The sequence below is a fragment of the Meleagris gallopavo genome, chromosome 7, assembly GCF_000146605.3.
Source record: "Meleagris gallopavo isolate NT-WF06-2002-E0010 breed Aviagen turkey brand Nicholas breeding stock chromosome 7, Turkey_5.1, whole genome shotgun sequence".
NCBI lineage: Eukaryota > Metazoa > Chordata > Aves > Galliformes > Phasianidae > Meleagris > Meleagris gallopavo.
Genome location: NC_015017.2, coordinates 24,861,019 through 24,924,187, shown reverse-complemented (window position 1 = coordinate 24,924,187; position 63,169 = coordinate 24,861,019). Strand labels below are relative to the sequence as shown.

General features: G+C 39.5%; 1 protein-coding gene across 1 annotated transcript; it reads right to left on the bottom strand.

The window, feature by feature from the left end:
* Positions 1 to 7,358: 7,358 nt before the first annotated feature.
* LOC104911803 (kalirin-like) lies at positions 7,359 to 45,470 on the bottom strand. Its single transcript, XM_019617400.1, has 5 exons — positions 45,313 to 45,470; positions 41,070 to 41,262; positions 37,417 to 37,929; positions 15,829 to 15,951; positions 7,359 to 7,613 (listed from the first exon to the last, which is right to left on the bottom strand). Exons 1-5 carry the CDS (start codon positions 45,468 to 45,470, stop codon positions 7,374 to 7,376), a joined length of 1,227 nt encoding a protein of 408 aa, XP_019472945.1. The 3' UTR covers positions 7,359 to 7,373.
* Positions 45,471 to 63,169: the final 17,699 nt, after the last annotated feature.

The window sequence follows — 63,169 nt, the reverse complement described above, 5'->3', positions numbered from 1 at the left end:
TTAATTAAAAACAAATGCTTCTTTAACCAGGGTCAGAAAACATCCATTCTAAGAGTCTTTGCATATAGAGCAGGGAGCCTGCGATGTTTGGAAAAAAAACATCAATGTGAAGCACAGGAGGATCCAGCTGTATTTGCCATCATCTCAGTCGTCAAACTTGGTCACTCACCTGTACTTAACTCTAATTTGGGCAATAGAAAACTCCCATTAAAATCAATACTGACATTCATTTCAGTGAAAAGCAGACAGTCTCTATTCAAGCAGCTCCCAGCTCAGGGCCAGCTCAGTGGGATTGCTAATAGGATACCAAGGCTTTAACCTCCAGGTCATACATTTGGTCCTGGACCAGGTCAGCAGTGATCAGATACTATTACCATCTGATGGCTGTTAAGCAGCCAATTCAAAATGAGCTCCTGGTCTCAGTCCAGTTCCTGGTGGGCAGAGATCCACAAAAAGGGAGGAAAAAAAGGCACTGCCACTGCAATTGATATGGTTTAGCACCTTGGTTGGAAGCCTTAACAGAGAGCCAGAAACCGAAAAGGCTTGGGGAGTAGAGGGATGGAAAAAAAAATTTCCACTCTTAAAGGCCTCCAAAGCAGTGCTGATGCTCTTTAGCAGAACAAACTGGGGAAGGTCTCCCAGGTTCTGCCTATTCTGTAAAAGAGGGGTGGAATTTGCCTCCAAGGTTCCTCTCTTTCTCCTTTAAGCAGGGTCTACTCCAATGACATAGTCGCTACCATGCTCATATTTAGTCTGTACTAACTGCCTGATGCCACCTCATTATTACTCATTAATATTTTCTCTTCCTCCATCTTTTTGATAAACCAGCCTGCCATACTTCAGGGCTACAAATAAAAAAAAAGAACAGTGATTATAAAACAGATGCAGTGCCCTGTAGGATGAACTTGTAACACCACAACACTAAAACACAATCACAGCTTTACCAGCTCCTCAAGTGCTCACCTGTGGCTTCTTCATAAAGCACTCCTCATAGAGTGAGGGGCTGTGAGATTCAAAGTAAAGAGTTTCAATTCCAGTTGAGTATCAGCGTCCTTTTTTATTAGCACTGTAATGCTACTCACTATGCCACTGTGTAAACAAGACTATAAAGTGTTTGCATTGTAAATACAGAGATTCAACGACAAAGATAACACCCTAAACATTCCTGTCTACGAGTTACAAATCTAACAGTGAGAACTATGCTTCCTAGGAGACTGGAGGCAAGGACACCAGGTCCTCTTGTGTTAATCTGACTTCTGATCTGTCACATCTCTACAGACAAAATTCCCAAACAGTTCTCCATAAAGCTGAAGTTGCCTTATTTTTTGCTGAGCTAGTGGAACTCGCATCATTTCCTAGTCAGTTTTAAGGGTATGGAGCTGAGGCCAATCCCTTCTGGGGCTGTTACACGAACCTCTCAGCTGACACAGTGAACAAAGGACCTCTACACCTTACAGACCAGTGTTCCTGCTGCCAGAATCACACAGTTACAGCTCTTATCTGAACGGCTGAATTCTATCCATTTTTGTACAAGCTCTTACAGTTTTGTTACTCCTATGCTGCCATATCCCCAGAGCACGCTTTGCACAGTAGGTGGGAGACATCTCAAGAAGATTTTAAGCACCTAGCTGCATCACTGCCTGGCTGTCTCACATCTACCCTTCTTCTGTACATCTATTGGACACAGGCAATGTCGCATCAATAACTACATCAACAACTCCACTCCTACCACAAACAGGAACAGCTGATGTCCTCTCTTTTAAGAAGCTGTAAGAAACACAGTCTGTTGGTGTGTGGAGTTCACGTAGGGAGAGTAAGCTATGTTTTAAGGACTTCTGACAAGTATTACTTCATACCACCAGACTACCAATCTGGGTATTTTGTATTTTAAAAAAAAGAAAAAAGACAACTATGTCAATATTTATTACTTGTAACTTACTCTAGCAGAGCCAAGCAACTTTATTTTGTGTAACTCTTCATGCTAGAAACATATTCATGTGACAAAATCATTGCTTGAGTTAAAAAAAGACACATTTAAAGTTACGACTGTGAGGTTGGAACAGGAGCAAGGACCAATATAATTGAAGTTAATTGCTTAAATTTCCAGTTAGCCCATAGACTGGAATAGCTCCTTTTGGGAGCATAAAAACTGAAATGACAGACTCCAATAATTGCACATATGTTTCAGGATCTGAAGAAAGATTAAGAAAAATCTCTCCTAAAAATAAAATCTTTTCTTGTGCCCCTCATTTAACCAGAAAGTAACTTCAAGGTAACAGCACACACTTACTACTGGCTCATAACCTATCCACCAATTCACAAATGCTGTATTAGGCCTACCACTAGTGGATTCTTAAACTACTTCTCACTAGCTCTGCTCCATGATTCCTATTCTGGATCACACAGAAGCTCTAGAATGCAGCTCTGACATTTTGTAGCCTATGTTCATTTATGTTTTTTTGCACAGTCCTTGCTTACTGCTTGGGTCTATGCATGAAAACTCCAGGTTAAGCAGGATGGGTTCCCAAGTCCCAGAGAAATTATAAAAACAGACTCTGGTCTGTCTTTGTCATGCTGAAGTGGATGCAGAAGAGCTGTATGAATGATGGAAAGAGAAATGAAACTGTTCTTAGGCCTCAGTGGCCTAAAATATCTATTGATACATACGTGTATAATTATATTTTGGCTTGTTGGGTGTTTTTTGTTTGTTTTTTAAGGGATGCAGGGTATGAGACTAACTACATATTTCCTGATATTGTTTCTGAAATTTCCTTTCCCTATATAATGCTAAAGTTATCCTTGCATTTAAAGATGTCAACTGTCTTATCCTTTGCTTCTTTACCTCAGATTTCCTCTCTTTTTCACTTCCTTTGCTCAAACAGCAGAGCGCTCAGAGGCAATCAAGGCAGAGATGAGCACAGTAGTCTCTTGGCTAGGGAGGAAGGTAATACAAATGGCCACGGGTCAGTTTTCAGAGAATCACCATAAATATCTAGTGTGCGCACTCAGCACGCACTCCTTTAAACAGTAATTCTGCTTGTGCACTTCTGAGGATAGACTCTGACCCAGAATTAATTGGTTTAGATCTCTCAGCTGATTGAAGATATTAATTTGTTCGTTCTGACAGGATCTGTAGAGTGAGCACCTTATTAATAATTCAGCACACAATCAGAGATTAGAGCCAAGAAAGGGAGGACACCTGGTATGTCTGCTTCCCCCACTGGCAGTCAGTGGGCCAGAACCTCCTCTGGTGTAACTCAGCACAGTTCTCTCAAAATTCACACTGAGATAAGGCATGTTATCCTGTATTCCCTTGCAACTTAGAATAGCCTCAGGTATACCTAAATATATACAAGCAGATTCTATTTTGCACCAGAATCTCATGCTAGCATGAGAGAAGAAGAAAAAAAGATAGATTTGTAGCAGGTAATGTTAAGGGACATTTGGACACTTAAGTACCCTGAGTTGTACCTTCACCTGGACACAGAAAGTGTTTGGGATTTAGTTTACCAGTTTTTGATCAAGCACACATGCTGAAAGAATCTTGGCAGGAGGCTAAGTTGGCAAGATTAATCTTTTCTTTCCTTCCTTTCTCTCCCTTCTTTTTCTGCCCCATTTTCTTTGTCATTTTCTTGATAATGTTTAGGTACATTTAAAATATGTTTGAAAAAATTAAGGAAGACACATGCATTCACTAGAACATACAGGCAGAGAAGGAGGAAAAGAAAGAAACAAACCAAGCTTCGGTACAGGAACTCATTCAGCCAAGTTCAATTCAACATGCCACATGTATCTGCTACGAGAGCCAGGAAAGCAATGTGATTCTGAGGCATGTGAAGACAGATGTGAGGTTCAATTCCCAGCACAGTTGACTCAGCCTTTCATCCTTCCAAGACAGACAAATTGTATTCTGTGCAGTGTGCTGTGTGGGGTCTTTAGGAAGAGACCTTGAAAAACAAGTTATTTCCTGCTCAGCTTGCATATTATGAGATCGGAGAACTTTTCATAAATCTCTGTCCCAAGCCAACAATTCCCTTGCGGGCTGTGGCGTACCAGAGGCTGAAAGATTATGATCCTACTAGACTTGCTTCCTGTTGGCATCATAGGGAACTTCAATCAGTAGGAAGCACTGAATAAAGAGATGGGAGCAGCTTATCGTGCTGGAGAAGGAAAGAATCTGCATAGCAGACTGGTATGAGGCACGCTGTGGGAAAACTGGTTGGATCCGCATTGAGACTTCCATTACCAACAGAACAAAGGGAGCAAAATCAAGATTTTATCCGCAGCAGGGGAAGCTGTGGGTTTATCTACATCTTTGCTTCAGAGATTTAGACCTTAATTATTGTAAAATGAGGAAGCCCTGATTTTAATTATAAAACAAAAAACCAAAAACACAAAAAACACCACAACCCTTGGTGATGCCAAATAATAAGGGATCACACTGGGAATGAATGCTCAATAGATCACAGGCTGAGTTATAAACCAAATTCCAAACACTTCACTTTTTATACTATACGGAGGTCAAATGATTAAGTTATTAGAGAGCAAGTCATCGGTTTATACTACCACAGTAACTAAAGCAAGACCAACAATTCAGTCCTGGCTAATAGACACACTGACTCCCACTTCTCTTTTTTTCCATCAGTCTGAGCCTGCAGCCTTCAGCACTCATCTCTCACTGAATTGTCTCTTATTGAAAGAAGGAGTGACTGCCGTTCAGAATTAGCAAATTCTCCTGTCTGCTTAATAATGAGAGACTTGCCTCCGTCAGGCAGCACAGACCTCTGTTCCTTTTATAGAAGTGCCAAGAGAGGACTGTTTTTTTCAGACCCAGCCATTCAACTGCACAGAGGAAAAAAAAGAGCCAAAGCTGAAAGTGACATTAGTCTAGTCTTTTTCAAGTTAAGACTGAGGTAAAATATCCACTTTGACAGCATTCAAAGAGAAAGATGACAAAAAACCTCACCTCTAACTGACAGGCTGTTCAGTGCAGCTATTTGTTTGATTGTCTTTCATCCTATAAAATACCCTGGCAACTCCTCATAAATTGCAAATAAGATTGACACTTCAGAAAAACATGGGATTGCTCATAAAAAAACAAGTAACAAACCAAACAATAACTAATTCTTTCATAAATCTTTAACCGTTCTGTCTCTGCATATAGACTGGATATATTTTTTTTATTTTTATGAACATACAGTGACTGACAAAGATCAATACAAAGTCTGCACCCAAACTTCACAGTGCCCACTGTACAGAGGTGAAAGTACTTGGACTAGTCATCTTACTAGGATATCTGGCCCATCAGTGCCTATGCTTATGTGAGCACATACATCATTAGGTGCCTGGTAGGGTGAGTAATTGCTCCATGTTATGGCATGTTGTCAGTAAGAAACAAATAATAAGGAAAGTCTTTACTGTTCGAGCAAAACATTTTCATACATGTACTCTGGCTATTACAGTTGGAAAGAGTAGTGTGGTGGAAAGATGATACAAGAGTGAAATGGCAAAAGGGACAAACAGGGAAAGAATGCTCACTCATCTCCAGAGATCTAGGCTCGCAGGGAAAAGTTCACAAGGAAGGGTTCTCCAACCAGAGATCCTTACCCAGTGACAGTAAGCCCTTAAGTGAGGTCTAAGAGAGGTGCAATCACTCTTGACCCCTCTGAGTCACACAGCTGAATTGCCTTCACCTGTGCTCCCAGCACTGAGCCGGTCCTTTCCCCAGGTGCTCAATCAGTGGTTCAGGCTGTGACTCAAAAGTTCCCATATACTGACCCATGAGGCATGATTTCTGGCTTAAAAGTAATCTGCCAGTTGAAATGCAAGCAGTATATAAATATCAAGCACAGCCGCTTTGCAGCTTTAAAAAAAAAAAAACTATCTGGAAAAAACAAGTGCACAACAGCACTGAGAAAAGCTCCCAAAGCCATGTTTTTAAATGGGAAATGAACACAATCAGCATGTGAATGAGAACTGAACCATCACTGATAGGTGGAGCTGTTTTTAAATCTGTTCACTGATTTTAAATCTGTCACAGTCACGAAATTATGAAACAATTCTGAGGCAGCGGGTGCTGCATTTCAGCAGTGGTGACAGTGATGTGGAATACAAGCCATGTTATGGACAGCCACGCACAACCGTCACACTATGAAATGAAGGGTGGCTCAATCAGCTCATCTGCATGACTTGGTGGTTTATGACCACAAAACTACATACGAAGCTGAATATCAGCTTCAATGCATTAGAAATGGCAACGTTGAAAGATCGCACAATTTGTACCAGGTGGTTCACACAGAAACAGAAAGAACACTGTATGAAAATTTGTTAAAACTTATTGAATCAATATAGGCTGAATGTGATAGTTTCCTGGATTACATCATTACCAGTGATGAGATGTGGTATCACCACTAGGAGCCAGAGTCAAAATGGCAGTCCACAGAGCAATGACGTGAATTCCCCGTTGAACAGAAAATTCAAAGCACAGTCCTCAGCAGGGAAAGTGATATGCACTGTCTATTGGGATAAGGGAGGAATGGTCCTTCAAGATTTCCTCAAATCCAGGACAAATCTTCAATTCTGACAGCTACATTGTGACATTGACTAAGCTAAAGGCTCAAAATTCCAGGGTCAGGCCAGAGAAGATGACAAACTTTCTCTTGCAACACAATACTGCCAGGACCCATATCATTTAGGAGGTTGTGGAACACACTGCCTATCTTGGCTGGACTGTCGTACCACACACACCATGCAGTCCTGATTTGGCACCTTTTGAATTCCATCTGTTCAAGTCAATGAAATATGGACTGCATGGGTAACATTTTCCTAGCAATGACATTATTATAGCAGCTGTGAAAAAGTGGATCACCTCTGCTGGTGCAAATTTTTACAAGCATGGCATGCAGGCTCTTGTTCATTGCTGGTGAAAAGACATAGCTAACAGTAGTGACTAAGTTAAAATGCAGTGCTTTGTTGCTGAGAATTTGCTCTAACAAATATCATTATTGTGCTCTTTGTTTCTATTGTAGTTTCCATGGAAATAAATAGGAAGTATTACTTACAGAACAATCCACATACATATGAATGTTGATACTTGTTTTCCTGATCATGATATTCCTGCCTTTATCCACAACACTGATAGAAAACTAGGCAACAGAAACAAGGCAGCACATTATGGCATAAGTGCATTTCAGTTATCATTAGATTCTCTCTCCTCACTAAAGCCTAAAAAATATTTCCTTATCCACTCAAGCAACACATGCTAATTTCTGTGGGGGGGATATGTTGCTTTTTGTGTTTGAAACTGCTCCAGTAAGAGCAAGTTTAACTGCAAATAAGCCAAACACCACCAGGTAGTAACTGCAGCATCACTGTTACCAAGTCGCCAGTAGATCACTTTGCCAGTCACAAAAGTAGCTCACCTGTTCAGCTTTCTGGTGAAAGACAGCAGACATGGCTAAGATGGTGCTGCGTTCATCCAGAGCTGCAGCAAAACTTTTCCACTCTTGATCCAGCTGTGTAGAAATTTGTTTAATTTGCTGGGAAGCGTAATGGCCTGCCTCAGACAGCCTGGATGCAACAGACATGATCCGATTGATGTTGACATAGGCGTTCTGAAAATTAGAAAGCACAGATAAATAAAGAGCAGGAAGAACCATGATCATCCTCTGCCTTCATTACAAATTCCAGACACCACCAGTTGGAGCAAAGCTGAGCAGTTCACTGAGAGTAATCAACCATCCCTTTAAATATGCACAAATAGCAGGCATACTACCTTCCACGCTAAAAATGCATCCCATAGGAATTTTTTTGCATATCTATGCCATTATCTACCACTTAGTTATTTCTCCTCTTCTTCTGTTTGTTTGTTTCTCTATGTATTTAAATAAAATCAATTGCCATTCATTAGCTATTTACTCATCTATTAGGGTTTACACATTGCTTCTGATATTTCTATCAAATTACTTCACATTTCTCAAAGCTAAGTCCACATATTTATAAAGGAAATGTTTGCTTTCCATCCTTTGAGAACTCTGACAATCCTTTATAGACATGCAGCGTCAACAAACGGAAAAGTCTTAGAGAATTTAAAAGAGCCCATAAAGATATTCTATAGAAAAATGAGTTTCCATGGAAATGACCATCTTGCTCAAAATTTTCATTTGGCTAGATGTAGTCAGATCAATTTTAAAGAAAGACTACTTTTTTCCCCTGTATGGTTAGAAGAAAACTGATCAAAATTGCTCTGAAATTTTACATATACTTAAAAAAATATATATATATTGTGATTTGATTACAGCTGGTGGTCAAACATCCAAACACCTCTAACTGCAACTTTAAAAAACATTTAAGCCTTTCTCTCGGAAAGCCTTTATGACTGATCCTGAGCCAAGACAACTTCACAATATATCAGGTCAGTTACTGTGGTGAAAAACAGTGTAGCAACAGTACAGATGCATAAGCCTGGATGAGTTGTACCAACACAAGACACGGGAAATTGTCACTTTTGAAGAGAAAGAAAAGTTGAAATCAGTAAGTTTTGATTACATGTAAAAATAGTAGGTTTCCTCTTTTTTTTCTATTTTCCCTCCTGCAGAATTATCTTGGGTACTGCAATATTGCAATGCAGTGGGCATCATCCAATAGGAGAAAAAGAACTGTGAATTCCTCAGTTCTCTGCAGCTACAGTATATAGATGCACCAACTGACTAGAAAAAGGTAGAGGTAAGCTTAGTTGAAATACAGCAGATGTTCCTAGTCTATTTTTCAAGTTAGGGAGATTTCTATATCCTTATGTCTGTTTGCTATATGTTTACACAGAGATGAAGATTTTCACTGAGGAAATTTCATTTTCCTAGAGAAGGCTTTTTAATGGCAGAGTACCAACCTGTGCTGTAGCCAACCCACCAACTCCATCGCTCTTCCAACAGAATGCAAGGAGAAGTGTGGGTGTCACCTATTCACACCTCTGTTCTCAGTGCACCAAGTGGAACTGGCTCAGGAAACAGAGGATCCAAAGTTTCCTCTGTTGCTTCCTGAGTGATAAATGGATCCAAGTGCAGATTCAGATGTGATGTGCTCTTCTGTACAGTTCCAATTGGTAGTGCCATGTGGTAGTGCCATAGTGTCTCCTACTCTGTGACATAGGTACCCCCTTTCATCCAATGTCTCTCACATCTCAGTGATTCAGTGACACTGAAGTGGGGCTTGGACACACAGTATTAGTCCAAGGCCTCAAAGAAACCCAAGGTTTGACTAAAAATCTCAAATAGCACATTCTATCGGACATTTTGTTTCTTATTTCAGTACACTGTCACCATTACTGGGAAAAAATGTGGTCAAGATTGTGAAGGAGATTTGGATTGCTGTTGCGAGTTGAAACAAAATCCAATATGGATTCAAAGCACTCAAGAATTTAGTTTTGGGAGAAAAACAACAAAAAACATTTAACAGACCACAATCCACAAAAACTGCAAGACACTTATTTTCCCATCATGGAGTAGAGTAAAATTGTAAGCAAGTTGCTTTCATCTTTATCTGCCAATGTATAATGTTCCAAGTAAAATGGAACAAAAAAAAAAAACAACACCCAAAATGCCAAAATTTAACTGTCACATTTCACACAGTTAAAACTTCATTTCCTTCTGGTTTGTTCATCTCTGAAAACTGAATGAATGGGGAGTTTCTGTATTACAGTTGCATGGATCTTTTGATCCTAAAAGAGAGCAAATTAAATAGAGCAACTAATGTCTGTGACTTTATTTTTCCTTTAGGACGGAAAAATCCACAACTAGCAGGTTCATAGAGAGCTTTACTTTAAATATAACCTAAGTCCAAGCTCTTTTTTTTTTTCCTCCTCCCTGGTATTTTTCTTCATAGAAGAGAATTGCCTCCAAAGAGTACTGCAAGAGATTACTGATTTATGGCTACACAGAAGTACAGTAGGTAAACGATGAGAAAACAATATATTAATGTCTAGAAGCAAGGGCAAAAGCACTACAGTTGACATTCTGTTGTATCGAAATTGGGGGACAACCAAGTTTTGGCTAATCTTTTCTTTATCATTGAGAAAACATTATTTTACAGTTACTTGCAGTTTCCAAAAACAGTCACTATCTTAAAATTTAATTTTTCCTTCACTTCTTTCATCTGTGAAATTTAGGGCAACAAAGGGGACTTTTTGCTCCTAAAGAACATTTGACAAAAACAACAACAACAACAACAACAAAAAGATTCCTTCACATGTGCATCAGTAGCATAATATGCACGAGTATTTCTCACGTGCAATGCCTTTCAAGTGTAAAACACCTAATTTTGTCCACCACGTCTTGGTCCACTCCTGGCCTTGATTCTTATAATTAATGTCTAAAACATAGCTGTTCCTTCCAGTGTTTTTATCATCACTCAAGTCCCTAACACTTGTTAGGATGACAGCCTTTGCCAATAAGCACAGACAGTAGTGGTGATTTAGTTGTGGAATGATCTCCCACAGGGAAACGAAGCACTAATTCAGACCTGATCATCTAAAGGGTATGCTGAGAGACCTTCCCTCTAAATTAAGCCCTCCAACTCTAGTTGGAATGATGCTTTCTTCTATTACGCATACATAGAGAACACCTTGCACTCTGGAAAGAAAAATGAGCAGTAAGAAACATTAAATTTGCAAGAAACTTGCTGTGTTCATCTCCTTTCCTAGAGAAATGGCTGGCATACTGCGATGGCAGAGTGAACATGGGGAATTGCAGATTAATTGAAGGCAAAATTTGATTGTTGAGAAAGAAAAAGAAAGCTCACACCACGAGTTTAGAAACCATCTGTGAAGTGAACCTAACACATAAATCCAAAGCAGAATGTTTCAGTGATAAAATAATCTCATGAGATATCTTTAAGACCTTTCAGTTTCTATAAGAAGACCAATTACATTTCGCATGTTGCAGAATAACATTGGATGGCATTTTAGCTCAGCCTACACACAAAAATATATTGTTCTTTTAATACCAATGATGAGATTTATTTTTTTCCAAAAGACCTCATTAGCCTTTACAAAATAATTGTAATTTGTATGAAATATACTGTGACTTCCTTAAGATGATATACATCTCCATCTAGCGTTAGACAACTAACTCCCTGACAGCCAGATGGGCAGCACTGCCAACACTGAGCAGCTCTATATTTATGTATGCTCCATGGAAAGTGATAATTCACTCTTTAAGGAGGTTAACAGATCCAGGCATAAAACAGTCCTGGCAAAGGAAATATGAGCAACCTCAGTTAGAACAAGTGATATGTATGCCATCTATCCAAGTACAGAGCTATGATCAGAGTGGTAAGAGAAAAGCTCCGGTGCTTCAGTGTAACTCAATCAAATTGACTAGATTAATGAGATTCTTCACAAAATAGCGAAGCCAAATATTCATCTTCATGAGAAGAAGTATTGCTTCAGTACAAATATTATACAGCTGAGATAAAGACTAACATAATTTATCTTGAAACTGAAGTGAAAACAAGCATTGCCTTGAATTACAGGAAGAATATCTATGGACTTTATTTGAAAGAAAAATACCACACTACAGTTTATTACCTCAAATATACGACTTTTCCACATTCCACATGCCATATTGTTCACTTAAAAGGAAGAATTATTATTGGTTAGAGTAAAACTGTTTTTCCATAAGGGAGCTTTGGTCACAGAATGCCTGTAAGGGTCTATAAGGAAGAGCACGTGACAGAGGACATGACCAAATAAACACCAGAGGAACTGAGAAAAGCATTGTAACTCCTGTTAGTTATGACAGGCCTAAAGAACATTAGGCTTCAGCAGAAAGAAAAGCAAAATACCTTACAGATCCAGGATCTGATCCAACTTCTGCTAAAGTCTGTACATTTTTTCCCCTACAAAACATGTAGCCATCCTAATCTACATGCTCCTCTTCTAGTCTTCTCTTGAGACTGATTTTAATATATTGAGGAAAAAAAGCCAAAACAAAAACAAAAACATCACACAATCCAAAATCTCACACTCAATAAGAGTGTTTTAAGATCTTGTTATTCAAATTCATGATAGCTAACTTATTTGCAATCTAACAGTTGCTGAGACTGACATGTCTGCTTAGAAAAGATCCAGCGAAATTATAAAGCAAATTCCTACCAAAGCTACAATCATACAGCAAATCTCCAGAAAAAAACTGAATTTTGCAATCTACTTTACTCAAAAGACTTGGAAACTAAAAGGCTCACATTTAAAAAGATGCTGTGCCATTTAACCACATTTAAAATGCCATTATTCTTGAACCAATCTCCACATCTTGGGTCTTGAGCATAGTAGCTAAATATTTGAGTATGGTAATTAGCATGAGAAAGCTCAAAGGTTCATCAGGTATGAATGTTTGTGTCTATTAAAACCCACTGACTCTTAATTTTTCAGACTTGGGTGGATCATCTTATCACATCTGGGATGTCAAAGAGGTCGAGGGATACAACTACCTGTGTTACCATTTATAGTAATGGAACAGGAAAGGATTTCTGGCATTTTCTCTTTGCAGAAAGGAAGAGAATGAGAAATAATTACAAATGCAAATGAACATATGCTTAGTATTAAATTCTCCAAAGCTATAGTTTTCTATCTTACATATTCTGCATTGTTATTTAATCCTAATCCTTAAATTAACAAGTATTTATCAGTGGGTAATTTAATGCAAGAAGATTCCATATGCGTGAAAGCAGTGTACACAAACACATCAGGAGCAGAGCTTTTAGAAACAGACGCTGCAAGGCAAAGATCTGCACACTTTAGAGTGACCAAAGTGTCTCTTAATGCCCTATAAGTATCATTAAATAGGTACATACACACTAGTCATTATCTGACAGTCTCTAGCAGAGATCAAACAGTGGCACAGCAACTGAACCAACAAAGACAGTTGCATGAAAATTCTGTAGTAGCAATTGCATGACTATGTATTTGTAACATCACTGACACTAATTTCCTTTTAGAAAGCTGTGTATGGTAAAAAAAAAAAATAAAAATCCTGCCTTAAAAAATTTCAGCTACCCGTGGTCATTCTTTCCTAAAGATTTCTTGGTCATCAGAAAGATTCTCCTTTCTTCCAGTGTTGTTATGCATCAGACAGACCTGATACCTATTTTCAGCCTCACTTCCCCATCAAAGTACGGCTCATATTGCTGTGTAGGCTTGGGGCATATAAAATCCTACCATTATCCTCCAGAATCACCACCCAACTTTCTCTGTATTTGCTTTGCTCAAGTAAGTCTCAGTCCCAAGTTTGTCGTTGACCATGGCAGGCTCCTGTCTTGAACTACCACAAAAGCTTCATCCTTACTACATTTTGTCTTCCTATATGCTCACAAAGCTCCCACGCATGCCAAGAGACACAGCTACTGTCTGTCACAGGAGCTGAGCCGTGGCCAGGAAAGGGCTGCTTTAATTTCAATCTCTTCTTGCTCTTCCTGCATTCTTTGCCTCAGGATGACTAGTATGCAGCCCAACACCCTTATGCAGCAAACTGATGTTTTCTGCATGCTAACATACTCATGTTCACAATGCTGATCCTTGGGGATAACAAGAGTTGCTCTGTTTTTTGTTGTGTGTGGTTTTTGTTTGTTTGTTTGTTTTTTAAGCAAGTAATTTAAAAACCAGTATCACTGTTGACAGCAGAACTACACTGATGTGAGAACAGCAGCTCCAGGTTAGTTCAAGTAGCTGCAGCTTAAGATCATTACCCAGACTGATATAGTCACTCTCATGTCCACTATTCCAGATGCAAGATGTCCAGCCTTCAGCAAGACAGCAGCCCTCTTTAAAGCCACAAGCCAATGCCACCATGCCATAAAACCCCATTCACCTGCCAGGCTGTGCAACCTGGGAATTGAAATCCCCTCTGGAAAGGCCACTGGGCAGACACATCATTGACATACAGGCCATTCAGCAAGGGGTTCTTGCACACACTCATATGTTTCAGCCCAGTTAATTAGTCCAGAATGGAGTGTCATCCCTCACTTAACTTTAGAGGGTGAAAGTTGAATGTGTCCAGTACTGATGCCCTTCCACATAAATGTTATGCGTGTTAGAGATGAAGAAGACAATCTTCTTTGCAGTATCACTCACGCTAACCACATGAAACCCCACATGATTAAACATTTATGCAGTTTACATCAGAGATGGAGCAAAATGGGAGGTATGACACCGTCCCACTATTCCCCATGACAGAAAAGATTTTTGGGCAGCTCTATGATATAGAAGTCAGGCAGTGATGAGAGGGCACTGCTAGGAGCCAGGGCCACTGAGAGGTCCCTACGCTCAGCAGGTTCCCAAGGATCTTTGCAAATGTCTCACTTTCTGGCATTTTTCGTTCCCAAAAGTTCACTTGGAGCCTGACAGAAGAATGGAGAAAATTTGTTTTTCTTCCATTAGGTGGCACCCTCCCTGTCATTCATTAATTTTCTATTAACATTAATAATATCTTTCCAAGTTTAATTGCCAGTTATTTTTAGAAAATAATGCCAGGCAGCACTACAAAAGGATAGAGGAAGGTCTTTCAGCTTGACTCTTCTGACAATGCTTTCTGAAGGATTACGACTGAGTTTATATCTATCATAATCCAAATGACTTTTAATGTATTAACCTCCAGGACAAACTTTTTTGTTAAGACTCTGCAAACAGCAGTGCTATACGGAAGCCATGCTATTCTGCATTTTGCTGGATGGCAATGTGATGGCAAGCTTACAAAGTGCCCAGAGCCTAATTTTTCAGTGCTCATTTCAATTATAATCACAATAAATATATTAATAGACGTAAACATTTCTCACAGAGTTTAGTGAGGAACAGACAGGTGGAAGTGGTGAGTGAAATTTAGGTCAGAGAATTTAATTACCTGAGCAGAAATGTAGTCAGAGGAAAAGGGTTAGCACACTTTTATGAAAGGAGTGGGCAGTTTAACAACATTGGTGGACAGGATCTCTTTTTCACAGTTCAGAGAACACCTTATCCTTTGGTAGCATAGTCAGGTGTGACTCTCTAGTGATGTAAACCACAAATTTAAACACCAATCCTCACCTTTGAGGCTTCATCCCCAGTGCAACTATAGTCAGACCATGCACAGTATGAAGCAGTTGGATGAGTCAGGATGAGCTTTTGTGTAGTGACAGCATTTGAAGAGGGCTTATCTCTGCATTGTATGATTGAAGCAGGATGCCTGTGTTCATTTTTGTAACCCACCACAACAATCAAAACATCAATACACTTTGTCCAGGATAAATGCTTTATGCAAGGTAAGAATAAGAAAGAGAGCAAAGAACTTTTCAATGGATAATTATACCTTTTTTTCTTTTTAAATAGTAACAATTAAAAAAAATCCTACAGTAAAGTAAATGGAATTGAACGAACTGATTAACTATTGAAAAAGCCAAAAATCTCACTGTGGCCACAAGTGACAGCTTGATTAGTGTCTTTTTCAAGGTTTTGAGAAGTACCTTACCAGGGTGTGGAAGAAAAAGCGTAAATTATTCAAGGACCACACACAGATATCATTAATAACTAGTCAAAGAAATGTCACAAGCTTAGAAAATAATGGTATTTGCTCTCCAAAATGTAAACAAATGTCAAAAGACATGCTGATCTTTAGGAAATAATCATATCAGTATCTGGGTGGACAGAGCAAAACTGCTTCCCAGAAAGAGGGCTGCTGCCACAGCCCAGCCTGACTTTTCTCCACTTCTGATGGGTTCCTTGCACTTTGAAATGGAGGCAGCCTCACACACTCACCTCAATCACTCACACAGACCCATTAGATCTCAGTGTGCCCCCAAACTCACCATTGAATTCATGGCAAAGTGATTGTGCTGCGTCTGCAGGTCAAGGGCATGTTGGTAGCTCACGCCGATCTCCGTGTGACTCTGCAGGAACAATTCTTTGTTGTGGCTGATCCAGTCAAACATCTAGAAGTATTGACACAGGACAGAAAAAAAAAGTATTAGAGAGGATGAAAAAAATTTTAGACTGTGCAGAATATAAAACCTCACAGTTCTGAGACAGATTTATATGTAACATGGACAAAAAAACCTCAGCTACTCATCTATATTGCTTCATAGAATCATAAAGGTTGAAAAAGACCTGTAAGATCATCTAGACAAATTGTCAGCTCATCTCTACTCTGCCCACTAACCATGTCCTGCAGTGCCACATCTACGTGTTTCTTGAACATCTCCAGAGATGGTTTCTCCATCACCTCCCTGGCCTGCCTGCATTACCATTCTTTCTGAGAGGAAAATTTTCCTAGTATTTAACATGAATGTCACCTGGTGCAATTTGAGGCCATCACTTCTCATTCTATCACTGTTACCTGGGGCCAAACCCCACCTCACTACAGTCTCCTTTCAGAGTTGTAGAGGGACGAGGCCTCCTCCGTGTCTCCTCTTCCCCAGACTGAACAATCCAAGTACCCTGAACCACTCCTCATGAGACTTCTGCTCCAGATCCCTCACTAGCTTTGTTGCTCTTCTCTGGATATGCTCCAGCAAGTCAATACCTTTGTGGTGTGAGTGATCCCTAACCAAACAATACTCAAGATGTGGCCCCACCACTGCCAAGTACAGAGGGGTGATCACCTCTCTGCTCCTGCTGGCTGCACTATTGCTAATATAAGTCAGGATGCTGCTGACCTTCTTGGCCACCTGGGCACACAGCTGGCTCACGTTCAGCTGGCTAATTAACAACCACAGATACTTTTCCACCACACAGCCTTCCAGCCACTCTGCCCCAAGCCTGCAGCATTACATGGGGTTGCTACGACAAAAGTGCAGGGCACAGCACTTAGTCTTGTTGAACCTCATACAGCTGGCCTCAGTCCATTGATTTAGCCTGTCCAGATCCCTCTGTAGAGCTTTCCTATAGCCTGGCAGATCCACATTTCCTCACAGCTTGGTGTCATCTGAAAACATACTGAGGTTGCACTCAATCCCCTCATCCAGATCATCAATAAAGATATTAAACAGGGAGCCAACTTAATTATTCCCAGCACTGAGCTTTACAACATCACAACACTCCTTAACATTGAGGACCACCCCACTGCCTCCCCTTCCTTGCCTATCCCTTCAGAAATGTTCCTTATCAAGATAAGCTTCTCAAGCAATGGCCACATATGAACAAAGCTGTCATCATATGAACAAAATGATAGGTCAGGAAACATAATTCATAAAGCATGTTCCTCAGTAAACCGATGCAGGAGTCTTTTCCTATACATAATAGTAATTTAATATATAAAAAGATGGCAGCAGAGGGACCCAAATCAGAGGTTGCTTCATTTACCAAGGCTCTTAACAGTTCATAAAGAACCTTAAATCCAGAAATGGACCAAAAATGTAATAAATAATATTGATGGGATTTTCTCACCCCATTTTCTTTAGTCTATACATAAAATTTTCCAAATGTTGTATCCAAATAGCAAGTTGACTTCCTACTCTTATATTTCCTAGATCTTTCCAGTTCTAGTGCCAAAAAGCACTCTATCTTCCACTTATTATTTTTGGGATGAAGAGGAAAAAATGTATTTTATTAATATCTATAAAGAGTACACATTTCAAATTCTTCCACTTCCAAATGTATTTCCAAGCAAAATGGATAGTTCAGTACTTCAGACAGAAATATGTTGAATAAAGCTGATGAAACTCATCCCCTATTTTGTAGCACTTCAATGTAACACTTCTGTCACTTGCATGTTCATTAGTTATAAGTTGTCACAAGTCAGCTTGGAGACGGTGTGTTTGTGCTTTGGCTTCTTCTGAGTTGAGATTAAACATTTTCCAAGTAGGAACCTTTCATTATATATGCCTTACTATAGCTGTGCAGGCATTATAATCTTTAACAAACATTTTCTGTTACAAAATCCCTTCAAACTTCACTCATGTTGCCTCTGTCTCCATTCCAGAAAACTGGTGACATGTCCATTGATAAGAACTCTGTCACAGTTAAAAAACAAACAAACAAAAACCTCCCACTGCTTACTAATTCATTAAAATTCGTTAATATAGAGGCAGTGGAGGTCTGGCCAATACAGTATCAGATGTTAAAGAAAGCGTATTCAGGTGAAAAGGTAAGAGATACATTTTTTTAAGCAGCCATCAAAGGATCAGTCAAGATCTTTGTTATAACATCATTGCATTCTCCAGTCAGTCGCTGTTTTTTCCTTCAGCACTGAAGAACAGATTTTGACCTCTGACAGCTGAAGAGCACTGCTCTGGCACTGCACATTGCAATAGCTTCTCAGGGTCCATTATCTTTTCCCTAAAGAAAAGGTGATCCCAAGAACAGAGAAAAGGCCTGCATGGGTCACCTTAGACTCCTGCAATAAACTCAGCATTTTGCGCTCAGCGCTTGATTCAGCACAGCGGTGTATTGCTCTGTGCAGGAGATTTGCAGCAATAATACTGATTATCACCTTCATTAGGAAGAAAATAAACATTGCAAGCACTCCAGCACCACTGGACACACTGCAGTGACATGGTACCAAAAATCTGTCACTTATGCCTGACTTCTTAAACTTTCATTTATGAAAATACACTTGAAACTACAGAGTCTACACAATCTCAAATTTCACATTGATGAGTTTTCTTAAAGAACAAATTTGATTCAAGTTACAATGATGCAAGATCAAACCAATATCTCAGTTTATCCATTTTCTGATTTGTACCAATGGAGATGATAAAAAATAAAGCCTACCACCCTTTTTTTCCTGATAGCATAAATAAGATTTTATGTAAGGATGAGTTCAGCAGTTTCAAGTATTACTGCCAATTAGACAGAATGAAACAACCCACTATAACCTGAAGAGCTACCTAAAATAAGAAGAACTGTGCTGCTAAGGAATTTATGTCCGAACAAGACTTTACATCTCTATTTAGAAACAAGCACAGACCTTTTGTAAGCAGATATGCGTTCAATCTGAATATTTCTAAATGTTTTTAACAATCTAAAGATGTACAGGAAGAAGGAAATTGGCAGCAATCCACTAAAAACAAACAGTAAATCTAGTATTTTATGCTTAGTGAGGCCAAATTGGGAACTTTTCAGAACAAGTAATTTAAACTAAGTATCTATTATTCTGCGGATAAGAAGCATTTCCTCCATCTAATCTATACATATATTACTGGATGAGAATATAGGTTATTTTAAACCATGCCTCTGCCCCTTAAAGTGCAATAATAGATTATAAAGGAAAAAAAAAACAAAATTTAAAAGATGATTAATCATTTTGTCTAGTTTAGTCAACTGAAATATACACGAGCAGTTGAAAAAATAACCTTCATGAATTTTGAGCAATGCACAAAGATCATAGAATCATTAAGGTTGGAAGAGACCATGAAAACTATCAAGACCAGCCATCAACCCGTCCCCACCATGGCCACTGACCACATCCCTCAGTGTCACATCTCCACAGTCCACCTCCAGGGATGGTGACTCCATCACCTCCCTGGGCAGCCTGTACCAATGCATTACCAAAGATCCTATTGCATTAGGTAATATGCATTACCTATCAAAAGGATACGTTTTTAAAACTTCTATTCATGGACAGCAGCGGATTTTGGAAGAGTCTTCAGTTTAGACCTTGAATCTTTCTATCATATTCTTCAAAGAAAAAAAAACAAAACACTTTGGTTTCAGCCAGCCTATGTCTATAGCAAACTATCCCCCATCAGTGTTGTCTGGAGTCTCTCCCTTTAATTGCTGCAAACTTCTCTGACTTGAAAACTCAGAGAGCAAAAGTTGCTTCATGTGGTCTAAAGCAGGAGGAAAACCAAGCAGATAACCAGAAATGAGTGCAGAAAAAGGGCAGATTCATAACAGTCTAAAGTAAGGTTAATGATTCTTTGCTCAGTAAAAACACTGAATAATAAGCAGTCTCCATCATCACTCTTACTTTAAGCACTAGCTATGGCTTTGCAAAACTGCATGCACATCTACCTTATGGAATACATCACTATCTTAAATACCCAAATAATTTCAAGATAAACTGGCACCTCTGCATGGCTTAGGCCAGTGCTGTGTGGAAATACTAGTCTGCTGCCCAAAACCAGAACAGCCTGGGCACGGTACTACTTTGATTTGTCTGTTGCTTTTGTTGCCAGGGTTTGTTCAGAGACTTCTCAAGCATTTCTGTTTAATGCTCACCGAATTGTAGACATTTTTCAAGTACCTTGAAGAATGGTTCAGGTTTTCTTTATTGTCCATCTATAGCAACAAGAAAAACTTTGTTCTTTCCCTCTCCTAATCAAAGATGCACAGGAATAAGTACCGCACAGGAATAAGTACCACACAGTCCCACAGACCGCAGGATTTACTTAACAAACATGGGATTTAAATAAGTAAATAACGAGGTTGTTTGCTTGTGAGATCTAACAATTGTGTTTTCAAACTTTTCTCTTCAACCACAAAGTCTATAAAAGGACCAAAATAAAATGAGTTTCTCATGATAATAAAGTTGGAAGCTGAGGCTCACTGAATATACCAGATGCTGTGTGACTCGCAGTGAAATTATGAGAGCTGCTTATGTGTGGCTGGTGGGTTCAATAGAAAGGCCTGACAACATTGTCTGACCTGCCCATATTACCAGCAATATTTCCTGAAAGCTTTCTAGTTAAACTTGTTTTCCACATGAAAAACATTGATGCTTCCTGTGTTCCTGAAATGAGTTGGTCAGTTTGCTTAATTAAAGCACAGCATTAAGAATGTGAGTGTGGCAAAGACCCAACACTTGCTGTTTTACTCAATTCTGCAAAGATTGCTCTAGTATCAAGGGCCTAACTGACTCCTGGAAAAATGTTCAACATCCTTTGATAAGTTAGTTTCCTTGTCAAAAGAATGCATTTTTAATGCAGTAAACAGCAGAATCCAGAGAATGTGCCCTGAGAGATCAGTTTAGACCAGACACGGTGTCTCAGCTACCTGATGTTTTCCATGTCATTATAATGTTGCTAAAGAGCATTATAAACAACAGATTTCAATCTATTCATTTAAAAAGGGTTCTTACAACCTAGCCAATTGATCATTATGAAATTAATAAATCTTTAGTTATTCTTTTGACCAGGCTCTGAGCATTTGATCCAGCTGTAGGTGCCCCTGTTCCTTGCAGGGGAGTTGGACTAGATGGCTTATAAAGGTCCCTTCCAACTCAAACAATTTTATGACTTGCTTCCTAGTTGGAGCAGTACAGATTGCCAGCAAGCTAATTCTTCTCTTAGGTCTGCTAATCATTTCTACAGTCATGAATTCACACTAAACAGAAACACAGGATCACTTAAGACTTGCATACCAGCAGTACTCAATGTCTCCCCACTTGGCACTTCTCTGCACTGCTGTAGATAACCTGGAGACCCATTAAGCTGTTGGAGTTTCCCAGTGACTGCGTAGCTGAGAGCAGAACTTAAGCACACTTAAAACAGAAGATAAACTTCTGTGTGATTATCTCTTGCAATCCCTATCTCTAACAGTACATAAAGGAAAGAGAATGCATATGCTGACAAACATTAAGTGCTAAAAAGAATACCACCCTACATTTAACTCAATTATTAGAGAGTCAGAAGAGCCAAGAATGGTCCAGAGGGTTGTTTACTAAGGCTTTACTAAAGCCTCTACCCCAACCGTCATTAATGATTATACATGCACCAGTAAGTATTACACATAGTCTCGGGGCCACTTCTTTGAGAGCTAGGATACCAGATTCTATCTCTAGCTTCAGTTGTGCTGGCAACAATGAATTCTTATCCTCACATTTTGTCATCAGGTTGATGAGTTACTAGAAAATCCAGGTTAAGGGTTAGACCAAACAGCAGGTCTCCAGCTGGTCAAGAGTAAGTCCTATGGAGAAAGAAGGGGACCACATACTTTCCCTAGATTTGTAACATCTGGCAGGCTAGTGAGAGCAGTGTAAGAACAGCTGTTTGGGAACAGAGAAGAAACACACGAATACAGAACAGCATGTCTGCAGATTGTGCGCTGTCCTGCCCTACCTCCTATAAAATGAGATTTATTATATTTCAAATAATAACCTCTGCTCTCCAGCTTTTGACAGAGCTCACTGAGGAACATGGAAAAAAAAATGAGCGAAGCACCCCACCTCAGCTCCCCCTGTAAGAAAGAGAATCAGAAACATTCTGCCTTCATTACTGAGCTCTTTGAATGCTCTCAGACTCAAGAGCAGTTCATACATGTTTGTTTTTACGTCAACGTTGTCCTTTAAATTAAAAAATTCTCTTCCTACAGATTAAACCTTTTCCATTGTGAACAAGGAAGGGAAGTATTCTTCCCTATTTTTCTTCACTTTAAGTAAACAAATCCCACTCTTTTAGCCTTTCCTCAGAAGATACACACCTTCTCACAGCATTTGTTCTCGCTGATGGCCATCTTGTGATGCAAGGTAAGGTACTAATAGGATGTTAATTTTTTCCAATGGAAATAGTCCAGTTGGTGCCATCTAGGCTTACTTGTGCAGTGCTTCTGACCTCAGTTTTAGAAAAGAACATCAACAGCTACTGAACTAACATCACTGTTTCCTGCAGTGCCTGGCTTTTATTCTTGGTCACCTCCTGCAGAAGTGTTGTCAAAGAACAACTCAACAACTTGAGAACAACTCAAGCTATGTTCCAAATCAGAAGAGCAAATTCAAAACTGCTCAGAAAGAAATACAAGCAGAGTCTAATAAACTCCAGTCAGTCTCACATATAAAGCAACAGGCATAAAGATATTCTCACACTATGCTTCCATATGCTGCTAACAAAGAAAAAAACATGTCACTAATCTTAAAAAAATAAAAATAAAAGTGCCTGTATTTGAGTAAAGGACAGATTAATTACATGCCACGCAAAAAAACCCAAACAAACAAAAACAAATAACATACTCCACTATAACAGTGCTTTTTGATCTCTTTCCAGTTTGTAAACACTGTAAAGTTTTTCAAGGCAAATGCTTAGCAAATCAATATCTGTGAGCAATAAGCCCACTTTATTGAATACGATCTACTGAGAAATTTCATATCCAAGTGAGAAACTACTGTAGATTAGACTGCACTGGTTATTAGAGAAACATCCATATGTGAGCTCATATGTGAATTTTGGATTTTCAAAATTACTCAGCCAGTATTAAATCGACTAATCTACAACAGAAAGTGGAAAGTTCCATTCCAAGGCCATTTAAGGCTAAGCAAGTTCATTTTCATATGCTTCCACAACATAAACAAAGAAATAACACACATAGAAAGCAGTGACTGCCAGAACCACTGTCTTGAGTTTACAAAGTTTCCAACTGCAGGGTCTATGGTTATATCATTAAGTGAATCCACATCAACGCAACTGAAGATAAATCAAGTCATATCCCTCATATCCTTTCCAATTGAATTTAACCAGCATTCGAACAAAAAAAAAGAGTACCGTGCAACATATGTCTGATATGTACACAACCTATAATGATGCAGAGAAAGATAGTCCTGTAAAGATTCACATCAGCTACCCTGATAAAAGATAAGCAATCAAAAGTATTCCTTATTGATTCCAAAGAAGGATCTTAAGTTCTGTTAGAACAGGCCTCCTGTACATCTGGAAAAGGCTAAGAATCATGCAACATGAGAGGAGATGTTAGTCTTCCACTGTAAAAGAGACAGCACTGTAGCAAACCACCCCCTTTATCTGGAAGACAGGTAAAGCTGAGATGAAATAGGAGTCCTGGCTAATGGGCAGGGTTTGGGAAGGCCCAGATGAAGCTGATTAAGGCCATTAATGACCATTAGCAATGCAAGGCTGCTGAGAAGAGGGGCTAATAAAAGAATGGGCCATTCCTTAGCAGGGCTGTGCTGGCCCAGAGTAATTTTTGGAGAATTTCTGATGAAACTCTTGATGAAAGCTACTTCAACAAACAACCAAAAAAATTCCATCAATGAAATTTCTATTAAAAAAAAAAAAGTACTTGATTAAATCAAAATGCCTGATGGTTTAAAATAGCACTCAGCATACTTCTAAGTGCTCTGCTAAATCAGGGCCTAAATGCAAAGTTGTGTTTGTCTCTTGTTTACAGGCAGTGAAGGACAAGCCAATATTTCCACCACATCTTTTTTTTTCACGTGTGTTCGGAACGGTGACAGCCAGGGCAAACCGGTATCCTGCCAATGGGGCCAATTTACAGTAGATGAGGATTCAGACCTACAGCTGTATTTGTGTAACCTCAACGCTGCACAGTTTTTCCATTATGAATATCTGTATATGTGATTCATAGAGTACAGTAAGCTTAAGTACGGCACATTGAATTATTCCAGACAATAGGCACAACTGTCATCCCACTAGAAAATTAGTGAGATACGTGATGTGACAAATGGCATTGTACTAATGGCAGAGCACCATTTCTAACACACTCATGATGAGTTTTCCTACCAAATACCAGCAAAAGAGATATGCGTTTTTCTCCTGACAGATACCAAGCCACAGTCATGCACAAACTAAGGCAAGAGATTCCTATAACGCTGACTAGAGAAGCAATAATTTTATTGCTGAAGATGGGAGAAAATTGCAGATCTGAATACGTAAATATGACTAATCTGGGTGTATATCATGCATCCATGTGTTTGCATCGCTTTTTAGAACTATCGTGCCTTTCCATTACATTAAGAGGCACCAAATGCTCAGGCAATCTAGGAAAGAATTTTCTGTTCCTTAGAATAGAAACTACCTAGGTGCAAATTAATGCACAGGCAGGATAGGAAATGTAATATCAAAAGAGAAAAATAAACTCAGATGAACAGAAAAAAAAAACAATACGAATTATGAAGAGATCAGAGTGGGTCCCCCAGATGAGGAAACCTTCCTATCAATGTTCCACATCTGGGAAATACTTAGTAAACATAACTCAGGTGAAAAAGCTGTATGAGTTGAGTGACTTTATAGGCTCTTGTTCTATTCCCTGCATCGTGTGTGACATTCCTGTGACTCCAAATAGCTGCCTCTACAGCCAGAGCAGCCAGACAGATGTTCAGTGCTTTGCATCAGAAGCATGGCATTTCCCTTACAGAAATACCTATGTCTAAGGCCCATAGATACAGCTGTGGGATAATCATGTGTTTAACTTCCAACAAGTCATGAAACGCTGGGGATGCAGCTGGCACCTCTGTACAGGGTATAGGGGTTTCTAACAGCCGTGCTTGCCTGTGCCCATGTGTGGCTGTGCAGCAGGGTGGGAGGAGGAGGCTGTGAGATGTCCCCAGATGGGAAAACCACCACACAGCAGAGCCCAATCATCTCATCAAAATGTCAGCCACAGAAACACTTGGATACAGCACCAGGGAAAGAAAATGGCAGCTGTTGATGGCTGGAGATACTCTCTGTAGGGCATCTCTATGGCATGGGGACAGGGACACACCTAAAGGACCATGGGTGACCTGTGCTGGGGCAGGAACACAGCAGGAAAATGTTAAAAATCAAAGTGTAGCTCTATCAGTGGCAGAAAGAAACTTGTGCAGACATTATCACTGACCTCCTCAGCTGCCTGTCACATCACCACAAGTATTTTGATGATATATTATAAACCATGACAAACAGGCTGCCCAGGGAGGTGGTGGAATCACCAAACAGGGAGGTATTCAAGAAATGTGGAGATGTGGCACTGATGGATGTGGTTAGTGGGCATAGTGGGGTTGGGCTGGGAGTTGGACTTGATGATCTTCCAACATTAATGATTCTAAAAGCAGGGGAAATTGATAGTGTTTGTCTGCCTGTATTCTACTTTGGCCTATTGACACAATTACTGAGATCAAACATTTGTGTTGATTACCAATAAAGTAAGCAAAATTTCTCAAGTTGAGATTGTTTTGCTTGCAATGTCTTTTTAGTGCCTGTGTAAGAAGAAAGCACCCAGCATTGGGATGCCAAGTGATATGGAGTAGTCTTGCAATACAAGACAACATTTCTGAATTCATTTCCATAATGTATATGTTTACAAGAAGAAAATCCAGAGCAACCTGGTTTAAAATGACACTGACACTTCTGAAAACTATCCACAGATCATGGTCCTGCTTTCACCTCTTCAGTCATCACTAGCTCCTGAGGATGCAGCCTCTTGACTGCACACCCACCACCATATGTTCCCTACAAATAGACATGGTGGCTAACGTATGATATACTTTCAAAGATCCCAAGTTCTGCCACGCATGGACCATTTAAAGCATTTTATCCAGGCCAGAAAGACATTCATTTAATAATAATCACATATGAACATCTAAAAGATGCTTCACAGTAGTCTGTTAACCTCATGCACAGTGTAATTGCATTATTTCCTGACAGTTAGGCTCTTAGCACCTAACCTTCTTGAGATTCAAAGCAGTAAATAAAAAACCTGCTTTCTTTTTTTTTTTGTCCTATATATGTTGACTTCCTCTCTTTTTTCTATATGCATAGGCTTCCTTGCCCTTTAAAGCATTAGGGTTTTCTTGCCTTCCTTAGTTAAAAAAGAACTATAATATAATATAGTTATAATATCCTGCATTTGTACTTAAAAATGAGTTTTAAGTCTGTATTCAGATGCCAAAACTCTTTCTCTTGCCATACTGATTAGTGGAGCATTCCTGTGCCTCCTAGTGGAGCCAAGTTAGAGAAGCTGAAACTGCCTCAAAATGCTCTATATCAAAATTGGCAAGAGAAATTAAAGAGGAAATTTGTGCAAATGCAAAAGAAAATTCTATCAGAACATGCTGCCTCCAATTATTTTTGGATCCATTCTAATGCTCATGGAGGAAGCAAGAGGAATAGCAACTGCATATCCAATGTCAGCAGCAGGAAACTACAAATAGTACAGCACACCATGTTCCAGTTCCAGCAGCAGCAGCTTCAGAACTGTTTCCTTACAGTGAGGCACGGACACACAGCGAGGTGATTGCTGCCAGAGTTAGGAAACAAAGCAGGAACTACGCCATCACTCGGCTAATGTTCTGCTCTCTTGTTCTGAAAGGTCACAGTCGTGCTGGATGATCCACTGCAAGTTGGATAGTAAGTGCTATAGACTGCTATAATTGTGTTATAGGGTGCACTTAGCATAAAGGAAGTACGCAGGCCTTCCTCATCCCCTAGCTGTGCAGTGGAGACGATGAGTTGTTACTGTTTTTATATTCTCGTCAAAAAGATCAGGTTCATTTCCAAGTGCCTTGATGGCAGCATATTCAGCTCCCCACAAAGAAAAAGATAATAATAATAACATGGATTTCATGGCACAAGGCAGGATGAATTAACACAAAAGGATGGAAAGCACTGAAATATCTGTTTTACACATCAGATCAGGACTCCCACTTTAGGACAACGCTCTGGTGTGAGAGGGGGGAAGGCAGTTAACACCTGTGGTTTGTAATTCCCTGTTTTTTGCTTTGAACCTTGCATTCCTTGTACTTTCATTGTGCTCCAAAGCTGATCCAGCTCAACAGTAGTCAGTCTCTCGCAGATGATTGCCCCTCTTAATGGGCAGCTGTCTTTATCTAAAAAATCAGCACCACAAATGCCTTCAGAACATTCTTATGCTCTTTGCTTGTGGAGGTTGAACTCGATCCAGTCGTGAAACTGCTATGGAATGAAGGTTCCATCCTCTGATCTGTCAAACCAGCAACAGACCCACTGCAGCAGAAGCAGAAATATCCATGTCAGGCTCCAAAAGGTGTACTGTCCCTTCCTCCACAAGGAAGGAAATGATGGTTGCAACATTCACCATTAGAACCACTTCCACTGGGAAGACTGCTGATGAATATTCATCTAATTACCTCTACTGCTCCGCTCAGCAGGCAAGGCAATCCCACATCTCCTCAAACCAGATGGCAAAAACGGGTTGGTAGCTACTTTCAGTTGTAGGAGCCACACGGTGCAGTTGGTGTGTTCTTGTGAATTCATTCTGTTGTTATTAGCTTTGTCCCCAGACTTTCTACTGGTGGATGGAAGGGCAGAAAAGCAAATGTTCATTGTGCAATTGGTGTACAGAGGAAGACCCCCTGCATCCTTTCCTGATAGAAAAGAAAATAGCAGGATTGCGGCTTGACACTGTGAAAGAGCTGGAAGCTACTTTGGAACATAGCTAATAAAGAAGACATTTTGATTTTACAATCCAATTAGCATAAATGAGCTCTGTATGCGCTTTGAGGGGAGTTAAAAACTTCTATAATGATGTCCTGATCTTGCAAAATCTGTTCTTTCCTACAGATATCAAGGACAGGATCTTATTAAGCGTGACCAGCACTGGTCAAAGTAATGAACAGTTCCCACAGAGCCCAACATGATTACTTCCCACTCTGGCAACTCTTCTCTTTAGATTGGGGGCAACAAATTGAGGATGGCATCAGCAACCTGCCAGAAGTCTATTTCATATTAAACAGAGCAGATGTCAGCTAGCTACATCTTTAATTCAGAGCCATAGCCTGCAAGGATTGCAAGTCCCAGCATGCAGGTTTCTGAAAGGAGACGTACAGGATACACAGGATTCATCTATCTTTTATAAATGAAGGTCTCCAAAAATAATTTATCCCGAAGAGATATTTCCCCACAGTTCCCTAACAATTCCTTCATCGTGTCCATGACTTGGTGAGGGTGACTGCAGATTATATACAGCTTAGCTGCACCCTCAGAGCCTGCTACAGTGGAAGATGTTGATCCCACTCCAAAATCCTTTTAGCACATGACATCTGTGCTCACAGCATCACAGTGACTATCAACACACACTCTGTGTGCAACCACCCCTTGTTATTTTTCTGTTTCTTTAAAAAAAAAAAAAAGTCTGAAATCAGGCAAACCCGATGGTTTGGGTTATCCATGAGCCTAAGCCCTATTCTGATGTTCAGAAAAAACAACAACAAACAACAACTACCCAGAAAAGATATATTCAGAACATCATGCTGCTTATTCAGCTGCATCAGAGCACCTAATGTTGGCTTATCCAAGACAGACAGCACTGAAGCACTTCAAGACAGAGCAGGAGAGGTACTCAGTAGCAAGAATTCAATTATTTTAAAATGCAAAACAGACAAACAAAAAAACCAACACACAAAAAACCAAAAAACAGAATGATAGAGGATACATTTGAATAAGCACACTGAAAATTAATGAAAAACTTCTGTCACGAGAGCTATGGCTGCTTACTTTCAATGCTCACCTGTTGTATTAGAGCCAACCTAAAATGAGTGATATATATGATTAAAGTTGGCATAGGTTAATTTTGGGGAACACAAAATTTTAAGAACAGATATACAGGATCTCCCTTTGATATCAATTTCCTGTGTTGGTCCTTTGTCCTTGATGTTATTAGAAATATTTTACATAAAACATCATAAATGAAGTAGCATATTCACAGTACTATACTAAAGCAATTCAAAGCATGTGTAGATATATATCTGTATTAAGCAGGAATGCTCCCATAGCTTTACATTTGCAAGGCCATTTTTTCAACTGAAAAGCTGCATTTCTTTGCTGTAAACACCCAACACCGTAGACATATTCAGTATGTTTCTGTGCTAGGTTCAGCAAAAATGTGCATTTAACTATTGCTTGTGCACCCAGCTCAGTCTCATGTTTGTACATCATCCATATAATTAATCTTTCAGTGTTTTAGGATTTGATATTGCAAGATAGCGTCTGCCAGTTCAACAATTTAGGGAGCTATCTGCACCTATTTTCTGTGTGCAGCCTGATATTATTAATTCTGTCAGAGCAAATACTTTGTGTTGAACATGGGACTTGTTCTCTCCGTTGTCATTTTCATTTCAGAGTGAGTTTAAATACAAAGGATGGCACAAGAATAACAAAAATGATGGTAAATCCTCAACAATCTTCTAAGCAAATGGCAGATTATTTGGACTGAAAGTTGACTTTCTATCCCTACACTGACATCCTAAGCCTGATTGTACGAAAGACAAGAAAAGTCATCCAGTAAGAATTTCTATACTATAAATGGTACCATATGCCAAGGGAAACTTCAGGTTATAGAATAAAGGTGTTTGTTGTTTTTTTTTTTAACCTAGCAGTACAAGAAAGTAGACACTAGATACAGAAGCAAGGCTCTGGGAGAGAACAGACACTATGTGCTCTGTGCAAGAGTACATATGTAAGAAAAAAGGTAGAGAAAAAGAAGATAAGCAATTTAAAATACGTTACGTTACTGCTAAATGTTGCAATTAAGCAATGTCTGTTCATATTGACAACTATTCCTTTTCAGATCCATAAGCACAGAAATCTATATATTTCTTCTGAGGCTTATAAATAAAACCTGTTGTATCATGAACATGTTCAAGATCTGTTTTTCTTCCATGAGGAGTATTATAAGTGCAGGCAAATCAGGGTGCCCATAGTGTTGCAAATGTGCACTTACATAACTGGAATATTGCAAAGGGCATCAGCACAGGCAGCTGGAAGTAGGGTCTCACTTCTGTAAGTGGGTGGCAAAGCTGCCAATCCAGACATCAGCAAGGATGGTGCCAGAGACAGCAGCTAGAAAAACTGGCTACACAGATTCCAGAGTAGTTCAAAAGCACGTGGCTCATGCAAATGGGGCTCTAAGAACACACATTTTCTGTATAGCTAACAGCAGAACTCTTAGAGAGACCATGAGGGTCTTCCATTAATGCCAAAGGAAGATAAGACTGCCTGTGCTTTACATGACTGGGCCTCTGCTTCCTTAGCAGACACCACAAGAAGATCTCAAAATGCTATCAGGTCAGTGGATGCAAATAAAATTAGCCTGAAACTGAGTGGCTACACCTGATGAATAGGGAAACAACTGCTTTGGGCTGAAAGGACTACGAATCAACTACTCAAGCCCTTTTGATCTCTGAGAATTCTTTATATGGAGCTATATGTAAGGTATTTCATTTGTGTTTAGCTTGATCACTCTTCTAACAAAGCTCCCTGTAAACACATGCATCTTTACAAACACAGACCTCAGGTTTGTGCCTCTCTGAGGCAGCATCTGTACCTCAAGCCACCATCCTTTGTACAAGCATTCAGGATGGGCTAAGAACGAAAGTAGCATGCACCAATGAGCGTGACATAGACTCTCAGTCAAGTGTTTCTGCAGAAGACACTAAGCTTATCAACTCCTTTTATTAAGGAAGTCTTAGGGAGCTTGCCTCAGGTCTAACAACACCCCCCGTGTTCAAAATCTCCTGGAAAGCTCCTTACTGTGATGCTCACTTACTGCGCTGTTGTGATAACCATGGTATAAGCACTTAGATGGAAAATCCAGGGCACGCTGAGTTCTGTACGCCAGCACGGTGTTCATGTAACTTCAGTGAAATCTAAATCCTACACAAAAATCCATTGCTAATCCATGCTTATTATACCAGCATGATTATTACTGTTAACAGTTAAATACCGTTCATTCAATAACAAATCCTTTCCCATTGAAACAGCACAGGGGCATATATACTTCTCCTTGGTGTGAAAAGCTAAGGACATGCTCTCGTTATTATCCTGATTCTGATTTTTTCCCCTCCTAATACGCCTCAGCCCTAATTACCCACCTCCCAGAACTCACTTTGCATTAATTTCACATGACAGCTCCCTCCGACAGCTTCTCAGTACCTTCCTCATTGGTTTCCCACTCTCACTCCCTGGGACACATCTCCTTTCCAGTAATTTCTAAACCACCATTCCACACAAAATCTTTGAGGTAATTGTGTATAAGGCATGTAGAAGAGATCAAAGAAAGCAAGTGCTTCCAGCAGTGAGATGAGAGGTGAAATGGTCCTTCACTGAGTGGATTTTATGTCAGTTCAAGTAGTCTGTCCCAGGTGCTGTGCCTTTTTGCATTATACAAATCCGTAAGAGTTAATGTGACATAGTATAAATAGGAAAGTTCTGCCATCTACTTCTGGATCTGTTTAGAGTGTTTTGACACAGCTCAAGAAGGAAAAGAAGAGATGAAAGGCTACAAGGAGGAGGTGAAAATACTGCTGATCTTTCTAATCTTTCTAATTCTTCTCTTCCATAAAGTCAGCTAAGACACATTTTTTAGAAATATTTCCCCAAATAGAGTCACTTGACTAAAGGAGCAGTTACAATTCCTCTGCTTAATGGACTGTAATAAAATAAACTGCATCCTATTAGCTAGAAGGATCATATCATCAGATTTGTAATGCATTTTATTACAGAATATGCAGCATCATAATTTTGGAGAGCAGTATAAACGGAAGTAATGTTTGAAACGGTTAATGTCGATATGTGTCATGCAGTCACAAATACACTCCTCGAAAGCAGCAAAATAGCCATGTTGCTTTCTTACTACCACCTTTCTTTACCCAACCCAATGGATAGTTTATACATTTTGCATTCTGTTTTTCCATCAAAATTATCCTGCATCTTTTTAGACAACAAGCAGCTTATTGAGCTTTCATTCTTTCTGAGAAACGTAAACTTTTAGTAGATGCATTAGTCCAATAATGGTGTAAGCATGGTTCAGATACTCAGATCAGATATTCATTGGATAGTCTCTCTCATTGGCTTCACCATGGAACTAGAGGTTCTCTGTATTTTTCTAGAATCTGTATGGTGTTAAGTTTGACTTTGAACCAGGAACTTTACATAGTACTTCAGATTAACTGCAAATGAATATCCTGCTAAGCGGTATTTCCTCCTTCAGGAACCGAATGCCCCATTATTTATTTGACTGCATGGAGACTAAGTCGAATAGAGACAATCTGGTAGAGCAGCTCTTACTAGTTCCCTTATTTAAGCAGACCAGTCAGAGAGAAAGCCTTGAAGCAACACTGCACTCGAGGAATTTTATCACATTCTAATCACTCTGATACTCACTAAAAACTTCCCATTCTCCCATGTTGGTCACAAATTCTGCAAAATGGGTGCAACAGCCGTGGTGCAACAGGCAGGGCTCTTCAAAGGAAGATTTAGTATGGATGAGGCAGAAGGTTTTGAGTGCAAGGCTGCTGCTTTGCTGCCCACTGAAGACTTGATGTGGCCAGTGGTTTGCCACTAGACTTTCCACAAAGCTGGTCCTATCCAAACAAAATGTTTCTCTCACCACAAGCTTCCAGTGAAATTCACTCATTGCATTTTCCACCCCCATTGCCATTCTTTTGGAGTCTGTTCCATGGATTCTGTGGGAAGGCAGGAAGGAGAAGAGGAGATGAGGTACACATGACCATGCAGGATCTCCTCTGGCTCTCGTTAGAGGCTGACCGTGATCAGAAAGAACAGCCTGCTCTTTCTTTGCTGTAGTGTTACAGGTTTGCCATAGAGATCCTAGGTTCAGTCCAGCTGATAACAATGTTGCACATATTTAATGTGGACAACACTGATTACATCATGATAACTGTTTTTCATTCACATACATGCAGGGGTAGTAAAATTGATATGGAACAAACCCAAAATGATGGGGAAATTCCTACAAAAGTAAATTTGGGTGCCAGTTACAAATGATTTCCAGAAGGGATGGAAAGCCCAGAATGTAGGGATATTTTTTTTGTCTTTTTTTTGGTATTTATTCAAGCACAAAACATGTGGACTGTTGCCTGAATTCTTCTCCCTGTCCAAATTTCAACCAACAATTAACATTTCTAGGATAGTTACAATAGTTGGATCTACGTTCATTGTGGTTTTTTGTTTTATACAGTAATCAGTTTGGACTGGACTACATTTATTCATATTACTGATTGCTAAAATATTTTCCCTGTTACCCAGTAAAAACACAGTGAAGGCTCAGTTCTAGTTTCAAAATTATGTACATATATATGTATATACATATATTAGTTGGTGAGGAATGAACTTGTTGAGCAGTGAGGGTTGGAGCTGCACTCGCAGCTGAAATGTGTTATTTATCAGCAGATCTTCACAGTCAGCACTGCACAGCATGTGAACTTCCTTGCACCACTCTGCCAAAGCTCCCCATGGCTGACCTGCTTGCTGGCTTGAGCTTCAGGGAGCTCCCAGCCTCCAGCTGGTGATTCCATTTCTGTGCTGCCTGTGCCTGTGGCGGAACCCAGCTTTGCCTTTCCTTCTGCCCCAGCACAAGATAAGAAAATGCCAAAGGTCTCTCTCTCCCACTGGTTTGAGAGGGAGAAGCCTGGAGTGTGACTGCTGCTGCCCTCTCCTTTTATTTACTGATAGACCTTCTGTAAGCTGTAATACTTGTAGTTTGAATAATCCATTTGTCCAGCCACTGTCATTTATAAAAGTTCCTACAGAGAGACGTTATGGAGAAAAAAAAGTGAACTGATTTGCTGTGGACATCGTGGTTTAAGAAGGATCCTACATGAACATGCTGTGTGTTTTTCCATCTTGTGCTCCCTCCTCCCCCTTTATTTTTTCCATCTTATTTTTAAGAATTTTTCAGGCAATGAGGACAGCTGAAATTTTTAAAATCAGAGGTGTCCAGAAAATGGAAAGCTCTTGTCCATTTTCACCTATATTGGGACTGGTTTCCTAAAATAACACCCAGTGAGTATACAGGATATTTTAAAAGGCCCTAAAACCTTATTTATATTCAGAATTTTATGTTGGAGTTTGAGCTTTTATGGAGTATTAGAGTTGTCATTTGATTAGCACTAAATGACATATCCAGGCTGAAGGGTGAGAGCTGCGCCTCTCCCCAGGAGACAAAGACCTCCTGGCTCTGTAACCACACTGAACAGTAGAGAGTAGAGTTCAAGTGAGAAAATGGAGGTACCAGGAAACTTTAAAATTCAATGCGGACAGACTGTGGTGGATATTTAGATTATAAAAGTGGAGACAGCTCTCAGTCTGGATTTTGCTCTGAACTTTTTATGAGACGTGTACTTTCCAGTCTCAAATGGTCAGACTACTTCAAAGAGATCTGCGAAAGGAGAACAAGTACATTCATATTTTACCTTCCTAACAGTCTACCTATGTGAAATGAAAAGTAGAAGGGTCTGCAGCTTTCTCTGCAAGAACGTTAGGGTGAATTTCACAAACTGGAAAGATTAAAAATACTGATTTAGAGTATAAAGCAACAGCAAAAGACAAGGAAAGATAAGGTGAGCTATTAAGAAAGGCCAAAGTAATAGTATATTTAGTTATGAGAGGCAGGTGAATGAGAGGTATCTAGAAGACCAAAATGTCAGTTTTGTCAATTGGGAATTGCTCGAGACACCCAGTATGAAGTAGGCAGGAATCATGTTCTCACTGCTTCTGTCCTCACCTCAGAAGTCTCACCTACCTTCTGACTTGCCTAAACCTTACACATAACCTCCCAGTAAGACATGCAACGAACGCAGCTATCACTCTGCTCAGGCTTGTATCACACCATCCTTCCAGGAGACAGAAAGGAAAAAATATTTTGGAAACTTCAACAACATAGAGTGATGCCGGGCAACAAGAACTTCATGAAAACAGTTTCAATCCAAGAGCTTTCAGCTGAGAAGGTTAATAATATCAGCAAGAAATCATCATTAGAAGAATAAAAACTTCGTTAATAAGTACTCGTCATCTGAAAAATCCCAAAGAAATTGAAAATCCAAGCTGACTGAACTACAGCCACTACTGGGAAGGACAGTATAGTTGTCAGCAATCTGCTTACAGCAAGTCATGTGCAAGGGAAAGGGAGAGGAAAAAGAAATTGTAGCATTTTGAAGAAAAACTGCTATTATGCTTTCTTGAGTGGTACTACAGTGATTCTGATTTTAGAGAGTCTCATCTGAATTCAAGGTTTTCCCAATAAGAGGATTGATTACACAATGATGGAGCCTTTGCAGCCACAGAATCCCTTAGAGATATTCAGTAGATGCTTTGAAAACCAGTGACCTGTGCCTTTTTCTGTGCTACTAGGATTGTATTTGCTTCCACAATGTCTTATCCCTGACATTTAAAAATAATACTAATCTGCAGTTAATATTAATATTAATTGATTAAACAGATCATACTCTACAGAATGCCCCATCAGATGATATCTGCATTTCTTTTGCTGTTCCTCCTGGGCCCGGACAGACACAACAATAAAATGACAGACTCATCCATTAAATGAAGATGTAGAGACTGGGGCTTGTGATGGATGTACAGACTAGATAAACAAGAGTCCAAGAGCTCAATACCTTCTACTAAGAATACCCTAGTTCTGTGGCCTAGAATTTCAAATGTGAAGCGAGGACTTCTCTCAAACCACCTAATGAGATGCCAAGTACTTCTGTGTTAAGAAGGAGAGACTGCCAAGATTCCAGCATGACATAGTTTTCTAAAATAAATTCACTGAAACTGGTACCTGCAAATGCTTCCAGCGGCAAAGAGCAGATGAACAGTGGCAGTAAGACTGCTTTATTGTGCACTGCTGAAATTTGAAGGGGTTATTGTGTATGAAACCTTGTTAGGGAACTCTGTTTTTCATCCAGTCTTTCCAACAAATGAGACAAAATTCTATGTTTTGCTTGTAGAGAACTTCTCTATCTGCTACAGCTTCCCAAATGAGTATCTCCTAAGGAGAGAGGGGATGGGGAGGTAGCTGCAGCAATACAGCACACGTGCTGAACTATGGCTTCCTAAAGCCATGTTATTCACCAGTGGTTCTGCTCTATGTTCTTTTGTGTCCCGTATTTCATTTTGCAACCAACTATGTGCTTTCCAGGCTGATACACCACATTACAAATGTCTAAGAATTACAAAGTCACATTGCAATCTCTATGGAATAATTTAATGTTAAATAGTTTTCAAGAAAGGTCTTATGATGATGAACAGAAATCCTGGCCACTGATTCAGTGTCAGGTATGAACTGAAATGCCATCCTTATGTGCTGTTTAATGCAAAACAGCCACAGTGAGTTTTGAACCCTATCATCATTTCAGAACGCTTTCTCTTGGTCTGTTTATACGTTCAATGCAAACACATTCTCAGATCTCCTGCTGCAGGAACTAAGTGGCCATGTCCTTGGTACTCAGTTCCATTGGTAAAGATTTTACCAGTTGCAACCTAGGAAAGGGAAACTGAACATGTAGTTTGGGATAACAATTAGGAGGATTTAAATGACAAATTTCCTACAGACTCACAAGAAGTGCAAACAATAATCATAATGAATCAAACCTTAAAATCATTCTTCATTAGGCGCTGTAACGTAGGTAAATATATTCACAAATTTAGTAACAGAAACTTAAAAAATACCGATTCTTGTACTGATGTGTACAAAATTTACCCACTGTGACAAAAAAAAAAAGCAGATTAATTTTCATCAGAAGTGATATAGACAGGTTATTTGTGGATGTCATTACGCATGCTACATCCAACAATTAGTTCAGTCAATTTGGTTTATGAGTCATACGAAGTACATCTGCTGGCAACATGAGATTTACACCCGTGATCAATACCTCATGTGGCTAATTATAGAAAAAATGGTCACAGTGCCGTTGTGATAGTTTAGGTAAAAATAAAAAGGAAAAGCACATTCCCTACCTTCTCAGCATCTTGCTCAAAAAGTCGGAGTTGAAAGCACTGGTCTAGTTTCAATTTGCGGACGTGCCACATCTGATGTAAGTGTTGCCGGGTAGAATGCAGCTTGTCCAAAAGGCTGGTAATCTTTGGCACAAGACTTTGAAAATCCGCACTTCCAGGAATGCAGTTCCTACCAGAAAAACCATCACTGCACCTTATGCATTGTAGTAACCTCTGACCCTCACGGTCCAGTTCTTCCACAGGAGCTTTAATCACTTTTTTCTTAAGCTGTGTGTGCTCATCAATCAGCCTCCTGGAGCCCTCAACGTCAACTGGAAACTCCTTCCTAGCCAACATTTCCTGGAGGTCCTCCAGCCTTGATAATAAATGGATGGCACTGTTGAAAAACTCTTCCAAGGAGACACGTAGCTCTATCCATTCATCGTGGTTGTAATCCAAGGATCCTTCAAACTCATCTGTCAGTTGTGATGGATCTACAAGTTTTGCCAGGCCTTCAACAGATACCATACTTGTCTAAGGAAGAGAAAACGACAGCATCTGAATTAGTGACTGTGACCAGAAATAATGGTGTAGCCCACAAATAGCATGAGAGGATTATTTTCCTCATCAATACATAATTGCAACAACATTGCAAAAGATGCTGAGGACTCTGTTTAACTTTGGAGAATGAACGGATTGCAAATGTTCCCATTAATTACACTGATTGTTTTTATTTATTCAAAGATGTGGTATTTACTGCAGTAATGCCTGTCCTTTTAAACCAGTCTGTGTCAAAAATATATCACAGGAATACTTCTGTCATAGATTAACTCAGTTGAATACTGCTGATTTCTTACCATCTCTGTTGAGTATGTGGCTGTGATTGTTTATAAAACAGGTAAATGGTATTAAATGGTTCTGTGGCTTATGTTGCATTCAGGCTAGCGGCTGTACTGCAGCGAACATTTTAGGCACTTAAATTAAAGTAGGTATTGTGAACTGCCAAAATACACAATATGCTGGCTTTTTTTTTCTCTTCCAGATCATTCCAGTTCGCTTTTGCCACAGGCAGAGCTCTTTCACATTAGTAATTTCTATTTCAATTAAGCCAAAATCAATGCAAAAGTGAAATGTCACTGAAGTATTAACAATTAGAATTTATTGCTAATAGAAAGAATGGCTCATGAATCCATGAATCATACACAATCAATGAGAGATGGTTTTAATTCATTTAGACTCAGTAATCAGAGATAAAGAAATGCAATGGGTGCCTGGAAAACAGCTTTCAGTTTAAGGACCTAACAACTGATGTTTGCTCCCACTTACTTTGGACAAATTACAATTTTTTTTTCTGAAATATGAGCATAAAGTTTCGAATGTTATTATATATCTTCTGTGCTGTCATTTAACACCCAAGGTGGTAGCCCTTAAAGAACTGCCATTCATACATAGAACTGTATTCACCAGTGGCTGCACATCTACTCCCACAAAATCAGGCCTCTAAGGAATGTCAGAGTTTGTGCTCTTCAGAGGCGGATGCACCCAATAATCACAGAAATCTTGTAAATGTCATCTGTAAAGAAAAATACGTAATGTCTGTCCATTATCCTGAACTATGTCCAAAAGAACAGACTTCCCACTGGTTTTAAGTTAATAATAGGCTTTTCTTCCAATTTTTATCCATCTGAAACTATCAGGCATTCTGCAGTGTATTAAGATGGGAATTCTATTGAATACATGCTCAGCAGAAATATTATTTGGGAAAAAGCTTTCAATGTTCTTTGGTTTGGTGAAGAGGGAGGAGCCAAACTGTGGAAAAGTAAACACACAGCTTCAGAGGGAACTCAAAATTCTAAACCTCCAGACACTAACTCCTTGAAAAGAATTAAGCTTAGATTTTAACTGCCTGACAAGAAAGTATTTCTCTGTGGCCAGTACCTGGGCATTCCCCCTGCAGTTCTTCAAGCTAATGCAAGCATTGCTCTTATCGTGCTGAGAATCTGGCATGACAATATAGCAAAAAGGCTTTTCATTAGGAGATTTCTGTAGCAAATTTCTTCACTCAGATTTGTTTCTCTGAGGAGATTCTCATGAAAACAATCTTAGTTAGGCAGGTAAGTGGTAAGACAAAGTAAAAGTAACTCAGGGATCACCCATTTTTCTTCTAAAATTCACTTTAAAAAGCACTGCCCACTATTAAAGCCTTTGGCAGGAGAAATAAAAGAATCTTGAATGCACCCCTGGATTAATGCTAACTAAGCAGCCCAACCCATTCCTCAAAATGGCAGGGCATTCTGGAATCTGCATAGGTGAACCAAACCTTGTCCTTTTTTCCTATTATTCTGGGTCTGATGAACTGCAGGGCATGTTTCTCTCTCCAGACTGTAACACAGAATCATTCTGCCAGAGGTTCACATACAATGTCCAGATCGTTAGCCTCCACCATGGCCATATTCTGTCCTGGCACAGGCATAATGGTTCCATTAAGCACAGAAGCAGAAGTTGGCTAAAAAACAGACACTGGCAACTGTTTAGTTTTGTAGATGGGGTGATTCAACAGAGACTTCCATTGCCTTCCACTGCACTCACCTCCTGCTGAGTACCTTGTGTTTGATCAGAGCTGTGGGAAAGCACTAGGATTGTGAAAAGAGGGTGCATGTGTGCTGCCCCACACAAATCAAATAAATGTGAGTCATATTAACCTGTGATGCTTATTTGGTATTCACAGTACTTATGCAGAGAGGAAGAGCTGCCCCAGGGCTTACTGATAAGCAATAGCAACCACAGGAACCCTTTAAAACAGAAGCTCATGGATAATGGAGGCTGTATTGCAGTGGATCTACAGGACTGAGCTTCAGAGCTGCACATTCAGAGTCTGAGTAAGAGAGACAAATATAAACTTGTTTATCAGCAAAATAAAAAACAATGATTAATTAGTGGCTGGGCATGATTGATATATAAGCACTTCACATGCCTGAGCTTTGCTTTTCTTTGGGTAAGAAGCTGAAGTTCCCAGAATGCTAAAAAGCACTAAGAGAATATAGCTGGTTTGTCTTCATCAATGGCAAAGTGAGTAAAAATCTCTTTAATTATGCAGTGTTGTATATTGGTTACCTATCAGAGAGCCTGCCTGAGGCAACTTATCATTAACAAGAATTGTTTTTGTTAGCCCTGAACTGTAAATCTCAATTAAACTAAAGTGGTGACAATATATGGACAAATTTGATCTCAATGTCTTTTATTAAAAGAGCTATTAACTGAAGTTGCACTGAGGTCAGCTAACAAACTCACACCCATACATTACCAACTAGAGAACTTTGTCTTCGCTATTTTGATTCATTTGGTGCTTGTTTGTTTGGAGCTTTTTGTTTGTTTATTGTTTGTTTTTCCTAAAATAAATACAGAAAAGGCTAAATGCAACACCATCAGAAATAAAACTCACAGAAAAACCCTCACCAATGTGACCCATGGATGTGAACATCACCAAAATGAAACAAGCACCCCACTCTACAAGTGTGCTCAGAAGGCAACCTGGTGCCAGGGCATGCACCTTTGGGATGCAGTCCTCAGAGATCATCTTTTCTCTCAAGGACAGGGCTTGAGAAATCTCTTCCCTGAAGAACATTTTTTATGAGGAATAATGCTTTGCCATACATCCCTCACGTGGCTCTCACCTCAAAGATGAACTTGGAACTGCCAAAGTTTGTCTTCTGCTTCTGCCAGAAATTATCAGGTTTTATAATCAGGGCAACATGAATCTCAGCAGGGAAGGCTTCTTGAAGAGTCTTTAGGAGAGGCTTGATCAAATCCCATTTTGATCCCCGCATATCAATAATAACAGTGAATCCTCGTTTACAGACATCTTCGCTGTAGGAATAAAAGCATGTCAAAATAATTAATACTGAGGGCAGTCACACTGAGGTTTAACTTATCTTACTACCATTCAGTGCTGCAGAGCAAAGGAAGGGATGATATACTTCAAAATAAAATGCAAAAGTATACAGCATTGAGGTTATATCAATTTTAAGAGTTTTGCCATAATTAATCTACACGAAGTGTATACATTTTAATCTCACATTTCCTAAGAACAGGCAATTCAAATTTCCACTGAAATCACCTGTAGTTTCACACAATCCAAATCAGAATCAAATCTATCTATATAGTACCTGAATATATATGTGTACAACAGATTCTGCTTTCAATCTGTTGAATTTAATTCACAATCAAAGCCAGCAAGCAGGATCCTGTGCCTTAACATTGCTGACTGCTCATATATTTGGGTGCTTTCATTTTTAGAGGCCCCACTATGGGCTTTTTAAAAATGTGCAATTTCCAGAAAAGTGCTTGCCAATCATTCTGTGAAAGGAAGGTCCTTGTGACTCACTATGTGCACTGCTAAAATTGAGGCCCTTTTCCCCTCCTGATCGATCTTCCAAATGTTGCTGGGCTTTTTATGTCTGCAGCCTTAATTTTCTGCCAGCCTGTGCTCCTCGCTTCTCAAACATTAAAGATGGCTGTCTAGCCTCATCCTTAGCAATGTGTATGGAACAAGAGCACCACAGCACCAGCTTGCCACATGCCTTCCCTTTTTATTCACAAGAGAAGAGAAAAGATAAAAGAACATGTTGGTTCAAGTCAAATCTGGGCAGCTTTCTGAACAGCTTTTCCAGGGACGTAGTACTGCTTCTCAGAAAAAGGGGTATGGCTCAAAAGCGTCATCCTCCATCTGCAGCATCCAAACATTAGATCAGAACTGACAAGTGTTGACTCCTCTGACTGCCCAGCCAATACACCTGCTATGGATGGCACTGAGCTCAGAGAGCCAAGGTGTCTCCTGTGGGCCCTGGGCAATTGCATAAAACACGAAGTCTCAACCCCCACTAATATTATTGGGATGTTAATGACTAAAAGTCATTGCCAAAGCACTAAAAACGACAGCATGGCCTAATTGCTGATCACAATTCAGTCACAATGCAGCCATAACAAGAAGATGCTGAAAGAATTGTAGAAAGAAGAAAGGACGATATAAACCAAAGAAGAGAAACATGGCAGAACGTGAATCTATTTTCTATAATGGATGTAACAGGGAGGTACAGAACAAGAGATTCTCTTTAGCACATGAATACAGCACACTTGGCCTTTCTGCAGACTGGCCATCATTACAAATAGCTTCATAAAGGTATATGTAGACATAAAGGCTTATGTGAGATAATTAAAAATAGCAAGTGTTGATATGGGTATCACAAGAGAGAATCCAAAATACACTGAAGACAGATATTATTAAGCATGCTTATAATGCAGAATCATAATATTCTGTTTAGACTCTATATGAAGACTCTCAGTGCACACACACATATTTTCACTATATTCTACTCTCTGAATCCTTAAACATTTTCTGCTGGTACGATCTAGATCACATGTATCTCACTAAAACAATTCTATAAAGCTTTCTAAGTCAAAGATGGAGTACTTTTCATAGGAGGCACACTAGATTAACATCTATAACTTAAAAATGAAAGCCCTTGGTGAGCTCACTGAGATGTAAAAACGTTTCTGCACTGACTGCCCCACAGCAAAGGGTTTTTTGCCATGTTAAGGGAAGTCCCTAAATTCTGCAGCCTCCATTCAGTGCCAGGAGCAAGCAGTCACAGCCAGTGAGCTTGGTCCTCCACCTTATTGGCGCACTCAGGGCATGCTACATGCAACACTCTGTGCAACGAAACACAAGGCAGACCAGGCATCTCCGAACACTGTTAGGAATACAGATCTTTTTATTCTCCTTTTACCTAGTGCTGAAAGGTCAGACATCTGATCCTGCCATAACTAATGCCAAAAAATGCTGTCAAAGAAGCTTTGTTGGTGTTGCTACTACCTCTTGCCCTTTGGAACTACAGTGGAGACAAAGAACCAAATCAGAAAGGACCTGAATAGGGGTTCTGTGTTGTTTTTTTCTTGCAGAGCTTTACGGGGTCTTCAGCAACTTCTGCCAATTCACTGAACCTTGTTATACTGAATGACTGATTTTTCTTCAAACATTTGACACAGAGATCTAGTAGCCAAACAAAGAAGAAGAAGATAAGTGTTTAAGTATTTATTTAGATAGTAAGCTCCTTAGGGCAGAAATCATCTACCATGGTGTGTTTTTCTAAGGAGTTTGCCTCCAGGTACCTACACAGACTTCAGCTGCTTAGCATTAATTTGAAAAAAAATATGTTTTGAGAAACTGTACATGGAAATCCAAATAATTCCACAAAATATTTAAAAACAATTTGCAAAAGCACAACTGAATGTGGATGTGAAAGGCTTACACAAATGTGGGGACATCTTGTAGTTTAAAAAAACATACATTGAAAATGACAATATTTGAGTCGTAGTATCCCAATACCGACAGCCATTGACAGGGCTCTAAAACAAGCCTCATTTGTAGACAACAAAACACCCATAAATTCTGGAGAGTCAGGGTAATCTGTGAGCATTTGTCATCCTTGACAGTCAGTCATTTTTCATCAGTTACCTCAATATGTAGAGGAAATGACCTTAGGTTCCTTTTGAATAGTCTCGCCATGCTTATTAAATTTACTGTTTAAAAGCAACAACTGAAACCCTCCCCAGTTTAGCAATTGATCGGGAAAAGCATCAGCAGCAATCAAACTTCCTTCGTACTGTCCAAGCAAGCCTTCCTTATCCCCAATTCTCAGGAGGCTGCAGCAATCCACATATCTATTAGGCACAAGCAATCATTTCAGGACGGCAATTAATGTTGATTGTGGTGCTTAATTTTTTCCGGTATCGATATTTGACCAGAAACTGGAGAAAATGCTCAGATCAAGGTATTTGGACAATCCATCAGCCCTTTGACTGCGCTCATCTGGACTTGATTTGCAGCAATGAGCACAAAATATCTGATAAGTGATGAGTCATTTCAATTGCTACACTGCTTTTAAACAAAGACTGAGACTACCTTCCAAGTTTACTAAAAATATCTGGGAATATTTGTAAAAACAATACTTATGATACGTTTGTTGGTGTTTTTTTGTGTCTTTTTTTTTTTTTAACTTTTTTAAAAGAATAAATCCAAAACTCAGAAGTAGATGTGATAATTTTGTCAAAATAAACCCCTCTATTTTGGTTTCTAGGGTGCTTTCACAAGGTTATTTTCTCAAGTTTCCTCTTTAATTCAGGCACATTCTAAATTGTGTTTTCTTTGGCAAGAGCTGGCTTGCTGGGTACCAAACAATATTGAGCACTTCATGCTTTCTGATTAATCTTTGAAAAAACTACCATTGATTATATGTATTTTTCATCCTTGCAATTTGGCCAAAGCTTCTGGCATTTAGAAGCTTCAGCACTTGATTAGCTGAAATAACACAGTATCTCCATTCCCATTTTGCAGTGACGAGTTAATGAAAAAGCAACACATTTAGCACGCCTGTTGGGCCACTGAAACCACAGATCTGACATATATGGCATCTCATTCAGAATATGATTTGTTAACAGTGAGAGTGAGATCTCCTTCAAGGAGGGTCAGTGTAACCTTGTCAGGAGACACTCTCAGCATTACAAGTAGCTCGACGAGCATCAATTTGTAAGTACAAAATCTGCAGGAGCTTAATTATTTTGAGATCACCATTCCGTTGACAAATGTGGCTGTAATCAGTCAATTGATTCACTAGCTGAGGGTGGAAAAGCGAGAGGAAGAGGAGAAAAATTAGTATGTGACAGCCTCTCCGAGGCCTCATCTCATACTGAGATTAAACTAACTCTCCTGGCTAGTTTCAGTATGCCGAGGATCACTTCAGTAATGAAAGTGTTAACATGTTTTTATCTACTGCAACTGTTTATCCATCTTGTCTGCGGTTTGTTTACACAGCTTGAAAATGAAACTGGCTGGGGACGTTTGTAATCAGTGTCACTTACTGGCTGTAATTGTTTGGTTCTTCACTACCAAGTTGAGCCTGAAGATCGTCTTGCCAACAGAAATAGTTATCTGCTTTGTTAATATGCTTTCCAGTGAATTTGGAGGACAGATAGTCCTTTCTTATAGACTTATTTATGAAGCACTCTTGAACCCACATTATTTATTAAAATATCGGACATTTAATACTTCTCAAAAAATTGTATCATGCTCATCATTCCAATTAGCATTCTAGTTATCATTCCAATTAGTTCCTGAACGCTCACACTGCCACCAGTGGTGTCCCACATCCCCCAGTGGCTGTGGCTGTCGGGAGTGCTGGAGCAGTCCATCTGCACACAGATCCCAGGACGCCTGCTGATCCTCACATCCTCTTACATGCTGGTGCATCAACCAGCAGTGGGGAAAGGCACATCCTAAGAGCACCACTACTCTGGAATAACAATTCCAGGAAAGCTCCGACCAGAGAAGTTCAGCTACCCAGAAGTCTGTAGGTAGACAGGCTTCAGCCTAAATTTTTCCTTTTATGTTTTCTTACTTGGTTTCACAATGCTTTTTTTGTAACTAGAAGAGAAATATTTATCCAGCCCCCATTTCCAATCAATCCTTTGTTCCTTGCTGCGACCTAAATTTGTTTCTTCTCTTGCAGCTTCAAAAAGGAAATACTCATTCTCTTTTTCAAAAAAAGCAGTTTCACATTGGCTGGAGCTGGGTATAAAGCAGAATCGCAGAGAAATTTCAGTGACATCTTGTAAAGAGACTTGGAGCCGGTGAGGCCCAGTCAGAGACAAAGCTCCTGTCTCTGGTTTCCAGCCATTGCTCTTAGGGGACATGAGATGTGACTGCAAATGGCACTAGAATGCAGATGCCTGGGCTGCACAATGTCCACATTCAACCCCTAGTTTTGGACACTTGTCAACAGGAGGGAATAGAAAAACAGAAGAAAAATATTCTGGCAGAAGTTTACTGGTGCCAGAAAGGGTTTTTCTGCTATTCTCAAGCAAGTAGCTTGAGCGTGACATGCTGGTATTTTGTTTTTTCCTTCTAAGAGAACAGTTCTGAAGTCAGAATGATTCTTCTGTATAATGTTGTAAGCTGGGAAGCACTCAGACACACCTTGACGCAAGAAAACCTTTTTCCAATATTTAACCATGTTCATGTAAGATCCAGAGTCTCTACTAGAGGTGCAGGTCCTCTGCCAGGATAATCTGTCAGGATTCAGCAGGGTCACCCTGTGTTGTTTCCTATCTAGGCAGAAATGAAAAATGTACATCTCTGTGGTCACAGACTGGACCAGATCTCTGCAGGCATTCATCTTCTTATTTAATTGAGCAAATAAATATTATTTTAGAAGTTTTCCATCTTTATTCAAATAGCAAAAGATACAAAACACAGCTGTGTCCAAGAATGCATGATTGCAGCTATTAAAGACAAAGCTGGAGGATGAATATTACGATTTTTCACATTCCTATTAACTTTCTGCTGGTTAATGATGCCTGCATACAAACCCATTTTTGTACAAACCCCCTTCCCCTTTTGTTGTTGCATGTCTACTACATTTGGATCAATATTTGGCAGGCCTTCCATGAAACAGCTGCTGAGATAAATATGAAATTAATCAAGGCTTTGGTTTTGTTGATGCTGGGCTACATCTAAAGATTTGTTACTACAACAAAGAAATATTCAGACAGTAAGTACCACTCAGCTCTCTCTTGAGCCTTTTGAAGTCTTATATTTGGGTTATCAGAAACAAAACGAAAAATGATTTACTAAATGAAAATGATATGTTATTTGCTGGAAAAAAAATATTATAGTTGCACTGAAATATAAATATACCATTTTTTAAAAGGTTTGGGCAAACAGATCTATTGAAGAATATATTTGGAGATTCAAATTCATTGGACTCCAGGTGAGAAATAAATATGTGGTTATCTTGGTACAGCCAAATGAGTCAGATTTAATTTAATTAAAAAAAAAAAAAAAGCCAACAACTTTATGCTTGTATTTTAAGTACTTGCATAGTTAAGGTAAGGAGACCATAAAGTCCATTTCATGCGCAGCCACTAGAACATTTAGTCCACAACACTGCCAGATTTTTATATAAAGTAAAGTATACTCGAACTGGGTGATGACTGCTCAGGGCTCTTCAACTTAAGTTCCTGATTTATCATTTCAAGACATCAGTTACTTAAAAAGTAAGTTAACGGAGAGCAGCAGCAGCTTCAGGAATTTGTCACCACAGTAAAACATAGTTACCTCAGAATGGAAAGTATCCAGATTGCAAATGCATACATTTCATTGAAACACGTGGAAGGCAGAGTTATCCACAGTGGAAAGACCTCTTATAGTACAAACAAACCTGCAAGCATGTTTGATTCATGTGTATTATGTTCAAAGAATGATTAATGTAGATTTAGGCAACAGACAGCAGCACCTGGTGAAATCCAATATATGTCCATAGGCAGACACCGTGGCAAGTTCTGTACTGAAGTCAGCAGGTATAAGCACTCTGGGAATAACATACTTGATCCAGGGCTAAATTGAGCTCTCAGATGAGTATAGGGAAAAATGCTCTTCAAAGACACTAAAATCACTGTCTCTAAGTAGTATTGACATTTCTTGCAGTAAAACACTCATCAGACATCATATGCTGTACCCGGCACTACGAGAGAGCAATGTGCATCCATGTAGTGAAGAGCTGTGACTGAAGTAAGGAATGAGGGTGAAGTGAGAAAATACACTTTGATCCAAAATAAGATGTTTTGTTAAGGTTGTATGTTCTCATGAAAGTGTGGTTAAAATGTATAACAGGGTTTTTTTATATTCTGCTTGGGCCTTTTCAGGTGAAACGTCTTTATTTTTCATTTTGTTCCACAGCATCCAAACAGACCTTAAATAGAAAAAAGCAGAATTTCCTCAAAACAAAATATCTTTGTCAATCAAATATTTTGGAGGTATTTTTTGTTGAGAAATTTCTGATGCTTTGGGATTTTTTTTCTCTTTTAAAACCTGCAGTTCCAAAGAGCAGACACATTCTTCTACAAGTAAGTATCTATTTGCAGAGTTCAGCCCACGAGTTGCCTAGCAGAAGTGACACTGCCATTGTTGGAGGGTTATAGGATTTTGGCCAGAATCCATGTACCTGTTTTATTTAAGGGCACATGCTGAATTCAGGTGCATCCCTTAGGAGGAAAGGTTGAATATTAGAACCCACAAACTCTGTGGTCCCTGCAATGAGTCTGTTTTGCTAGTACAGTATGTGAGAATTTGAGTTCTTTCTGGAAACATATGGTTAAAAGTTGATGTCTCCATTTTCCCCAGGTTGCACAATGGGGAGTTACCATGACCAATAAATCTAGTGGCACTCATTTCTTTCGAGCTCCACCCGCATACAAACAAAGCAAATCTTTGTAGTCACAATGATTTATACCAAAATAGTTCACTTATCAGATAGATACTTCCTGCTGTGCCAGACTGGGTGAGGATTGGGTGCGTGGGGTATTACATGCAGAAGGGTTTGCTCTGAGACTGCAGAATCAACCTTTGTGAAAAGCTATGCTTGTAAAATCAAAATGTGTGCACTTCTCTACACAGCAGACTTTACACATTCTTTCCAATAACGACTACAATGACACAGAGAAAAAAAAGTCAATTTTGCAGAGCTCTCAAGAGACAGTGGATACTGATATGTTATTTACAGCCCAATTTCAAACCATCTAGCTCAGGTCTGATTTTTTTCTGAGTTTCTTAGCAAGAAGGACTAAGCCTTGCTAATGAAGCTACTTGACATGAGGCATCATTTATTACTTGAGTGGTGACATAAATAGATCAAAATGATGCTAACTGAGCACAAACAAGTAGATAGCTCAGTATTTCAAAAGGAGTAGGACACCCAAAAGACACTGTTGGCCCCCACAATGAGAAAGCTGCATCCAAAAATCTTTTGGAAAGTGCAGAAGAATCCAGCAGCTGAATAACAAAGCCAAAAATTAGCAGTGTGTCTTGGCAATGTGTTTTACAGGCCTCGCCTGAATTTCTGAGCTAACAGTCTGTCATCTTCCCAAGTGCACATGAGGTATCTTGTTCATTTATCAGGCCTCATTGTAGGATGCCATGTGCCACAGATACCTGTGTGCTTTCCCCAAAATTTTACAGTCCATTGTGATAAGGCACTTTCTCATCCTGATGGGAACTCCCATGTTGACATCACAGCAGCATAGTTTCAAGGCTGCTCCATGCAGACTTCTATCAAAATCTCCTTATTATCCTGAATTTCCACCATAACCTCTAATCATTTCTGTTCTCCATCAACACCTCTTCCTATCAGTCACCCCTAATTGGAAAAACCCTGAACAACTGTTTCATCAGCTAAGCAGGTTCAGATAAATGTTCTGAAAAGTAATTGCTCCATTTTAGCTGCATGCCCACTATTAAGCTATATTGCTTCTCAGTCAAAAGCAGAATAAAAATCCACAGGCAAATCCATCAACAAGTGCCACATGTAAATGTGCATCATCCTACTCATGTCAAAAACTGCATAACCATGTGGTGACTTTCCTGCTTCCAGACCTGAAAATTATATTGACAAATTAATGTATGCCAGGTTAGGAATGATGGGAGTCTACTAGTCATAAAACTCTTTACTGTAGATATCAGTCAGCCCATGAAAATAAAAATCACCGTGTAGATTCATGGAGCACTGCACCTGCAGATATTTGTCCTAGTATTGACTGGCTCGCTTGGTCTGGAAGAGATGCATCAAAGGTGTCACAAGCCACTTTTCCCCACCAGCCTAATGGTTTCCCTATCTGTACGTTAAGCCAATGCAATATAACACTGTGTGTAAGAATGGGCCTAAAATATCAGGTTTCTGTAGCAAGACGCACAGCCATTGTCACAGCCTCAGGGTAACAAGTGTTAAGAAAAAGCAGAAAGCATTTCACAGCCACTCCACAAGACTGTAGCTGATGCTCACAAGGGACGCAACACTCACTACAAGAAAAGCCTGCCTAGTGTAACTCTAAGACATTAAGAAAAGACAAAGAACTACAGGTAGCTTCCTTACAGTTATCAATTCACTGTTCATTCCTTTTTAATATCCAGCTAGAGCACTGCAGTCCTGGACAAGGGTCCTAGTTTGGGGTTGACTGCCACCCACTAGTGTCTCTATGTTGTAGCTCAACTCTGCCTTAGCTTTTTCAGCTGTAAAATGCGTCTTACAATATTTTTTCCTTACTGAGAAAAATGAATTATCCTGTTGAATAATATTTATGATATTTTCAGACACAGATAGGATAAATAATTGCAGAATTATAAGCTGAAAATAGTCAGGGTTGCTTCATGGTTAATTCACAGAAGCTTCAGAGAGAGCACTTAATAATCTAAGCATGTGCTGATTTGTCCATGCTGGGCTATATTCTCCATTACACGTGTGCTGATTTTACAGGGGGCATTTATTACTTTATACATACGCTTATCTAATTGCACTGAATACACATGCTTTATTAAACTCATAAATGAGCACGTTTATGAGTCTATGTGAAAGTAGAGCCCTTCATATTTTATTTATAAAGTGAGACAATAGAACTGCATTGACATAGAACATCCATTTAATTCAGAGGATTTAGGGTTGTCCCACAGATTTTGCTATTTTTGCCAGAATCAAAGCTTTTGGTTTTTTAATTAGATTTCCAGCCCATCTGCTTGCAAAGATAGCCTTGACAATATAAACCAATGCACATTTGTCTTGCTGAGTCTGCAGCAAGTGGAAAGAAACAATGAGCCTAGAACAGTGAACTTGTCTCCTCTATCTTATTGGGGTATTAAATAAAAAGCCAGTTCTGACTGCCTAAATATCAGGATTTTTAACTATTTCCTTGCTGTTCGTTTTGCCACCTAACCTGTGGATAAAAATGTTTGTCAAAGCCCTAAATTCACATAACCTCATGTCCATTTTGATGACTGTGCTGTACAACTCAGGTTGTCAATCAGGACAAGACAGGTATCTGACCAAATCTATGAGATTTCAATTATAATAAGGAATTTCTTATCTTTTGTCAATGTGTGGGTTAAAAGCACTGATCACAGCACAATCAGACAACTTGTACTAGAAGCGTAGAGTGGGAAAGTTTGCAACCTCACAATTATTTTATTGATATAGAACCCACAGGAGCAATAGCCTAATAAATAGTTTTAAACGCTTTATGTTATAACTAAGGAAAACAGATTAAAAGATGTCTGTTGCTATGGCACGCTTTACTAACAGCATACAAAACAAAGCTCACACAGACTCAGTCTTTTCCTACCACTTGAAAGTAATAAGAATATTACACTGGGCGCCTAAAAGAATGACACTGCCAACTCAAAGCACATTAAAATCACCCACAAAGTTCACAACTCTTAAAATAACTGACTATTCCTACGTTTTCTGTAATTACAGATTCTTAACTTACTGTTGCAGTGCTCCTTGATGTTATCTATCTTAAAATCACTGATGATGCGTTTTTGTCAGTCAAGCAAGCTTACATTGGTTACTGATGTCAGAAAATAAAGAGGTGAGATTGACATGGAGTTTCTGGCAGTGGGTGCTGCCTGTGCTATCACAGTGTGAGGATGCTGCATGGATGCAGCCATATCCTGGTGCTGTGTTTTTAAAGGATGGCAATGCGCAGTGACTGCGCTTCTTTAATCTTATGGACTGTCTGATAAAAATATCTTCCATCTGGTTCCTGTTTTTATAGCTGTTCCTCACAATATAAGGAGCTTGATTAAGCAATTATGATGGTGCACGAAGCACATGCTTACACTTGTTGGATAGAGATAGAGATACGTGTACACTTGACTGATTTGCTGGGGGAGGATCGCAAGCCTTAAACAAGAACTAGGAAAGGACGTGTGAAGCAGCAGCCTGCAGGCCAGGCAGGCCTTTTCCTGCTTCATTTGACCTCTTGCATCTCTTTCCAAGGTTACTGTAGTGAATTAAGACGTTGATATCCGCCTTTCATTTGTGAGTAACAGCAGATACAGTGAATGCACATTTCCACCTTAATGATTTCCTTCTTAAGTCCCTGATGATTTACATAATGCATAAATGTCTTTGTTCTGTAATAAGATGTTCTTTGAAGTCAGAGAGTTATGGAAAAGTCTTATGGAATAGCTCCATAGACAGAGTAGTATTCTGCTGTAGTCTTCTGTTTTGAAATAAATTTCTTGATTGAGTCTGTTTGCAGAACAGATGTATATTTCCAGTACATTCAGACTCTGCTGAAGTCATCTGTAGCCTGGAAGAATCCACAGATGACACCCTACCATTTTCACAGAAGGCATCTATAAATTAGGAAGAACCAACAGCTTGACAAATCAATTCAGATCACTGATAAAATGACCAGATAGATATATTAACTTGTTTCCAATGACTTTAAATACACCAAAAACGTCTTGTTATTTCATACTTTGCTATTCATTCTACCCCATTTAACTAATACAGTTTATCATCAGCTTTGTTAGAACTTGACCAACATTTGCATCTACCTGATATAAAACATAAGTTCCCCATCAATTAATTTTCAGACTGGAAGAACAAACCTACTTTATAACAGTATTGCCATAACCGGTTACACCATCTTTGGTCCTGAAAGATCTTAAAGAGTTTTGCCATGGTTAATTAGATGTTAAATTAACCAGTTTCTAATATGATGCTTTAAAGTATTTCACGCAACAACAAAAGCAGAAGGAACTGCTTTTTTATGTTGGATTTAGACAAAGAACAAAAAACACCGCAGAATATCTTTGACAATTTCCTTTGAAATGGAACTTAATTCCTGGCCAAGAAAATGAGAAAAAGAAGAAGAAAAGCAAGGACTATTGTGCCAAAAAATGTTCACAGGTGCAGGAATTAGACATTAACAGAATCTCTAATTACACATCTGATTTTTGGCATTTTTTCATGGCAGCATGAACATAGTTGAAAATCTTTTGTGCATGTATGTCTTCCCCCCCCCCCAAAAAAAAAAAAGGCAAGAATGTGTTTTCTTTTGTTAAAACCAATTGTAAGTCAATTACATCTTAGTGGGCAAAGCGAGCACTATGCTGTCAGCATGGACTTCATCTTCTGGAAACCTGGCTTGACACCAATTTTATAAGTACAAGAAAGGAGATGAAGACAACTTTGCACTAGTACTGCATCTGATGCATTTATTTGATTTATATTGCTCCACTTTCTATACCTTAGTGAAGCATGTCTACTTTAATTTGCCAGTGCCAAGGGAATACAGAAAGCACGTATTTTAAAAAGAGAAAATTAGCATTCCATTCACTAAGAGAAGCATTTCCAGGCCTGGTGTCAAAGTTTGAGCAGGTACAACCCCAAGTAGCCTCTTTTTGAAAGGTATTGAGTTGATTTTACCTAATGAAAATGTGTGCCTTACTCTTATAATTGGTAGTGCCCAACAAGTCATCAGAAAAGTGTTACCAATACTAATATAACACAGATGCAATTTAACAGTCCATAAAACTACAGAGATGAAGCTTTCTATAGAATTCATTCCTAAATGAAAACCCCAGGAAAAGTTTTCAGCTGATCCTATTTTCCTGTCACCTACCATACACCATCTGACACCGCAAAATGGCTGGGGAGGCTGTTATGGAACATAAGAAACTGAGATTTCCAGTAAGCCTGGTAAGTGTGAGGTGATATAGCAACCGGGGTCTGCCCTGAGAAGAAAGCTAGCCTAAGGAAAGAGCATGTACTGCCAGTGTATTTGATTCCTAGTCTAACAGTTCATTAACAAAGCAGAACTTCCAGACATTCTTCCTATGGGTAAGGTTGTTCATTTCTTTCCTACATACCTGCTCTTTAATTGGATGTTGGAATGGACTTGCAGCTCCTTCCCACAAGTCTCCAGTGGGAAGCAAAATCTAAACTAATCTGTGATCCCAGAGATGTTTGCTTCTCCAGCTGCAGTTTCTGAACTAAATTACAAATGTTGTAAAAACAGGAAAATGGAGAAATAAGGAGACATAACCACAAAATTGGATGTGATTAATCACTTCTGGAAGAAGTCAATTCTGTCTTGACAATGGAGTTAAAAAGAAGTCTTCAAGCAAAAGTACATACTGTGCATTTGATTAAAACTTAGACTAACAGATCATTAACAAGGCAGCATTTCCAGCCATTTTTTCTATGTTGAAGATCATCCATTAGCTTATCAGGTACTTGCTTTTCATTTAGATTTTGTTTTGGAATTACTGTTCTTCTCCTGGACTCACTGAATGGCAAAATGGTACATTTATAATGAGGAGCTTTTATCAAGTGCTTGTTCTAAGGACAGATGACATGGTATATGGCCAATTTCTTATGCAGTGCTCCCAGTGCAGTAATGGGAATGGCAGCTTTTAAGAGCTTTTTCCCCAGAAATGAGAAGTCTTATCAGTGTTTACTATACATGGATCTATATTTTAGACTCATGTAGCGTAACTATGATAAAAAAAAATCTGTCTTCAAGGAGTGAAAATATTAGCTAATTCAGTTTCTAAAACTTTGTGAAGTTCCTACTTCATGGACTGATACATTCAAGGCTATGCAGTTAAGACGAGAGAAGATAACTTGAACCCAGAATTAAACTCAGGAAACTCTGGCTGTATCTTTCCCGTGAAGTTCCAGGATGGCACCTACATCAGTGCAAATGTAACCTAAATGAGCGGCCTAAATCAAACCTGAGGATTCCATCTGATTACCTTCTACAAAGATCACAAAAGACATAAGCAGAGCTGCTAAAACATACCATCTTTAGTTGGTGGTCTAAGTGGAGCTGCTAAGGCAACTGAAAAATAAATACAATTTTAGTCTCAATTTAGGACTGGCACACAGTATAAAAACAGTGGAAGGGAAAAGTGACATTGCAGAGGACTTTGATCTCTGTCAAATGCTGAATCAAATAAGATGGAAATAGAAAAGACCTATTTAATCATCATAGGTGGGGATGTTGTTCATGAATCTACAGTTCATGTAAGCATAGTTTAAGGAATATTTGAAAGTATGGAATGAAAAATTCTCCATCCACTATTACCAATGGTAAGACACTGGATACCTTTTCCATGTGACATACAAAAGGTAAGTAGATAAAATATGTACAGTAAGCCCACCTAGAGTTCTCCAAGGGTAAAGTCTTTTTTTCCTTGTGGGACATGATGTTTGTCCATGGAGCTGCTTAATCACAGAATGGTTTGGGTTGGAAAGGACCTTGAAAGACTATCTAGTTCCAACACTCCTGCTGTGGCAGGGACATCTTCAACTAGATTTGGTTGCTCAAAGCCCCATCCAACCTGGCCTTTAACACTTAATGAATACATTCAACAGCTCTTCAGTGTTCATTCTCGACATGAAACAAAGTATTGAAAATTATTTTGCCTATCATTCTTCAGGACCACAGAAGCCATGACCTTGTTTGGCAGAACATTAATAATTTGAACTGGAGTTCCAAAGTAACACAGCCTAATGTATTTATTGTCCCAGATGAGGGCTGTTCATTACGAATATTGCTCAAAAATGAATGCTCATCTAGTCACAGGCATGCTTTACTATGTCATGTAGGGATTACTGCTGATTGGTTGAATTTAATGCATTGAAATCAGTGGCTCTGCTTCAGGATTAGTTTGATTCAATGTATATTTTAAAATGCCATGAAATTCCTGCTAAGTGTCCCAAGAATCACATTATTAATGGTATGCCAACATATTTTTCATTTGTATTCCTTACATGAACACATTTAATATCTTCTTGGCTCCTTGGCCTTGGTTAGGACTAGTTGAGGTAAAAAGGCTGATACTTAGTGGTCAAAGGTTTTTAATGAGTAGATCTTTCAAACTGAATTTCAAAGTAATATTTATTTGATCCCCAATGACAACATCAATAGCAGAAGCATCTGGCCAGCCAGATGCTCAAATAAATAAATTAAAACTGAAGCTTACTAACCCTTTTATTAAAAGACTAAGAGATTATCTTCTTGTACTCCCATGGGAAACGGAGTAAAAGAGGAGAGCTGCATCATATTCATATCATATACACCATGAAGTAGTGCACAGAAAATGAATGTGAAAGCAGCCTAAATTTGCCTAGCGATGAATTGCTGCTGCTAACTTTCAGAGAGATGCACTTACTCTACACAGTCAATGCTTCGCTTCAATCTCTACTCAACGACTTTAACAGAAAGGATCATCCAGAGAAGATGTCTCTTGCAAATACTACACTGGCCCTTTAGTAGGATCCTATTTTCCTTTGCTTTCATTGCAGTAGGGACATGGGGCTACGTGGAAGAGCAAGGAAGTGTGAGAGGCTTCTATGAATGCAGCTGCAGGAGAAGGGAAAGTTGTTCTGGTGGTTTGGCTTCTTGTAGAAAAGTACCATAAAGGAACCTGCTAAAATTACATCATTGGAAAATTCTCCGGAGGCTAATGTTGGACATAAAATAAAGCCCCGTGTACACACACAGGGAAACCAATGCTTTCTTCCTAATAGTAGAAAAGTACACTGTGGTAAATATTGCAGACCAGACAATATGTGCTGAGCCAAAAGCAGGTTTGAATTACACTTCTCCACCTTTTTGGGGGCATGGGGAGAACTTTCTAGAATTATTTTTCTCACGTATGGTTTTAGTCTGGAATAAAGTATTTCTCTTTTTCTTTTTTCTTTCTTTTTCTTTATTTTTCGATCAAAGAAGCCTAGTGGCCTCACACCACATAGTTACAATTATATTTTGCTGCATACAGTGTTACAGAATCCATAGGGAGCTCCAGAGCAGTGCCAGGATCCACAAGGAAAACATTAAACTCGGCAGACTGACTGGTTAAGAGCACCTTGTGGAAAAGGAGAAGAAACCACTGATGAGATTTACAACTGCCTACCAAACTCTTGGATACTGACTCCCTTTGGAAACAGCAAAGCAATGAACATCTCAGCCTCTCAGACAAATTTTGCCAGTCTCAACCCATACTTTCCATGCTGTAAGAGCATCAGCCTGCTCAATGCCACATGCTACCGTGAACCAGTCGCTGTTCTATTTTAGTATGATCTGATTTTCTAAGACCTTTCAGGAGCAATGAAACTGCCAAGCCTTTGGTGGCAGCTTGAGCACTGACTCTCTAATGACAAATAATTTCCCTCTTCTAGACTCTTGGGTTCTCGAGATATCCTCTCTACCTCTATTCTCTAAAAAAGGGTGAAATCCTAATTTGTGTCCACCTTTCCTTCTCAGTGAACACTAATTAGGTCTCTTTTCCTTGACCCAGCACTCTAATCTCATTAAGCTTGTAAGAATTTAATTTTCCTGAAACTCTTCTCTGACAGATTTGCTTTAGACAGTGACTGATAGACAGCATGTTTGCATAAGCGTTGCATCATTTGGAGACAAAACTAAAAATACATTCCTGAAAGCACATCGTCAGTCCTCCTCAAAAGCTGTGCATTAGGGAATTCAGGTATTGAGCAGCATCCACAACACCTCCATCCATCCCGTGAGGATAAAGACAAGGCAGTCTGGCTTTGCTTCTCTGTCTCCCATTTTTTGCACAGAGTTGCATCAATTCTCCATGGGACTTTGGAAGAACTTCCCATTGATGTTAAAACATCTTTGACAATATTCCTGTTACAAAGCAGACTTCAAAGCACACTGGTGGTTTTCCTGCTCCTAAAGACATCCATGAAGAGGATGGCATAAAAGACTTCAAAATTATAATAATTTCTGAGAGTGAAAAGGATGTAGCACGTACTGGAGTTACTGATGAGGAACACAAGCACCCATGCTGGAATGAGACAAAAACATTTTATAGTCTCTGTAAAAGCCGTAGGAAAGAGATCACTGAAAAGAAAAGTTAGGATTGGCTGAACTGCTGCATATTCTGCTGACAGCTTCACCAGGGAACCACAGGGAAGGGAACTGGTGCAGCTCTACTGCCAGCGTGTCGCTCCCACAAAAGGTCTCTGTCTGCTAATTTTAGCATTTCTGAATTACTGCTCGCATTGGCGCAGAGCTGCCTTCTTCATGGAGTCTCCAGGTCTCTTTGCCTGCACCTCTCTGAGTGCTACAGAGCCACAGAAGCCCTTGAGGAGTACAAAACGGCCTTAAATCAGCACTAGTGTGGGGAAGGGACAGCGCATGAAGCGTGCTGCAAGTATCCCAAACTGCTTGTCAGCTGTTGAAGAAGATGATGGAGAAAATTATGCTCTACCTAAAATTACAGTGGGCTGTGGTGGCCACCAGCTTCTTCAGCAGTGAGTTATATCCCAGTTTACAAGGGGTTTTCTCGCTTGTCTCCATCACCTCTGCTCCCTCCTCTAGGCAGCAAACGCCAATATGATCAACATGCAAAAGCCATTTAGCAAAGAGAAACAATGCTGATCTAATCCCCAGATCGAGGGCTTGGATGGAGCTCAAAAAGCAGAGCAAGGCAGCACAGCTCTACGTGAGGCAGCTCAGGGCTGAGATTGGGCTGAGACTCTGCTAGTGTCACTGGGTCATAGTGGCTCCAGGCTCTGGGGCTGGAAGCACCTCAGGGTGCACAGGTAGGGCAGCACCTGCCACAGACAGAGCAGTGAAAAGTTTTGTCTGCACCTGGATTGGGTTCAGACAGTTCAAAGGAAATGCACTGCTTCAAATGTGCTCTCACTCATGGGGTTGTACACGGTGAGGGGACTTTTCTGAGAGAGTGAAGTCAGGTGTGGTGATGCTGTGGAGCTGCAGCCCAGGGGCTTCCCATTTCTTGCTCAATGATCACAGGAAGATGGGGGCAGAGGAGAAGGGCTTGCTGCTGTCCTGGCTGCTTTGAATGTTTGAATATACTGACTACACGGAGGGCCAGACCAATAGCACCAAAAGGCAGTGGACCCAAACAGACCCAAAAGATGCTTCCTTTGCCATTTGGGAGGAGCACAGTCAAACAGCAACCTTTTATTGCATGGGATTTGCTCCCCTTGGAGCCTGATCCACTGACTCTGCTAAGGAAGGCATGACTGAGCTCCCACTGAGCTGGAAAAGCAGCACGGCGCCGGGAGAAGGAGTTTCTCTTCCAGACTCGTGCATTTCTTTGTGTGTTAAACATAGCCAGCAGGGCTAACCTCTGCAATCCAAAAATCTTCAAATCAGCAAGCTGCTAAAGAATCTTTATGTTGGAGATATCAGACAAACCAGAAAGAACTCTATGCCTTTGGAATCTCAGCAGGTGCCTGCATGGTTGGCAGTAAGAGAGAAGAGGACACCCCCCTCCCTGCTGTAAAAAAGAACAATTGCCTTGGAAATAAATCAGAAACAATAAATGATATTATCTGTTTCCAATTGCAGGTTTATAGTAAAAAATTAAGCAGATGATGAAAACACAATGGCAAGTTGAAATCCTACTTTCTCTTTATGTGGTAACAAATAATTTCAATTATTTACTGAAATACAATTAATAAAAAACAAAATGGGGCTAGCTACTATATAAAAATACAGAAATGTTGGAGACTTTAGTGTGAAAAAAGTAATAGGTTTTAAGATCTTCAAAATTTGTGGAGTATTTTCTGTGTTCATTAAGATATTTGGTGGTATCTGGTATTTTTTTTATTTTTATTTTTTACCAATAAAAGATCCAGACTTGAAATAGCATTGACTTATTTTTTAAAAAATTTCAGTCTCTGAATTTATGTTCTAAAACGATGCAATAGAATCTCCATGGGTTTGTCTCAATATTGACATTATGTTACTCTTATTAGCCTTTATTTCACAAGACATTTCCATCAGAAGGATAAGAGATGCTTCTGCTAGACCAAACGGAATGTATTGGATGATCTCTGGTACAAGCGATAAGCAGAGCTCAGCTTGCCCTGCCTTTTATTAATCTTCAGAAGAAAAATTCTATGTGAGCTGTGCAATTCACAGTACATTACCTACAAAGCTCAGCATTGTGCTATTTGAGTTGTTCATCACAAAACCGGTCTGAAAACACTTGTACAGCTACACAGCTGGAAGGCAGAGCTATTCTCAGCAGCAAACAGAACTAGAGCTGCTGTGAGAGTCGTCCTAAATCCCACAAAAGGCAGAGTAATAGAGGACATTTGCTTGAGATTCAGAGCTTTGCTAGATCAGTCCTTTTGCTATCCAGAAACCAGCAGCAGGAAATGAAGGCAGGAAAAAACTTGGAAATTGATATGGAAAGTCCCCATTTACCCTAGATTTGGACAAAACACTGTCAGAAGAGAGCTCAAGAGGCTATTATCCCTCCACTGAAAAACAGGAGCAACAATACTTGGGTCATTCCCCATATTCCTTCCAACAGGGGCTCCAGAGTTGGAGATGCTACAGGAACATGCTGCATGCTTCATTTTTTCTATCTGTGATTTTAACTCATTTATTTTTGCCCCATTTGCTCAGTTTTGCATGTTGGATTATTATCACATAACTCTCTTCCTCTTTTTTAAGTTGACTGATGCTGTTGTTGCTCCCTCTGCATTTCTAAAAAGTCCACATTTTCTGCTAGCTTTTGGTTACAGGCTGGAACTGTACAGACTTACTGCAGAACATTGGCATCAGTTACATCATTCAGATATCTAGGAACAAAATGTTGCATGCAGTCCTCATCAGGTCATTAGCACAGCTGGTAGGAGATCAGAGAACCTCTTTGGAGAACTGATTTACAACCAGAGGCAAAGAAGTAACTTGGTGCTGAATGTGTAACTTGGTCCTTATGTGATCAGTAAGTGGGTATGGGTACAAAACAGTGATACAGTCCGAAGCCCTTCCAAAGAGCATGAGATGAGGCTGCTGGTCACTTCCACAGAAGCTTTTCAGTCACTAGCAGATAGTGATAAGTAACAGCATCACATACCTGTGCCATGTACAATGGAAACTGGATTTGAATTGGCTATCAAGTGGTGAAAAGCTTTTAAATCCACTAGCATTCAAGTCAGCTATATACTCCTAATGAGCTTCTTTCTCCAAAATGCTTACCTTTTTTAAAAAAATCAAATTATGTCTGAAGCAAATATTAAACCTTCATTAGCCTGATTAGCTTCAGTTCATTTGTTAATGTGGTATTTTGATGCAACTGTACAGTGGAATAATTATCTCATACATGGCACCAGATATTTAGTTACCCAAATTATTATGAAGTCCTTGTTGTTATTTTTAAAACACATGAATATGTTTGTAGATCCACTACAGCTTCCAGCAAAAACAATCCTCAGAAGCTTCTTTTGTGCTAGGATCATGTCAATGAAAGTAGAGCTGTAGGGTTTAATTCCTATCAGTGAACAAAATGAGTTTCATACTACTCCTGGCCAGAGGAGCTAATACACACAGTACCACAGGTCATCAGAGAAGAGCTTAAAGTAAATCCAATACCATTGAGTATTGCCATATTTTGCCAACCCGTGTTGCTCTTTCAATTTTAAAAAGCCCTAATCACTAAACTCATTTTTAGCAGCACTTCCGTTGTTCTACTGATCCTAGTACCTTTAATCCGGCTCAGGCAGCTCTCAGAAGCTGCTCAAATATGTGGGGCTGCCTCTTGGAAACACTTTGCTACTATTACGAGTCCTGGATGTCCCCCAGAACTGAGAAATGTTTGAGCTGGTTTTAAACAGAGGACAAATAAAAGTGGATGTCTTTAAAAACACAGGCCTCTGAGGCATCTTGGGTTTCCCCCTCTGCGTAGGGCTCAAAAGACTGCTTATCTTGGCTCCGAAACAGATTGATGTGTTCAGCTGGAAGATTCACTGTAGCTGACAAAGAACATTTCCTTCATCGTATTGCTTTGCCACGCAGGGAGATAACTCAAACTAATAATATTCTGTCTCCTTGTTATCCTCCTATAGCCTGTGCATAACTTAATTCTTAATTCCAAAGGGCTCACAGCAGACTGGTCTGGTGCTAGTTTCATTTACACACATATAAATCAAAACTCACTCTACAGGAATAGATGGTTCTACTATCCTTAAGACATAAAATCCTCAGCAAGGCCAGAAAATTTCCCCTTACTGAACCAGCTCAGCTCCCCTGATCATAAACATGATGTTATCCTAGATTCAGTCAAGCCCTACAAATTTCTAAACATTGCATCCCATTTAAATTTGCATGTAAATGGGAGCTATCCTGATTCGCAAGATATACGACTTTGCTTATCTAGAAAGCATTTGTGAAAACATGAAACAAGCTAAAAACAGCAGAACAGTAGGAACCTGCCATCCATGGCAATTATCTTCACTTCTAATGAAAAGCATCTTAGTTTCTTAGTAACTAATTGTACTGCAGCAGTTTGGAGAAAAAGGACCTTCCAGTATGCCTACAAGAATCAGTGTACAGCTGCTAACCAGCCAGCCTCTCACCTCCCCCTCCTCATACCCAGGAGCACCAGATCGGGATCAGAAGTTCCTAGACATGAAGCCTTACCCCCACACAGCAGACCTCAGCTGGGTGAGAAACCCCACTGACTTCAGGCACCCGCCTGACCGCCGCTCCGAGCGCAATGAAAGCACTCACTATTCTGCTCTAACTCAAACACACACTGCTGCTTTCAGAAAACTCACATTATTATTCTGTTTCTGAAGAAGGAATTATGGAAAGCTGAATCAGAAACTTTGAGAGCTGCTAGCGAGACCCAGGTTTTACTTACCCTAATCTATCATCATGTTTCATCACCAATCTCATGCCTGTGCCCAGCTTCCAGCAATGTGCCACCTCTGCCCCTCCATTAAGATATAAAACCGGGGTTAAGTGACAGATAGTATCAATGTGGAGAGCAATCTGTCTCACTCAAAAACCACCGCAGTGGGAATAAAGAAAGGGTTATTATACAGGTGTCAATAAGATAAATTACAGCCCCTCTTTTTTT

Excerpts from the sequence above, each read along its gene's own strand:
- LOC104911803 (XM_019617400.1), bottom strand. The coding sequence starts at position 45,470 with ATGTGGGTTCAAGAGTGCTTCATAAATAAGTCTATAAGAAAGGACTAT. Across the intron at positions 37,930-41,069 it reads GTTCCAAGTTCATCTTTGAG|ACAAGTATGGTATCTGTTGA; the intron begins GTGAGAGCCACG and ends TCTCTTCCTTAG. Across the intron at positions 15,952-37,416 it reads TTGAGCAAGATGCTGAGAAG|ATGTTTGACTGGATCAGCCA; the intron begins GTAGGGAATGTG and ends CAATACTTCTAG.